Source organism: Triticum aestivum, chromosome 7A, assembly GCF_018294505.1.
Source record: "Triticum aestivum cultivar Chinese Spring chromosome 7A, IWGSC CS RefSeq v2.1, whole genome shotgun sequence".
Lineage (NCBI taxonomy): Eukaryota > Viridiplantae > Streptophyta > Magnoliopsida > Poales > Poaceae > Triticum > Triticum aestivum.
Window position 1 is genome coordinate 51,432,394 of NC_057812.1, and position 72,089 is coordinate 51,504,482.

At 45.0% G+C, this 72,089-nt stretch overlaps 3 protein-coding genes and 1 pseudogene across 3 annotated transcripts in view; 3 read left to right on the forward strand and 1 right to left on the reverse strand.

The window, feature by feature from the left end:
* The window catches only part of LOC123151736 (homeobox-leucine zipper protein HOX2), a 1,621-nt gene extending 729 nt beyond the window's left edge, over window positions 1-892 (forward strand). The window contains exon 2 of the mRNA XM_044571397.1: window positions 1-892. This exon is cut by the window's left edge and continues 50 nt beyond it. Coding sequence (XP_044427332.1) covers window positions 1-436 — 436 coding nt within the window. The 3' untranslated portion in view covers window positions 437-892.
* An 8,720-nt stretch (window positions 893-9,612) lies between these two features.
* LOC123152982 (NDR1/HIN1-like protein 13) lies at window positions 9,613-10,490 on the reverse strand (annotated as a pseudogene).
* An 11,167-nt stretch (window positions 10,491-21,657) lies between these two features.
* On the forward strand, window positions 21,658-23,093 carry LOC123147873 (protein ALP1-like). Its single transcript, XM_044567191.1, has 3 exons — window positions 21,658-22,139; window positions 22,210-22,435; window positions 22,520-23,093. Exons 1-3 carry the CDS (start codon window positions 21,660-21,662, stop codon window positions 22,963-22,965), a joined length of 1,152 nt encoding a protein of 383 aa, XP_044423126.1. The 5' UTR covers window positions 21,658-21,659; the 3' UTR covers window positions 22,966-23,093.
* A 42,362-nt stretch (window positions 23,094-65,455) lies between these two features.
* LOC123152983 (uncharacterized) lies at window positions 65,456-68,299 on the forward strand. The gene is made up of 4 exons (XM_044572323.1): window positions 65,456-65,541; window positions 66,094-66,565; window positions 66,935-67,008; window positions 68,038-68,299. The coding sequence occupies exons 1-4, from the start codon at window positions 65,456-65,458 to the stop codon at window positions 68,105-68,107; spliced, it is 702 nt and encodes a 233-aa protein (XP_044428258.1). The 3' UTR covers window positions 68,108-68,299.
* The last annotated feature ends 3,790 nt before the right edge of the window (window positions 68,300-72,089 follow it).

The window sequence follows — 72,089 nt, forward strand, 5'->3', positions numbered from 1 at the left end:
GGAGGTGTGGTTCCAGAACCGCCGCGCGCGGACCAAGCTGAAGCAGACGGAGGTGGACTGCGAGTACATGAAGCGCTGGTGCGAGCAGCTCGCCGAGCAGAACAAGCGGCTCGAGAAGGAGGTGGCCGAGCTCCGCGCGCTCAAGACCGCGCCCGCCGCGCACGCCCAGCAGGCCGCCACGCTCACCATGTGCCCCTCCTGCCGCCGCGTCGCCGCCACCGCCGCCGGACCGGCCGCCACGCAGCACCAGCACCAGCACCAGCAGCCGCAGCAGTGCAGCCCCAAGCCCAACGCCCACCCCGCCGGCAACGTCCTTCCCAGCCACTGCCAGTTCTTCCCCTCCACCACCACCGCCGCCGCCCCCGACCGATCCGGCAGGCAGCAGGGCGCGTGGAACGGCGCCGCGCAGCCGCTGGTCACCAGAGAGCTCTTCTGAGACGACGAGATCTCGCCGCCGGGGCCCAATCCAGGCGATAAATTAGGAGATTTGGTCAGGCGGCGGCCGATTGGGTCAATCAAATTAATCAATTGGCAAATCAGTCAGTCGATCGCCGGAACAAGATTTGATTTGGTTTGGAATCTGCATAGCAGTAATTAGCCGCGCTAGCGATCGATGGATGGTTTGGTTTCGGTTAGTAGTAATTCGGTTTGGGTTTTCTTTCTTTTTTCTTCTTTGGGATTCGATCGACGAACAAAACAGAAACAGATTAGTAAGAAGAAGGAACAAATGGCTGTCCGCTTTTTCCTGGACGGCGTGTACCCATCCACCAAACCCCTGCCGGTTGTTGGATTAACAGCTTGTTGATTGATTTGTACTACTGCTACCACTACCACTAATTCATGATTGGTTGATGGAGGAAATTATTGAAATCTTCCATTCACATCCTTTTCACATTCTTTACCCTTCTCCAACAAGAGTAGTATTTGGAGCCATGTCCTTCTCTTTTTATTAATATTCTTAGCATTTTTGCGATAAAAAGCATGAATCAAGTTAGCGCGTCGACGAACCCGATCTCCTTTATGTGTATATATCTCATTTGCCGGAGTATAATTCGATGAAAAAAAGTGGCCCGGTTCGAAAAGAATGGTTTTTTTTTCCAAGGTACTAGCCTACTAATCATGATGAATTTGCATCTGAGAGCAGACATCTCAGCAACTTGTTTAAGCGAAAGCAACGCACCCACACCTCATAATCATATACTAAACAGTTTCAGACAGACAACCGTGCGTGTCTACGACGAGCCCTGCCTGCACACATGCGCCTCAGAGAAGCTTTAATCAAAAGGCCAATTAACTAGTCCGCAGACAAAGTGGCGGACTAAAGTCATGGCGAGATCATTAGGAGATCTGATTAGAGTAGACCACCTGCAACTGCAACCCAGCTTGATTAGTGCGCGTTGGACCCCTGGGGCCGGCCCGAGTTGTTTTCGACCGACAGTTGAATCCCTACGCGATCCGCGGCGACCAAAGTTTAATCGGCCGAAGAGGGAAAAGCCTCCCTTTGCTTTTGCTTCCGGCCTTTTCATCACCTGTGCTCCATCGCAAACAAGTCGCAGGTCGCAACAGCTTGTGATGCCGACCGACCAGTGGATGCAAGAGGGAGGGCTGACCTAACTAAGTGACGGCAGGATCAATTCAGATGGCCGCATGGAACGGCCAGCGACTCGCTTGATTCGTTGGCTTCTTGTTAGGCTTATCGGTCACTTTGCACTAGTTGGATGAGGGAACATGCCAATTGGTCCCAGTTGCTAACAGACACGTGTCTCTTACCATCAAAGGACAAAGTGATGTGCGACGATTTATGATTTTGGCTGAAAATGATCCACATCTATTATGAATGTTCTCCAGAAGTACAAATCACCTAACACGTAAAAAAATTGCATCGAGATCCCTCGACGATCGATCGACCACTACCACTGGGAGAACGAGCTGCCGACGCATCCATGTCGCCGCTCCCCCTACCACTTTTACTACCGCTACATAGTAAATAGTTTACACAAAACACCTCGTAAAATCTTGTCCGCCACCTCGGCCCAGTTAGAGCTGTTAGACGGCATATCGCCATGCTTATTCTAAGAAAATGTTGACCATTAACTTGGTCAAAAAATAGTAGGTATGTGTCAGAAAGTATATCATTAGATTCACATTGCCGAAAAGTTTTATTTGGTATGATTTTTATAACTCATATTTTGTTAACCAAAATAATAGCCAATTTTTTTCTTGAAATGGATCCGAGACTTCCAAACCAAGATAGAGAGGTACTTTTTTTGTGGGACGCGTCGATTTGGCTTCCAGGTCCACATGGCCTGTGCATGAACAGTAAAATCGAAAATGTAGCAAAAAATTCTGATTTTTTTTGGCTTGCAAGATGCTCAAATGCGTTATGTCCATGCCAAATTCGGCGGTGTTCGGACATTTCAGTATCTCACAGCAAAAAAAAAAAAAACCGGGCTCGGAGATGAATTACCGTTTTTTGTGCAATTTTATCTTTTTCTTTTCTTTCATGATGTCCCGTGGTTGTGATTTGTTCCTTCACCTTTTTGCGATATTATGGTTGTGCTGGTTCAATATTCATGTGTTCATGTTTCATTTTTAGCAAAACTAGGATTTACAAATGACTTTCTTATTCCGTGGAGATTTTTTTCTTTCAAATAATCAAATTGATCTATTCCACTACAATATTTTGTTTACGCACACTAAATAAAATGTTGGTGCTACGAATTAAATATTTCTCCATAGTATCACAAATTGTTCCGCACCATACATAAAAAGTATCCAAGCATCACAAAATAAAAGCTGTATATGGTCACCTATAATTTCCCGACAATGGCATGTGGCAGAAATCATGCACATGCAACAAACTACTCGTACTCAAGGCAGGCGTGCGCGCGATCATCCATCCATCCATCCGAGATCGATCTGTGTATGTGACCAGCTCAGAATAGGTGGGCATGATGGATGGACCGTGGACGAATCATTGCACGTATATACCCGACCTCACACAGTCACACACCACATGCTGGCCGCTGATGATTTATCAGTGCCGTGCCGTGGCTGCTGCTGGTGATAAAATGATTGTGCTAGCTACTGTAGTTCCATCATTCATTGATTAGTAGCTAACTAGTCGTTGCCGATGTATACTTGGTACGTGCAAGTGATAATATATATAGAGATCTCTAATATATACAATACTGCTAGCACTATGTGTACAGGCATGTGCAACTCATATTGCCAATAATTTAGAGTGTAACGCATTTTCTGGAGGAATCGCGTCCAAATACAAGCTTCATCTAGCAGTAATTCTGTTATCTGAATTTCAGCGGTATCTATCACACAGAACGGTTGGCTGATTTTTATTTCTAGCATACCTATGATCGATCAGAGCTCCGAATCAACGAAACCGGATTACTCCGTAGTTTGCGACGAAAATCCAGTAGCTGCACCCGCGTTTTTACACGCTAACAACACTGTTAGTAATGCGTAGTACTGACCTCACGAACTGAGTTGTGCCTCTGCGTAGGGTACTATAAATAAAGACGCATATAAAGGGCATAAAAAAGGGTTGGACTTGCGGTGAACAGCACTAGTCCAGATCTAGCGGCACCCAACTAACTAATCAGACATATTATCAAAAAAGAAAAACTAAGTAATCAAACTAAGTAATCAAAAAAAAACTGTGAGACCTGGTCTCATATAATTTTTTTCCGTTGAACGTGGCTACCGGGGATTCATGTGAAGAGATTGACAGTGTGTTTCCTGTTTGGGTCTCGTTTTACTTCTCTTTTTTGTAAAAAAAGAAAGCCATTGTTATGTGGTTTTATGATGGAAAAATTAACGTGCATCTCTGCACATTACTAGGGAAAAATCACAGTTATTATTAATCTTTGCTGCCTGTCCAACCGAGTTGTCTCCATCCTGCATCGTCGTAACCACCTCCATACAATGGCCATTGATCATTAAACACTCTAAACTAGTCTACATGTACTAAATACAGAAAAACAGAACGTGCATGATCATTGGAGGTCTGCTGACGGGCCGGGCATGTGAAGAGAAGGAGATACAAATGATCAGTTGATCATGGCCGTGGTGACTCGGACGTAGAGAAGTTAATTGGCCGTTAATCCCATGATGGTATACGGTCTGATTCTCGCGACTGTCCAGTCCAGCTAGCTTAACTAGCTACCCGTTGGCCAGTCAGAGAGCATCTCATAATCTAATCTAATCTGTCCCGAGAGAATATATTTGTGGTCGTTAAACATGCATAACCGAAGAGCCCTCATGATTAACCGTCACAGTAGGCATTATAGTCTCATCAGAATAATTGGAGTGTTATTTATTGCTTAATGAAATAATCTTACATAGCAACAGCCTATGGTGGCTTGGTACTATTAGCCCGACACAAGAGCATGTTATTCGAATCATGCACGGCATACCAGTAATGCAACGGCTGCCTCATTGTAGTACTCCCTCCGTAAATTAATATAAAAGCGTTTAGATTACTACTTTAGTTATCTAAATGTTCTTATATTAGTTTACAGAGGGAGTACTTTGTATAGCTAATGACCCGATCATCGATCATGGATCTATCTGTGGGAGCTACCTGGCGATGGATCTATCTGTGGGAGCTACCTGGCGAACCACTGAATCATTTTGCGACGGCACATGGCGCTTTGGTGGCCCTGATGATTGTGTAGGCAGGATGAAACTCCAAAATAGTGCTCATCATGTACGTGCAAGTTGCAAGAATATGTTATACAGTGCGGCCTCTTCCTACGGCTTTGATTTGACCGCTGATTAGTTAGTTAGTAGTTTGTTGGAAGGAGTTTGCATTGTTGGGGTATCTCAATCCTCTGATGTTGTGTTCTATCATCTATGACACGATTAATCAGGCATGTTGTGGTGTCCGTTTACATGGTTTTTCTGCTACATACTAGGATTCATTTTCTTTCTGGAGATTTAGCGAGTGATGAGTCCGCGGGCAGTGTAAGAGCTTGTGAACAGTGGCCCCGGAGCGACCATGTATGGATTTTTTTTTTTGCAAGGAAACCACGTAAGTTCGTACTGTAATTAACATTTCGGTTCTTATGTTTTTTTTATTTATGTCAAGCATTTCTGAAACCGGCCATAGTACCATACAGGCAAGCTAGTGACCTTTGTATCTTCACATCGCACGTGAGTTTAGCTAGCCAGATCTACGGTTCAGAAAAGCCAGCCAGATCTGGCTTTCGGCCGACAGCCCCAACGTACAGCGACGCGATAAAGATCGGCTGGCCGGAGGGCCGGACAGCCGAGGGGGTGGTTTCTGGTTTGATTCCACGGCGGGGCAATCATTTGCTCAGCGTGGGCCTCCGGTAGTTTAATCCGACGGTGACTGTGCCGCACGTACGCCTCTGGGAGCATGTCATGTGCCTCGGTTGCCGACATGCAAGTGCACACGGTCGGTTTTCTGATTTTTTTTCTTTATCTCTGTTTTTCTATAAACTTTCGATCTATTCGTAATTATGGCAGCACAACAAATACCAAAAAAGATAATAATTTATATTCAGATCCGTAGACCATCTAACGATGACTACAAACACTGAAACGAGTCGAAGGCACGCCGCTGTCATCGCCCCTCTCTCGCTGAAGACGAAAGACTTTGTTGTAGTAGCCAGTCGGGAAGTCGTCGTGCTAAGGCCTTGTAGAACCAATGCATTAGAACAACAACCGTCGCACTGTTGAAAAGTAGCATTGATCGAAAGGATCCAACATGAATACACACGAACGTAGACGAATTATGACCAGATCCAAGCAAATTCAATCAAGGACATATTCGTAGACATACCTCCACACGCCCACCGACGATGCTAGACGCACTGTCGAGACGAGGGCTAGGCAGGAAGGATCTTATTCCATCTTCAGGAAGCCGCCGTTATCTTGTCTTTTTGAGCAGGGCATAAACTTAACGAAACTCGAAGAAACATCTAAAAACGAAGCCTTCCTACTGATAAAGATTGGAATCCACTGCGCTGCCATGCCTCAAAGTCCACCGGAGACGAGGCGGACCGGCGGTTGTGCTGACGGGCGGCCTATAAACCCTAGGCTTTTTTATGGAGGAGGCGGCTGCGTGAGCTTTTTGTGAAACTGCTACAAGTGGATAGGGCCAACTAGAGCTTATCCTGTTGTTTCTTTGCACTGCTGCATTGTTTTTCTATTTTTAGGTTTTTGTTCCAGTTTTTCCTATTGTTTCTTTGCATTGTTGTTGCGGCGTTTTTGTTTTCAGTTTTTCTATTTCCTTATCTTTGCTTTTCTTTTTTTCCTTCCAATTTTATTCTTTGTTTTTGTTCTACATTTTTTAGTACATGGCAAACATTTTAATATGAAGTGAACATTATTTGAATACATGAAAATTAGTTTCCCTATGTGGAGAATATTTTCTAAATACACACTGACCATTTTTCAAGTAGAAGTTAATTTTTGTAAATTTAAATTTTCACGTATTTACAGAAAGCAGACCACAAAAAATTGAAGCAAAACGCTACAAAGTGCTGCATCGCGGGAGCTATATCACTCCTATTGAGAGACTATAGGACGACCAAATTTGTTTGTTCCCAGAAGCAGTTTTAGGAAGCTTCTACGCCTTTTTTTTTCTTCTGCTTTTATATGTTTCTTCACTGGTTTTATTCAGGTTTTTACTTTTTCTTCTTATCTCTAATTTTTCGTTTTCTCGACCCATGTCTGGATTTTCAGTAAACATCATTTATTTGATACACGTTGAACATTGTTTTAATACATGATGTATTTTTTTTCGAAATCTTTGGAACATTTTTAAACACATGTCAAACATTTTTAAAGTACAAACTGAACTTTTTAATGGCACAGATTTTTTAATGTCAAGAACATATTTTAAAACGTGTAAATATTTTTTGAAATATCATGGACATTTTTTAAATGTTGTGAAACATTTTCTTTTAATTGCGCGAGCGTTTTTTCCCACATTGTAGAAACATTTTAAAAACTGCCTCAAACATGTTTTTTGTAACACGTGAACATTTCAAACGCCCCGAACATCTTTTTCAATAGTACATACATTCTCTAAAAGTTGTACTTACATTTAAAAACCGCGTTAATATTTTTGTAATGCGCAATGAACACTTTTTTAAAAAGAAATTAAGTTTAATCGGTGAGGGAAAGGAGGAAAGCTGACGTTGCTTTTGCTTCCGGCCTTTTCACCAGTTCGGCTCGATCGCAACAAGTCACAAGTCACAGCAACTTGTGAAGTCGATGAGTGGATGGAAGAGGGAGGGCTGACCTAACTAAGTGACGGCAAGATCAATTCAGATGGCTGCATGGAACGGCAGCAACTCACTTGATTTGTTGGCTTGTTGATAGGCTTTGGCACTTTTTTGTGCAATTTCATTTGATAGGCTTGGTCAGATGGCTGCAACCAGGAACTAGGACCAATTGGCATGTTCCCTCATCTGACTGGTAAGAAAAAAAATCCATCATTAATTTGGTAAAAAATAGGTATATGGCAGAAAGTATATCATTAGACTTATAAACCAAGATAGAGAAGTACCTTTTTGTGCATTTTCATTTCTTTTTTCTTCCTCTTGCTGCTTTCACTATGTTATGTGGTTGTGCATTTTTCCTTCACTTTTCCCCCCCGGTGTTGATTCAATATTCATGCGTTCACCTTTCATTTTACAAAAAGTAGAAATGTAGTTACAAATCAGTTTCTTATTCAGTGGAAAAATATTTTAATTTTGTGTTGGTAATTTTTTCATACATCGCGCGATCGGGTATACTGTATACAGATGGTTGGATCAGTTGTCCACCGCATGTAATTTCCCGACAATGCCATGTGGCGGAAAATGAAATCATGCATGCATGCGAATGATCATCCATCCATCCGATCGATCCCACATCGATCTGTGTATGTAACTGGCTCAAAATTCGCGGGCAATCTCATTATCATCGACATGATGAGTGGACGACCACATAATAGGACGAACCATCGAATCATTGCCTGCTGCATTGCACAATTCCGACCTCACACAGTCACGCATCACATGGTATATACCTGGGCTGTCAGACTAATATCAAGTGTGCCTAACTAAACGTTGGCCGCTGATGATCAACGCCGTCGCTGCTGGTGATGGAATGATCGATACAGCTGGTTCAATCGTCCGGTAGCTAACTGGTCGTTGCGGATGTACGTACGTGCAGGACTGCTGCTGATAACACATACTGCTAGCATTATGCATGCGTACAGGTATATGTATGTGTAATATACTACTCTCTTCGTCTCAAAATAAATGACTGACTTTATACTAAAGCTAGTACAAAGTCGAGTCACTTATTTTAAGACGGAGGGAGTATATTGCTAACCAATAGTAATAGTATGCATGCGCACATCGCTTATGGTGCAATGAAGTACTATAAAGAATATCGCCCGCAAAACAAATAGTATCAAAATGATTCTCTTCCCACATATTCTGCAGGAATCGCATCCAAATACATGCTTGGTATACCAATAATTTAGCTGTTGAATTTCAGCAGTATCTCCAACACAAAACGGAGACGGCTGGCTCTTACTCTTTTCAGCGTACTGTGATGTGAATATGTGATGCCCAGTTGCCGGAATGAACCAGAGTTTTTAAACAATTATCCAGAGTTTAGATCAGTGAAACAAATTTGCAGGACATCATTCCAGTACAGTACTACTAGAAATAATGGCGAAAGTTTTACCGCTATAAATTAAGTTAAACGCACATACAAATCCTACTTGGGCATCTACGTAGAGTATCTTGAAAGACATATAATAATAAAATGCATAAAAAAGGGTTGGACTTGTGTGAACAGTAGTCTAGATCTAACGCTAGCAGCAACCAACAAACTAATCAAACAGGGATGGAGGAATGTGATGGGAAGCAGGCAGAGGAACGACAGGGAGGGCCGATGGTACAGGAGCTTTTCATCTAGAGGTAATAGCACCCCAGGTACCCTAACTTGCATAAAATGTGATGATTTAGTTCAAAACTTGCAAAACTTCACTTCACCATACCTCAACTTGCACCTCATGTGATGATTTAGTCCCAGACCAATCACAGCTCGACAATTGGCAGCCAGGTGGTCGGACCGGTCAACACACACACTTTTGCAGAAAACCCCCTACCGTTTTCTTTAATCAACCCGCACTCACCTCCCATTGATTGCAAAAGCATAAATAACCTAGTGTAATGGAGTACATCCAAGATTCCAAGTTTGCTTGGAACTACGAATGTTCATGTACTTCATATTCAGAACGACATGTAGTTGCTACTGTTCCAAAATAAAATGTGTAGTTTCTACTGAAAACCACAGGATAAAACTGTTCAGACTGTAACAGAACAGGTATCAGTGCACAACACCATTTTCTTTCAGTCTTTCAGGAGAAGAGAGGTTGCACCTCATGAACATCTTTACTGCAGCACAATTTCGCGGCAGAACATGATTTCAAGTTCTCAACGGAGAAAAGAATTAACATTGCTCGATCAAACCAACATACAAATTAATGAGGAGAAAAAAGAATCACGGAAGCAGCATGAATCCTTGGCCGCTACCTGCAAGAAGTGCTCTCCTAATCAGCCATTAGCCATTTTTTCTTACATCGGCGGCGTCAGTTCCTCCAGAACGGAACAAGAACGGCACATTGACGTCGCACGGCCTGGACACCACCTTGGCGCTGGCGGCGAGCCTGTCCACCGTCATGGCGCACCGAACCGTCACCGGCACGGCCCACGTCCTCACGCCGCCGAGCTGCAGCCGCACGGGCACCGTGATATCCACGTTGAACGGCACCGATCGGAGCCGCTCCGCCGCGGCCATCTGCCCGCGCTCGCGCTCCGAGAACCATATCCCGCTGCCCTTCGCCTTCGCCACGAACACCGTGATGTTGCAGGGCGCCTGGTAGAAGGCCGGCCACGCGCCGTCCGCCAGGCTCACGCCCTCGTACGACACGGCGACGCGGCTCCCGGCGCCGTCGTAGTGCACGCCGACCTTGCCGTTGGCGCTGTTGTCGGCGCGGACGGTCGCGGCGAACCCCGGCGAGAGCGGGCCGGGGGCCGAGGCGTTGCTGACGCCGGCGAGGCCCGACACTGCGAGGGACACAACCGAGTATGCCGGCTGCCTGGGCTTGAAGGCGAGGTAGACGACCCCGACGGCGGCGGCGAGGAGGACGGCGAGGGAGAGGTAGAGGCAGGCGCGGAGGCAGGAGCAGTCGGCGCGGCGGGTGTAGTGCTGGAAGAGGCGCGCGTTCTCCGGCGGCGGCACGCGGAAGACCTAGTCTTTGGGCACCTGCACCACGTACGTGCCGGGCTGCGGCGCCGGCGGCTTCTGCTGGTGTTGGGGCGGCGGCGGGACGGGCTTCTCGAAGTGGACTGCAGAGCGGGCTGGGGGAGGGGTCGGAGGAGGAGTAAGCGTACTCGCCGGAGAAGTTGGAGCTGGTGGACGCGGCCGTCGTTCATCATAGGCCGCTCCTGCTCCTCACGTCGCGGGTGCGAATCAATCTGCGATATCAAAACCGTCTGTGCCAGAATGTTTTGCGTGCATTGGTACTTCCCAGCCGAATAGTACTTCTTTAGCACGGCGTTCAGTGCTAGTATGCTTATCGTGGACGTCCTGTAGCTTTGCAGTCAATAGATGATCTCTTGTTTTTGTACCATGGGACAGCACGCACTACGGCTCCTGTTCACCAGTGCACGTACCCAAACTTGAAGAGAGACCAGCAGCCTCCACACTGGCTGGTTCCAACACATGACACGGTCCTTCTCGTTGAAGCATCGAACGGCGCCTTCCATGCACATGAAGCTGAAGTCAACTGTGTACTCGAACCAAACTCTAAACTGGTGCCCTGTCACCTCCACGAGGAAAGGAATAGTGTGGCGGAACCATTGGCTGAAATAGTCAACAGCAAAGCAAGCAAATCATTAATCATTAAGCAAAGTAAACGAATGTACAAATGTACTATAACGGAGCACGTACCCGACGAGTTACTTCTTGTCTCCGCACTGCTGCACAGCTTCATACTCCCTCCGTTTCTAAATATTTGTCTTTCTAGAGATTTCAAATGGTTACCACATACGGATGTATATAGACATATTTTAGAGTGTAGATTCACTTATTTTGCTCCGAATGTAGTCACTTGTTGAAACCTCTAAAAAGACAAATATTTAGGAACGAAGGGAGTAGAAGACTAATGACAACTCGTTGTCGTTCTCCTCATGTCCCATGCCAACATTGAACGGTGAAGATCCAAACTCAACGACCATCAGCATCTGGTGAAGTGGGTTGGCTGAAATTTTGTTCATTTAAATTGTCGTTAGTTTCCTAACCAAATTACTATTCAAGGATCTGCACATCCCAGTTACAAATTTTTTTCTCTCATAGCCTGATAGACACGCACCCGTGGAGGCATTCAGACAAACATTCTAGACCTTGACAGCCGGTGTCATGCCGAAAGCCACAGGGTTACACCTCCTTATCTTGTTCTGTGTGAACAAACCACCCGGGCCGCTACTATAACGACCGAACATGGGACCGGTTGAGTTGTTTGCTGAGCTCAGATCATGATAGGGAACACCCGGGAACAAAATCATGGGAGATGAGTGCGGATTGATTAAAGAAAACAGTAGGGGAGTTTTGCAAAAGTGTGTGCGTTGACCGGTTCAACCACTGGCTGCCAATTGTCGAGCTATGATTGGCCCGGGACTAAATCATCACATGAGATGCAAGTTGAGGTATGGTGAAGTAAAGTTTTGCGAGTTTGGGACTAAATCATCACATGAGATGCAAGTTGAGGTATGATGAAGTAAAGTTTTGCGAGTTTAAGACTAAATCATCACATTCTGTACAAGTTAGGGGACCTGGGGTGCTATTACCTCTTTCATCTAAGCCAGCCGCCCAATAATCATTGCTGCTCCTGCGCTGCTCTGGCCACTGAATAATTCTCTTCTCAGGAGAGGGGAGGGACGATGAGGCCAACGATGGAGCACGTCGCAGCAGCAGCTCGGTCTGCAGAATGGCACGCGCGCACATGTGCCGGAGCCGGGGACTTCCCGGGGAACGCCAGCACCCAGCGAGGAGGTGCGTACGGCCGCGTCCCACACACGTGCGCCCGTCGGCTCGGTCAGCGGCGGCTTCCGGCACCTCCTGTATAAATAGGTTGCCGTCCTGGCCAGCTCGCCTGCCTGGGCCAGGCAGCAATCTCAGGCCTTTGTTTTAGGAGGCCTGGGTTGGATTTGCCTGACTGGGATTCATGTGGAAATATTGACAGTTTGTTTTATGTTTGGGTCTGATTTCAGTCCTCCTTCTTGTAAGGTACTCCCTCCGTCCGTACATACTTGTCCTGAAAATGGTTGTATGTAGACTTATTTTAGTTATAGATGCATCCATTTTCAACCATTTCTAGAACAAGTATTTTTGGACGGAGGGAGTATGCTCTTTAGAGCAACTTTAGCATAGTACTAGCTATATCCTCCGATTGCCACAATAATTGTCCATATGGCGATTTTGCTCGAAAAGACCGCTCCATCAGCATAGTCAAGTGTCTTCAGATATCCATAATTTATAGAGGGTGCTACATATCAAGCCCGCGAGTCTGAAGGATGTTCCTTTGGAGCACACTCCGTCGCTAAATGCTCGCGTGGAAAGGAAGTTTCACCCTCTTGTCGTCCTCCATGCGCCCCACACTGCCAATGGCGCAGATAGCCAAATGTCCATGGCATCGGGAAGCGGGCCAATTAATGGCGGCCGTCGCGTGCCCAACTCCTCGTGCACCTTCCTTATTTTCTCACCGCATGCACCCTTTTTGCCACGTTTCCTCACCGCCCGCCACTATGAAAATGTTATCCATCTCCACTTCCACCATGATGCACAAAGCTCATCTTTGTCTCTACTTCCCTCCCCACTTTCACCATGCCGATTTCCCTTCGACTGGACTGGGTTCCACCCTCGAAAGAGTAGCAACGGATGCTCGATGAGGAGGAAATGGAGGAGGATGCCGTGGGCATCACCGAGGAGAAGTAGGATCACAGCGGCGCCATGAGGGCCACACCTGTTGAAAATATTTCCTGCCCCTCTCCATTTAGGACTTTTGAAGCAACTGGCTGAAGCATAAAATCAATACCACCCTCCGCAATGAGTGGCCTGATTGGAACCCTAAAACACACGCCATTGTTAGGGATGCTGAGCACGGCTACGTATAGATCCTGTATGGGCAAGAGTGGCCTCGCCCATGGCGCGTCACAACATCGACTCTCGGTCGCCTCACCATTAAGGAGGTATGGGATAAGGTTCCAACAAAGAATTGATTCCTAACTCAAGATGGATACCGTTTCGTTAGGGTTAGGCGACTTTGGGGCGTTCGCCCCCTCGCCGCCGCCATCGCCCGGCCGGCCGGCCGGAAGGCAGGCAGGCACCGTCTCCACATGCAACCCAGGTCTGCATGTTGGACTTGTTGCGGCTCCGTCTGCCCGCAACTCGGAAGAACGTAGAAGCGTGACTCTCGAGCGGTTCCTCGGCAAGGCAAGATTAGTCCAGGTTGGGAAGGTACTAGGCATGGCGCAACTGGAAGCGGGATCTGGAGGTGTTGGCAGTCCCCTGATCCACAAGAGTCTTGGTTCGGGAGCGGAAGAAGAGAAGGATCCTAGGGTTCCTCAACAAGCACAAACCGATCTACACACGAGGGAACCGCCTGATCGAGACTCACTAGGTCTCTCTAGCGGGAATATGCAAACCCGAATGACAACTATGACAGGAATTGCACCCATCGTGGCCTTGCTCCTGACGGCACCGGTGGTGAACTCAACGGCTGGTGGGGGCGATCATGGGACACCCGGCGAGGGAGTTTCCCGCCCGAAGCCAACTGTTGATGAAGGCCCGAGCCCTGCAGATGTAGATCACCAGGCCGGAATTAGGAAGAAGATACATGCAGCTCCAGTGAAGAACGATCTGGCAGAGGTTTCAGCGAAAAAAGAGAAGGAAATAGGGGAAGTGGAGGTGCAGCAGAAATATCTGGACATCCAGCAAACAAATGTAATAGAACTTCCATTGGTGCATGATGTTAGCAACATGGAGCGGGAGGTTGTTGGGTTTCGTAGTAATTTCAAAAAATTTCCTACGCACACGCAAGATCATGTGATGCATAGCAACGAGGGGAAGAGTATTGTCTACGTACCCTACGCAGACCGACTGCGGAAGCGATGACACGACGTAGAGGAAGTAGTCGTACGTCTTCACGATCCAACCGATCAAGCACCGAAACTACGGCACCTCCGAGTTCGAGCACACGTTCAGCTCGATGACGATCCCCGGACTCCGATCCAGCAAAGTGTCGGGGAAGAGTTCCGTCAGCACGACGGCGTGGTGACGATCTTGATGAACTACAGCAGCAGGGCTTCGCCTAAACTCCGCTACAGTATTATCGAGGAATATGGTGGCAGGGGGCACCGCACACGGCTAAGGAATCAATCACGTGGATCAACTTGTGTCAACTTGTGTGTTTAGAGGTGCCCCTGCCTCCGTATATAAAGGAGCCAAGGGGGGAGGGTGCGCCGGCCAAGAGGGAGAGGCGCAGGAGGAGTCCTACTCCTACCGGGAGTAGGACTCCCCCCCCAATCCTATTCCAACTAGGATTCCCAAGGGGGAAAGAGGGAGAGGGGTGGCCGGCCACCTCTCCTAGTCCTAATAGGACTAGGGGAAGGGGGGAGGCGCGCAGCCCCCTTGGGCTGCCCCTTTCTCCTTTCCACTAAGGCCCATGATGGCCCATATGGCTCCCGGGGGGTTCCGGTAACCTCCCGGTAACCCGGTAAAATCCCGATTTCACCCGGAACACTTCCGATGTCCAAACATAGACTTCCAATATATCAATCTTTATGTCTCGACCATTTCGAGACTCCTCGTCATGTCCGTGATCACATCCGGGACTCCGAACAACCTTCGGTACATCAAAATGCATAAACTCATAATATAACTGTCATCGTAACCTTAAGCGTGCGGACCCTACGGGTTCGAGAACAATGTAGACATGACCGAGACACGTCTCTGGTCAATAACCAATAGCGGGACCTGGATGCCCATATTGGCTCCTACATATTCTACGAAGATCTTTATCGGTCAGACCGCATAACAACATACGTTGTTCCCTTTGTCATCGGTATGTTACTTGCCCGAGATTCGATCGTCGGTATCCAATACCTAGTTCAATCTCGTTACCGGCAAGTCTCTTTACTCGTTCCGTAATACATCATCTCACAACTAACATATTAGTTGTAATGCTTGCAAGGCTTTATGTGATGTGTATTACCGAGAGGGCCCAGAGATACCTCTCCAACAATTGGAGTGACAAATCCTAATCTCGAAATACGCCAACCCAACATCGACCATTGGAGACACCTGTAGTACTCCTTTATAATCACCCAGTTACGTTGTGACGTTTGGTAGTACCCAAAGTGTTCCTCCGGTAAACGGGAGTTGCATAATCTCATAGTCATAGGAACATGTATAAGTCATGAAGAAAGCAATAGCAACATACTAAACGATCGGGTGCTAAGCTAATGGAATGGGTCATGTCAATCAGATCATTCTACTAATGATGTGACCTCGTTAATCAAATAACAACTCATTGTTCATGGTTAGGAAACATAACCATCTTTGATTAACGAGCTAGTCAAGTAGAGGCATACTAGTGACACTTTGTTTGTCTATGTATTCACACATGTATTATGTTTCCGGTAAATACAATTCTAGCATGAATAATAAACATTTATCATGATTATAAGGAAATAAATAATAACTTTATTATTGCCTCTAGGGCATATTTCCTTCAGAGGTCTCCCTGGGTAACGTTGTGAACTTTCTGGAGTACAATGTTTTCATCCTTGGCAAACGACAGGTGGCTGGTTTGTTTGGGCATGGAAAGGCTGCTAGTGAAGGCAAAGACCTGGTACCATATGTTGAGGCTCCAGCTGGAGGCATACAGAAGAAGGGAAAGACTAAGGGCCAGCAGAGGGAGGATGGAGCAACCAGCATGGAAGGCGAGGTGGAATTGGAGGCAACTGGCCCAGGGGCTGCTGGTAAACTGATGGGGCCAGATGTGGCGCCCCGTCAGGAGCAATGAATTGCATCGTGTGGAACTGTCGAGGTGCGGGGAATGCTTTGACAATTCGGGATCTCGTGGCTCTCTCTCGAGCCCATTCCCCAAGTATGATATTTTTATGTGAAACTAGACAACAGAAAGATAAGATGTATCGTCTTCGTAATAGACTCGGTCTTCGTGGCTTTGAAGGAATAAGCAGTGAGGGTAATAGCGGTGGTCTAGCCTTATTTTGGGATGAATCTTTGCACGTCGATATTCGTGACTGCAATAAAAGGTGGATTGATGTGAATATTCGGTTGCCCACTGATGATCAAGTTTGGAGAGTCACTTTTGTCTATGGTGAACCGCGAGTGGAAAATAGACACTTAATGTGGGAGGGATTGAAAAGACTAAAAGCCCAGGATGATTTGCCTTGGCTCTTGGCAGCAGATTTTAATGAAGTTATGTGGGACTACGAACATCTGTCAGAGACACCAAGATCGCTTGGACAGATGATTTCTTTTAGGGATGTGCTTGAAGCTTGCAACTTAGCTGATTTGGGGTTCTCTGGCTACCCCTTCACTTATGATAATAAGCGCAGCGGAAGAGCGAATGTACAAGTCAGACTTGATAGAGTGGTTGCGGATAACAGGTGGAGGTACAAGTTCCCCGAGGCATCAGTAAAACACTTGGTGTCTTCCTGTTCGGACCATCTTCCCCTACTGATGCGATGCATCCCTGAGTCCAGAGGTAGGGAGAGATGTGTTCGTCGCTACGAGGTTATGTGGGGAGAGAGGCCGCCCTAGAGGAGGTCGTGGCACAAGCATGGAATGATGGAGGTGCAAAACATGGTCTGCATGACATCAAAGTTTCACTGGACGTTGTAATGGAGAAACTTCATAAGTGGAGCCACAAGAAATTTGGAAACGTGATCAAGGAAATTGAAAAATCTAGATCCCGCCTTGAAGAACTAATGCACATGAATGCAGACCGTAAAGAAATAAGAAGGGAGTCTGATCACTTGGAGGAACTGCTGTACAGGGAAGAGATGTTGTGGCGGCAGCGGTCTCGCATTGACTGGCTCAAGGACGGTGACCATAATACCCAGTTCTTTCACCAGCGGGCTGTATGGAGAGCTAGGAAAAATAGAATTAAAGGCCTTGTTGATAATTCAGGGGTGGTGCACACAGATCAGAGAGCGATGGAAGGTATGGCAATGGACTTTTTTCAAAATCTCTTTACTGCTGACGCCTCCCTGAATGCAGATAATGTGGCGCCGTTGTTCGAGCGGGTAGTTACAGATGATATGAATGATAAGTTGGTTTCGCCTTTCTCTGATAAGGAGATAGCCGATGCGATGTTTCAGATTGGGCCACTAAAGGCGCCAGGGCCGGATGGCTTTCCGGCGAGATTTTTCCAGAAGCATTGGGCCATTATGAAAGATGATATAATTTCAGCAGTGCGACTATTCTTTGAGTCGGGACACATGCCAGAGGGAGTTAATATGACAACTATTGTGCTTATCCCAAAGATCGATGAACCGATCAAGTTGTCTGATTTCCGTCCAATTAGCCTCTGCAACGTGATTTATAAGGTTATTGCCAAATGCCTGGTAAATAGGCTTAGGCCTCTACTAGGTGGAATCATCTCACCGGAACAAAGTGCCTTCGTGCCCGGTAGGCTTATTACAGATAATGCGTTCATGGCATTCGAGTGTACTCACTATATCCGACATGAGAAGAACCCAGATAGAAGTTTTTGTGCGTACAAGCTAGACCTGTCAAAAGCATATGATCGGGTGGATTAGATTTTCCTGGAGCGAGTGATGCAACAGTTGGGCTTTGAGCATCGATGGGTGAGATGGATAATGTCATGTGTCACCTCGGTGCGATACACTATAAAAATCAATGGAGCCCGCTCGGATTCATTTGCACCATCGCGTGGGCTACGGCAGGGAGATCCGCTATCACCATTCTTATTTTTGTTTATGGCGGATGGTCTTGCGGCACTTCTTAACCCATATATCACCACTGAGAGTGTGCCCAAGGGCGCCAGGGATCTCCCATCTCCTATTTGCTGACGACACACTTTTGTTCTTCCGTGCAATAGAAGGAGAGGCAGTACATATTAAAGGTGTCCTGGATGAGTACGCTCGAGCTACAGGGCAACTTATTAACCCCCAGAAATGTTCGATACTGTTTGGTGAAAACTGTAATCAGGGAGACAGAGATGATGTGGTTCGAGTGTTGGGTGTGCACAATGTGAGTTTTGAGGAGAAGTACCTTGGACTCCCAACACCTAATGGCCGCATGTCTAAGGGGAGGTTCAAGAATATCCAGGAAAAGTTTACCAAGCGATTTGTGACATGGTGTGAGTCAATGGCGCAGAGTGGAAAAGAAGTTCTAATTAAATCTATTGCTCAAGCATTGCCAACATACTTGATGAGTGTGTTCAGCTTACCGGTGTCTACATGCGACGACCTCAATCGTATGGTGAGGAATTTTTGGTGGGGAGCTGAGAAGGGCCGGCGGAAAACGCATTGGCGAGCATGGGATAAATTATTGCAGCCCAAATCACATGGTGGTATGGGGTTTCGGGAATTTCGCTTATTCAACCAAGCACTGTTAGCATGACAGGCTTGGCGCATCCTCAACTTCCCGGATAGTTTGTGCGCACAATTGTTAAAAGCTAAGTACTTCCCTACTGGTAATCTGGAGGATACAGTGTTTCCAAATGGAGCGTCACCAACATGGCAAGCTATAGTGCATGGACTTGATCTTCTAAAACGTGGCATAATTTGGAGGGTGGGCAACGGCCGGTCCATTCGCATCTGGAGGGATCGCTTGATACCGCACGGGGGCTCAGGCAAACCTATCACTAGGCAAGGAAGATGCCGGCTGCGGAGAGTTTCTGAACTATTGGATGACCGAGGAGCTTGGCGTGTAGACCTCCTGCGGCAATATTTCTACCCTGTGGACGTGGAACGGATTGTAAAAATTCGCACTTCACCTCGACTAGGAGAGGACGTCCTGGCATGGGAACCGGAGCGCAATGGTGTCTTCTCGGTTCGGAGCGCGTATCGGCTGGCGCTCGGCGATCGTCTTTGTCCATCATCAGTCGCGGCGTGCAGGGCACCGGACGGGTGACGAGCCGTCTGGGCTTTTTTATGGAGGTGCCCTGCTCCTCCTAAGGTGCCTGTGTTCGCATGGTGGGTGGCTATAGACTGCTTACCTACATGGGTTAATAAGCAGCATCGTACACTTGAAGTTTCTAATCTTTGTCATGTGTGTGCCGCCGAACCGGAGGACACATTTCATGCTCTTTGCAGATGCCCTCGAGCAGTCGCGCTGTGGCAGGCAATGGCGCAGCAATGGAGTATTTCGGACGTCTGATGACTGGTGAATACAGGGCCGGAGTGGTTGCTCCAAGTGCTAGCGGAGTTGCCGGAGGAGGAGCGTTTGTACACGCTCATGACGATTTGGCGATGCTGGCACGTGAGAAATGAGATCGTCCATCACAAACGGCCGCCACCAGTGGAGGCATCGGCCCGGTTTCTCTCCAGCTACATATGCTCCTTACTTTCTTTGCAGGCCAATCCCAATGGTGACCATGTTAAAGGCAAGATGGTGACTGTACCTCAGTACGAGAGGCGTGCAGTATCACATGCAGGTGAGGTAGTAAAGAAAAGGCAGGGACGGGACGCGCCGCCGGTGGGCTGGGCGGCGTTAAGTATTGATGGCTCATTTTCAGAGAAAGATGATACAGCAAGGGCTGGGATGGTCCTTCGGGATGATAGGGGAGCGATCATCTACTCGTCTTGCCGCGAACTGAGACGGTGTGCATCTCCATTGGAGTCTGAACTACATGCATGTTGGGAAGGCATTTCCCTTGCCATTCAGTGGTCAGCCCTGCCCATTGTTATTCAAACTGACTGCTCAGAAGTCGTCAAGCTAATCACTGAAACGAGAGAGGATAGATCGGCACACATGATGATGGTGCAAGAAATTAAGCAACTTCTTCAGGAGAATAGGGAATTCTTAGTCAAGCATATTAAGCGAGAGCAAAACATTGTTAGTCATTACCTAGCGAACTATGGTAGAATAAAGAAGCGCACTGCGGTGTGGCTTCGCTCAGGACCTGAGGAGGTACCTGACCTATGTATTGCAGACTTGGCTGCCGCTTGATTAATGAATTCTCATCCCCCTTGCAAAAAAAGGAGGTATGGGATGAGTGATATGCCACCTACGTGTTGCCCATCCACCCCGGCAAAATCTTTGAGCAGAACGCCGATGGGCAGGCACAGCTGTCAAAGAGGAGCGCTGCCGGATGGCTCCCCTACAACAAGGCACAGAAAAATTTCACAGCGGAGCAGTAGTGCGTCACATGGCGCCAATTATATTTGAATATGGTTCGATTCAAGGAAACAAGTCACACCATATTGGGCCTTGCTCCCATTGAGAAAGCCGTCTCTGACCTTGATGACTACACGAGACAGGAATAGGACAAAAACAAAGTCACCGAACCGTCACACCGCCACGCGTAGCGGATTTTCTTTATTAGGGAAACTTTCAAGACATGCTTTATTGGTTGGCAGAAATAGTTACATCGCTGGATAGACTATCGACAGAGAAAAGGAGACATGTAAACTAAACTCCATGGGATCTACCTGCAGTTCCCCCTCAGCGTACAATTAGCTTTCCCTAGGCCTATGTACTCAAAGATAACATGATCAAATCATGAGATAAAAGATGTACATTTTTCATGAATAACTGCCGCCGGTCCAGCTGTGTTCTCATCACTATTAGGAAAAAGGCTATAGATGGAATAGACACTAAGGGTGTGTTCGGTTGCTGTCACCAGATGGAATGGCATGGGTCCGTCCCGTCCCGAGAGCCCATTCTCACGTTCGGTCAGTAGATAGAACCAGAACCCACCAGTCCCACAAAAGGGAATATTCGGTCTATATGCGGAACCGACGCATACCTCCTATTCGAGCGAATGACAAGGAACGCGCCTCATTCCCCTCGCACCCGAGCCCTATCCTCTCCGTCTCTCGTTCCAAGCGCCGCCACCCTCCCGCATCTCTCCCTCCCTCTCGATCTGCCCGCTCCTCTCTCAGCGCCGCCCCTCACGCACCTCTCCGGCGCCGGCTTCCCTCTCCTCCCCGTCATCTCCCCCCTGCGATGGCGTGCATCAAGGGCTTGGCCGCGACCTAGCAGCAGCGGCGACCTAGCAGGCGGCGGCGACGACCTAGCAGGCAGCAGCGACGAACCAGCAGGGCGGCGACCTAGCAGGCTGCACCGACGAACCAGCAGGGCGACGACCTAGCAGGCTACACCGACGAACGAGCAGGGCAGCTAGCAACATAGGCAACGTACAGTTCCATTCCCTTCTCTGTATATACATGCTGATGCTTAGGACAGATTTATGTTTTTGTGTGTGCAATGTTCTTCCCCAATTTCTTCCATATATTGTTGTCAGATCCATGGTTATAAGTAATTGGTAGCCATATTATTGATAGTATGTATCATTGTAGATGGTCAAGATGAGCAAAAGAAAAAGGATGGCTAGGGGAGCAGCTGTTTTTGTTGCATTAGCTGCAATGGCAGTCATTGTTCGGGCTATAATAAGGAAGAGGAGACCACGTATTACCTATGGCCCAATGCATGAAAGAGATCGAATCAGATTTGATTATCTAAACCAAAAAATTTGGCAAAGCGATGTGTTATGCAAAAACATGCTAAGGTTTGAAAGAGCTGCATTCTTTCGTTTGTGTGGTATATTGAGGGATCGCAATTTGCTAGAAGACAGTCCACATCTTAGTGTGGAGCAACAATTGGCAATTTTTTTGCATACAATTGGGCATAACCTTCGGAATAGAGTTGTTTCAGCCAATTTTGGTAGATCATACGACACAACAAGCATCTATTTTAGAAAGGCTCTTCATGCCATAGGCGAGCTTCGTAATGATTATATAAGGCCACCATCATTGGAAACCCCCGCAAAAATTGCAGGAAATCATCGATTTGACCCATATTTTAAGGTAATTTCAGAAACTATTCCTTAGCTATCTAGCCTATATGATATGCCATTTAATACTGGTCACTATATAGGATTGTATTGGAGCTATCGATGGTACACATGTGCGAGCAGGTGTTACCAAAGATGTGGAGCCTTCTTTTCGTGGTAGGAAAGCCTTTACCACTCAAAATGTGATGGCAGCAGTAGATTTTGACCTCCGCTTCACATATGTTTTGGCTGGATGGGAAGGGTCCGCACACGACGCGACCGTCTTAGCTGATGCATTAACTCGTGAGAGAGGCTTACAAGTACCACCTGGTAAGAAGTTGACGTAGATAGAAATTGTCCATATGTTACTGCCTTAAGAAACCATTATAACCAATATTTATTTTCATTTTTTAGGAATGTACTACCTAGTTGATGCCGGTTATGGAGCCAAGCCAGGGTTCTTGCCACCTTTTCGTGGCGTGAGGTACCATTTGAATGAGTGGGGCAATAATCCGGTCCAAAATGATAAGGAGCTATTCAACCTTAGGCACTCATCTCTACGGGTGACGGTAGAGAGGGCTTTTGGATCTCTCAAGAGGCGTTTCAAAATTTTAGATGATGCCAAACTGTTCTTCACTTTCCCGGTCCAAGTTGACATTGTTATAGCTTGCTGTGTTCTTCATAATTATGCACTATCACAAGGGATCGATGAATTCATTATACCGGAAGTGACATGGACCACCCAACCAATTCGAACATCAAGGCAACAATTAAGTGACAATAGGGCCTTGGTAGACCATAGGCTACAAATTGCCACCCAAATGTGGGAAGATAGGCAACTCATGTATGCAAATTTATGAGTGCACCGCACTATGTATTTGTAATGTTTAAGGAACTACCTTTGTATTTATTTGATGGCTGGACAAGTTGTGGTATTTATTATGTCAAACAATATATTTGTGATGATTTCATCCATTTTATTGTAACATTTTGATGGCTGGGCAGATTGTATCTTATATATGTTTAAATCATGTGTTTGTGATGCTTTAATCCATTCTTTTGCAACTTTTTGATGGCTAAACAGAAATGGACAATGTTGAAGTTACCGCTGCAAGTGGGGTCTCTGGGAAAAGTGGGGTCATGGTATGGACCACTTCCATGACCAACACTATGCTAGGTTTTTTGGCTGACCTTGTTGCTAAAGGGAAGAGAACTTCTAGTGGATTCAGGGAGACACATCTCAAACAATGTGCTGCTATTTTTAACGAGCAATTCAAGCTAGCTATCACCTCTGATCAAGTTAGAAACCATCTCAAGAAGTGGAGGAAGATTTGGGTCAGGGTTGTCAATTTGAAGAATTTAAGTGGAGCTCTATGGGATGAAGATACTTGCACAATTAGGCTCAGCGAAGAACACTATGCAGGTCACTGTATGGTAAGCTTCTTGTAATATGAACAATATCATCCCATATTCTGCCTTCATTATGCTAATGACTTGCAAATTTTTTGTAGACCCACAAACCTGATGCTCCCTTCTTGAATAACCCAATTGAACACTATCATGCCATGGCGACCATTTTTGGAACAACCGGGGCTAAGGGGATGAATGCAAGGTCTGGAAATGATTTCCTTTCTATTGACGTTGATGATGAGGAGAATGGTGAGGTGAATGGTGAGATCAACACGTCACCGCAAGTTGGTGAGTTTTCTCACCCCAAAGGACCATCAAAAAAGAAGGCCAAGGTGGTGAGAGTTCTAGAGGATCCACTAGGTGCCATTCTCAAAGATGGTTTTAAACTAGTGGTGAAGCTCTTGTGAAATCTGGTGGAGATGATGATGATATACCCGATGACCTTTGGGATGTAGTCTCTAGTTTGAAAGAATTTGATGAAGAGCACCTTGCCCACTACTATGCTCATCTCGTTGACAAACACAAGACGGCAAGAGCCTTCATGAAGCTTTCCGAAACCAACAAATCTGTTTGGGTGAGTAGGTATGTGAAGAAGAACTTCTAAATTCGATATGGTTGTATGGTTGTCAAGTATGTGAACTTGACTTGTATGGCTGTAGTGCCATTGGATTGCTTTACGATATTTGGAATGTGAACTTGTATGGCTGTATGTGAGAGACATGTATTGGCTGATTGCTTTTGGATGTGCCAAATGAACTTGCTACCTGATTCTACCTTATGATATTATTGGTTGATTGCTTTTGGATGTGCCAAATGAACTTGCTACCTGATTCTACCTTATGATATTATTGCTGATAATTGTGTTCTATGTCAATATATATTATTGTGTTGTTTTTCTTGAAAATACAAATGAAATGCTGCCGAATTTTTGAATTTCTGTTATTCAATTTTTCATTCCATTCTTCCAAACCAAACACTGGAACGGAACCAACCCGTTCTACTTTTTTCCACCTACTAAACACAGGAACGGAACCGACCCATTCTTCTGGAATGGAACCATTCCATTCCGTGACAGTTGGTTCCTCAACCAAACACACCCTAATGGCGCACCAGACATGTGGTGCGCTATTACTATATACTAATGACGCACCATGTGTCGGTGCGCCATTAGTAACAATTTTTTTAATTTTTTTTCAAAACTACTAATAGCGCATCAGGGGATAGTGCGCCATTACTAGTTAAACTAGTAATTGCGCACCACATCCATGGTGCGCCATTAGTAAAAAAAATTCAATTTTTTTTCAAAATTAGTAATGGCGCACCAGGAGATAGTGCGCCATTAGTAATTTTAACTAGTAATGGCGCATCACATCCACGGTGCGCCACTAGTAAAAAAAAATTAATTTTTTTTTCAAAACTAGTAATGGCGCACCGTGGGAGTGGTGCGCCATTACTAATTCAGGCGCACCACTCCGACGGTGCGCCATTACTCCCACGGTGCGCCATTACTAACTTGGCCCAAAAATTCCACCGAATGCACCCCCCCATGAGGACCGCCTTTTCAGTTTTTTAAAAAATAAAAGAAAATGATAAAAATATAAAAAAAAAATAAGTTTCCCATGTGATATGTGGTCTAGTTTTCCAGAGAAGAATATATTTGTGGTCGTTAAACAAGCGTACTAACTGAAAAGCCTTGTACAGTTGCAGGAGCAAACGCCATAACTACAGAATAATTTCAAGCGTTGGTTAACTCGACGTGATCAATAATGCGCAACGAAATCTTACTTAGCCAGCCATGTATGGCTTGGTTGGTAGCAGTATTGTTAGCCCGACAAGGGCATGTTATTCGAATCATACTACTAATGCATTGGTATACCAGCTAATAGTACGTACAGCGGCTGGCTAACTGTACTTGGTAACCAACTCGATTATCACTCGTCAGGGTCTCTCCCATGGATCTATCTGTGCGAGCTTGATTAGTTAGCTAGCGGGCGCATATGGCCATTGGGTGGCGATGATTGTGTACTCAGGAGGAATGAAAATTCCAAAGTAGAACTGCTGATCATGCTCACAACACTGCATGCATTGCTCCGTACGTGCAAGTTGCAAAATATGTTATATTGATGTTAGTTAGCCAGATCCACGGTTGAGAAAAGCTAGCCAGATCTAGCTCCGGCCAGCAGCCCCTACCTACAGCGACGCGATAAATACCGGCTGGCCGGAGGTTGGTTTGATTCCACGGCGGGCGCAGCAATCATTTGGTTGCTCATGTGTATGTGTGGGCGCTTCGGGTAGTTTAATCGGATGGTGACTGTGCCGCACATACGCCTCTGGACTGGGAGCATGTCATGTGCGGCGGCTCGGTCGTCGGCATGCCAGGCGCGCGCGGTCGTTCCACCCCACCCTGCTCCTTCACTCGGCAGTCGCCAAACCATCCTATTTGACGCAGGATGTCAAAATGGATGGATGGATGGGGCGACACCCACGCGGGTCGCCCATTGGGTCGGCCCATCTCAGCGTCTTCTGCTGTTTTTCGTTCGCTAGGCTGCTGAAACGTTTTCTTTTGGTTTATGACTTTATGTTGTCATTCCAGTTGATTTCGGTTTTTCTTTCTGAGGTTTTGTCATTTTTTTTTCTGGTTTTGTTCTGATTCTATTTTGCGGCATACTTCTTCTATTACTCAAATCAAAGGGCACAGTCACGCTTAACAACGTCCAAAACGACATCTGGCCCCGACTCAAGCCATATAACGGTGCGGTTTTTCCTGCTGTTTCCTTACATTGCTTCAGCTTTCTTTCTGCAGTTTTTCTGTTGTGGTTTCCGTTCCGTTTTTGTTTACATCTGGCCCCGACCCAAGCCATATAACAGTTGATAGTGCGCCATTAGACACCCGTCGTTGCCCAGCGGCCCAGTGAGATCGTCGCTCCTATGTGCTTGAACGGCCAAATCTGGCTATTTAAGCGAGACGCCGGTGCCCAACCCTAGCCAGAGCCCAATCCCCCCCCCCCTCCGCACATCCTGTTGGGTAACGTAGTAATTTCAAAATTTTCCTACGCACACGCAAGATCATGGTGATGCATAGCAACGGGAGGGGAGAGTGTTGTCTACGTACTCTCGTAGACCGTTCGCGGAAGCGTTATATCAACGCGGTTGATGTAGTCGTACGTCTTCACGTCCGACCGATCCAAGTACCGAAAGCACGGCACCTCCGAGTTCTGCACACGTTCGGCTCGGTGACGTCCTCGCCTTCTCGATCCAGCAAGAGGGGCGAAGTAGTAGATGAGTTCCGGCAGCTCGACGGCGTGGTGACGGTGTTGGTGAAGAACAATCTCCGCAGGGCTTCGCCTAAGCACTACGAAAACTATGACGGAGGATAAACTAGAGGGGACGGGGTTGCCGGCACACGGCTTGGTGTTTCTTGATGTGTCTTTGGTGCTAGCCCTACTCCTCTATTTATATGTTGAGCCCTCGGGTCGAAACTTGGAGTAAAAGCCTCCTCAAAGTCGGTTTCACCCGAAAGGCAAGAGTCCTTCTCGGACTCCAGGGCTAGACGCCAGGGTTCCCGGCGTCTACCCCCTAGACGCCAGGGTTCCTGGCGTCTAGCCTCTGGTCTCCGCAAAACTTCCTTTTGTACTTTCCAAAAGCCTCGTGGGCTTTCCCCTTTGGCCCAGATAAAGTGTTCTCGTGCCCAAACATTTCGGGAAATATCCGGAACCCCTTCCGGTGAATTCTGGAACCCTTCCGGAGATCAAACACTACTATCCCATATATCAAACTTTATCTTCGGACCATTCCGGAGTTCCTCGTCAAGTCCGTGATCTCATCCCGGACTCCGAACAACATTCGGTCATCAACATACATAACTCATATAGTACTATATCGTCAACGAACGTTAAGCGTGCGGACCCTACGCGTTCGAGAACTATGTAGACATGACCGATCCACCTCTCTGGTCAATAACCAATAGCGGGACCTGGATGCCCATATTGGCTCCTACATATTCTACGAAGATCTTTATCGGTCAGACCGCATAACAACATACGTTGTTCCCTTTGTCATCGGTATGTTACTTGCCCGAGATTCGATCGTCGGTATCTCAATACCTAGTTCAATCTCATTACCGGCAAGTCTCTTTACTCGTTCCGTAATACATCATACCACAACTAACTCATTAGTTGCAATGCTTGCAAGGCTTATAGTGATGTGCATTACCGAGTGGGCCCAGAGATACCTCTCCGACAATCGGAGTGACAAATCCTAATCTCGAAATACGCCAACCCAACAAGTACCTTTGGAGACACTTGTAGAGCACCTTTATAATCACCCAATTACGTTGTGACGTTTGGTGGCACACAAAGTGTTCCTCCGGTAAACGGGAGTTGCATAATCTCATAGTCATAGGAACATGATAAGTCATGAAAAAAGCAATAGCAACAAAATAAACGATCAAGTGCTAAGCTAACGGAATGGGTCAAGTCAATCACATCATTCCCCTAATGATGTGATCCCGTTAATCAAATGACAACTCATGTATATGGTTAGGAAACTTAACCATCTTTGATCAACGAGCTAGTCAAGTAGAGGCATACTAGTGACACTCTGTTTGTCTATGTATTCACACATGTATTATGTTTCCGGTTAATACAATTCTAGCATGAATAATAAACATTTATCATGAAATAAGGAAATAAATAATAACTTTATTATTGCCTCTAGGGCATATTTCCTTCAGTCTCCCACTTGCACTAGAGTCAATAATCTAGATTACACAGTAATGATTCTAACACCCATGGAGCCTTGGTGCTGATCATGTTTTGCTCGTGGAAGAGGTTTAGTCAACGGGTCTGCAACATTCAGATCCATATGTATCTTGCAAATTTCTATGTCTCCCAGCTGGACTAAATCCCGGATGGAATTGAAGCATCTCTTGATGTTCTTGGTTCTCTTGTGAAATCTGGATTCCTTTGCCAAGGCAATTGCATCAGTATTGTCACAAAAGATTTTCATTGGACCCGATGCACTAGGTATGACACCTAGATCGGATATGAACTCCTTCATCCAGACTCCTTCATTTGTTGCTTCCGAAGCAGCTATGTACTCCGCTTCACACGTAGATCCCGCCATGACGCTTTGTTTAGAACTGCACCAACTGACAGCTCCACCATTTAATCTAAACACGTATCCGGTTTGCAATTTAGAATCATCTGGATCAGTGTCAAAGCTTGCGTCAACGTAACCATTTACGATGAGCTCTTTGTCACCTCCATAAACGAGAAACATATCCTTAGTCCTTTTCAGGTATTTCAGGATGTTCTTGACCGTTGTCCAGTGATCCACTCCTGGATTACTTTGGTACCTCCCTGCTAGACTTATAGCAAGGCACACATCAGGTCTGGTACACAGCATTGCATACATGATAGAGCCTATGGCTGAAGCATAGGGAACATCTTTCATCTTCTCTCTATCTTCTGCAGTGGTCGGGCATTGAGTCTTACTCAACTTCACACCTTGTAACACAGGCAAGAATCCTTTCTTTGCTTGATCCATTTTGAACCTTTTCAAAACTTTGTCAAGGTATGTGCTTTGTGAAAGTCCAATTAAGCGTCTTGATCTATCTCTATAGATCTTGATGCCCAATATGTAAGCAGCTTCACCGAGGTCTTTCATAAAAAAACTTTTATTCAAGTATCCCTTTATGCTATCCAGAAATTCTGTATCATTTCCAATTAGTAATATGTCATTCACATATAATATCAGAAATGCTACAGAGCTCCAACTAATTTTCTTGTAAATGCAGGCTTCTCCAAAAGTCTGTACAAAACCAAATGCTTTGATTACACTATCAAAGCGTTTATTCCAACTCCGAGAGGCTTGCACCAGTCCATAAATGGATTGCTGGAGCTTGAACACTTTGTTAGATCCCTTTGGATCGACAAAACCTTTAGGTTGCATCATATATAACTCTTCTTCCAAAAATCCATTCAGGAATGCAGTTTTGACATCCATCTGCCAAATTTCATAATCATGAAATGCGGCAATCGCTAACATGATTCAGACAGACTTAAGCATCGCTACGGGTGAGAAGGTCTCATCGTAGTCAATCCTTTGAACTTGTCGAAAACATTTTGCAACAAGTCGAGCTTTGTACACAGTAACATTACCGTCAACGTCGGTCTTCTTCTTGAAGATCCATTTATTCTCAGTTGCTTGCCGATCAACGGGCAAGTCAACCAAAGTCCACACTTTGTTCTCATACATGGATCACATCTCAGATTTCATGGCTTCTAGCCATTTTGCGGAATCTGGGCTCACCATCGCTTCTTCATAGTTCGTAGGTTCATCATGATCTAGTAGCATGACTTCCAGAACAGGATTACCGTACCACTCTGGTGCGGATCTTACTCTGGTTGATCTATGAGGTTCAGTAATAACTTGATCTGAAGTTCCATGATCATCATCATTAACTTCCTCACTAATTGGTGTAGGTGTCACAGAAACCGGTTTCTGTGATGAACTACTTTCCAATAAGGGAGCAGGTACAGTTACGTCATTAAGTTCTACTTTCCTCCCACTCACTTCTTTCGAGAGAAACTCCTTCTCTAGAAAGGATCCATTCTTGGCAACGAATGTCTTGTCTTCGGATCTGTGATAGAAGGTGTACCCAACAGTCTCCTTTGGGTATCCTATGAAGACACATTTCTCTGATTTGGGTTCGAGCTTATCAGGTTGAAGCTTTTTCACATAAGCATCGCAGCCCCAAACTTTAAGAAACGACAACTTTGGTTTCTTGCCAAACCACAGTTCATAAGGCGTCGTCTCAACGGATTTCGATGGTGCCCTATTTAACGTGAATGCGGCCGTCTCTAAAGCATTACCCCAAATCGATAGCAGTAAATCAGTAAGAGACATCATAGATCGCACCATATCTAGTAAGGTACGATTACGACGTTTGGACACACCATTACGCTGTGGTGTTCCGGGTGGCGTGAGTTGCGAAACTATTCCACTTTGTTTCAAATGTAGACCAAACTCATAACTCAAATATTCTCCTCCACGATCAGATCGTAGAAATTTTATTTTCTTGTTACGATGATTTTCAACTTCACTCTGAAATTCTTTGAACTTTTCAAATGTTTCAGATTTATGTTTCATTAAGTAGATATACCCATATCTGCTTAAATCATCTGTGAAGGTGAGAAAATAACGATATCCGCCACGAGCCTCAACATTCATCGGACCACATACATCTGTATGTATGATTTCCAACAAATCCGTTGCTCTCTCCATAGTACCGGAGAACGGTGTTTTGGTCATCTTGCCCATGAGGCACGGTTCGCAAGTACCAAGTGATTCATAATCAAGTGATTTCAAAAGTCCATCAATATGGAGTTTCTTCATGCGCTTTACACCGATATGACCTAAACGGCAGTGCCACAAATAAGTTGCACTATCATTATCAACTCTGCATCTTTTGGCTTCAACATTATGAATATGTGTATCACTACTATCGAGATTCATCAAAAATAGACCACTCTTCAAGGGTGCATGACCATAAAAGATATTACTCATATAAATAGAACAACCATTATTCTCTGATTTAAATGAATAACCGTCTCGCATCAAACAAGATCTAGATATAATGTTCATGTTCAATGCTGGCACCAAATAACAATTATTTAGGTCTAAAACTAATCCCGAAGGTAGATGTAGAGGTAGCATGCCGACCGCGATCACATCGACTTTGGAACCATTTCCCACGCGCATCGTCACCTCGTCCTTTGCCAGTGTTCGCTTAATCCGTAGTCCCTGTTTCGAGTTGCAAATATTAGCAACAGAACTAGTATCAAATACCCAGGTGCTACTGCGAGCTCTAGTAAGGTACACATCAATAACATGTATATCACATATACCTTTGTTCACCTTGCCATCCTTCTTATCCGCCAAATACTTGGGGCAGTTCCGCTTCCAGTGTCCAGTCTGCTTGCAGTAGAAGCACTCAGTTTCAGGCTTAGGTCCAGATTTGGGTTTCTTCTCCTGAGGAGCAACTTGTTTGTTGTTCTTCTTGAAGTTCCCCTTCTTCTTCCCTTTGCCCTTTTTCTTGAAACTGGCGGTCTTATTGACCATCAACACTTGATGCTCCTTCTTGATTTCTACCTGCGCAGCCTTTAGCATTGCGAAGAGCTCGGGAATCGTCTTATCCATCCCTTGCATGTTATAGTTCATCACGAAGCTCTTGTAGCTTGGTGGCAGTGATTGAAGAACTCTGTCAATGATACTATCAACAGGAAGATTAACTCCCAGTTGAGTCAAGTGATTATGATACCCAGACATTTTGAGTATATGTTCACTGACAGAACTATTCTCCTCCATCTTGCAGCTATAGAACTTATTGGAGACTTCATATCTCTCAATCCGGGCATTTGCTTGAAATATTAACTTCAACTCCTGAAACATCTCATATGCTCCATGACGTTCAGAACATCGTTGAAGACCCGGTTCTAAGCCGTAAAGCATGGCACACTGAACTATCGAGTAGTCATCAGCTTTGCTCTGCCAGACGTTCATAACATCTGGTGTTGCTCCTGCAGCAGGCTTGGCACTTAGCGGTGCTTCCAGGATGTAATTCTTCTGTGCAGCAATGAGGATAATCCTCAAGTTACGGACCCAATCCGTATGATTGCTACCATCATCTTTCAACTTTGCTTTCTCAAGGAATGCATTAAAATTCAACGGAACAACATCACGGGCCATCTATCTACAATCAACATAGACAAGCAAAATACTATCAGGTACTAAGTTCATAATAAATTTAAGTTCAATTAATCATATTGCTTAAGAACTCTCACTTAGAAAGACATCCCTCTAATCTTCTAAGTGATCACGTGATCCATATCAACTAAACCATAACCGATCATCATGTGAAATGGAGTAGCTTTCAATGGTGAACATCAATATGTTGATCATATCTACTATATGATTCACGCTCGACCTTTCGGTCTCAGTGTTCCGAGGCCATGTCTGCATATGCTAGGCTTGTCAAGTTTAACATGAGTATTCTACGTGTGCAAAAACTGGCTTGCACCTGTTGTAGATGGACGTAGAGCTTATCACACCCGATCATCACGTGGTGTCTGGGCATGATGAACTTTGGCAACGGTGCATACTCAGGGAGAACACTTTTATCTTGAAATTTAGTGAGAGATCATCTTATAATGCTACCGTCAATCAAAGCAAGATAAGATGCATAAAAGATAAACATCATATGCAATCAATATAAGTGATATGATATGGCCATCATCATCTTGTGCTTGTGATCTCCATCTCCGAAGCACCGTCATGATCACCATCGTCACCGGCGCGACACATTGATCTCCATCGTAGCATCGTTGTTGTCTCGCCAATCTTATGCTTCCACGACTATCGCTACCACTTAGTGATAAAGTAAAGCATTACAGTGCAATTGCATTGCATACAATAAAGCGACAACCATATGGCTCCTGCCAGTTGCCGATAACTCGGTTACAAAACATGATCATCTCATACAATAAAATTTAGCATCATGTCTTGACCATATCACATCACAACATGCCCTGCAAAAACAAGTTAGACGTACTCTACTTTGTTGTTGCAAGTTTTACGTGGCTGCTACGGGCTTAAGCAAGAACTTTTCTTACCTACCATCGAAACCACAACGATAGTTTGTCAAGTTGATGCTATTTTAACCTTCGCAAGGACCGGGCGTAGCCACACTTGGTTCAACTAAAGTTGGAGAAACTGACACCCGCCAGCCACCTGTGTGCAAAGCACGTCGATAGAACCAGTCTCGCATAAGCGTACGCGTAATATCGGTCCGGGCCGCTTCATCCAACAATACCGCCGAAGCAAAGTATGACATGCTGGTAAGCAGTATGACTTATATCGCCCACAACTCACTTGTGTTCTACTCGTGCACAACATCAACGCATAAAACCTAGGCTCTGATACCACCGTTGGGTAACCTAGTAATTTCAAAATTTTCCTACGCACACGCAAGATCATGGTGATGCATAGCAACGAGAGGGGAGAGTGTTGTCTACGTACCCTCATAGACCGTTTGCGGAAGCGTTATATCAATGCGGTTGATGTAGTCGTACGTCTTCACGTCCGACCGATCCAAGTACCGAAAGCACGACACCTCCGAGTTCTGCACACGTTCGGCTCGATGACGTCCTCGCCTTCTCGATCCAGCAAGAGGGACGAAGTAGTAGATGAGTTCCGGCAGCACGACGGCGTGGTGACGGTGTTGGTGAAGAACAATCTCCACAGTGCTTCGCCTAAGCACTACGAAAACTTTGACGGAGGATAAACTAGAGGGGACGGGGTTGCCGGCACACGGCTTGGTGTTTCTTGATGTGTCTTTGGTGCTAGTGAAGGAAATATGCCCTAGAGGCAATAATAAAGTTATTATTTATTTCCTTATATCATGATAAATGTTTATTATTCATGCTAGAATTGTATTAACCGGAAACATAATACATGTGTGAATACATAGACAAACAGAGTGTCACTAGTATCCTCTACTTGACTAGCTCGTTAATCGAAGATGGTTATGTTTCCTAACCATAAACAAAAAGAGTTGTTATTTGATTAACGGGATCACATCATTAGGAGAATGATGTGATTGACATGACCCATTCCATTAGCTTAGCACCCGATCGTTTAGTATGTTGCTATTGCTTTCTTCATGACTTATACATGTTCCTATGACTATGAGATTATGCAACTCCCGTTTGCCGGAGGAACACTTTGTGTGCTACCAAACGTCACAACGTAACTGGGTGATTATAAAGGAGCTCTACAGGTGTCTCCAAAGGTACATGTTGGGTTGACGTATTTCAAGATTAGGATTTGTCACTCCGATTGTCGGAGAGGTATCTCTGGGCCCTCTCGGTAATGCACATCACATAAGCCTTGCAAGCATTGCAACTAATGAGTTAGTTGTGAGATGATGTATTACAAAACGAGTAAAAAGACTTGCCAGTAATGAGATTGAACTGGGTATTAAGATACCGACGATCGAATCTCGGGCAAGTAACATACCGATGACAAAGGGAACAACATATGTTGTTATGCGGTCTGACCGATAAAGATCTTCGTAGAATATGTAGGAGCCAATATGGGCATCCAGGTCACACTATTGGTTATTGACCGCAGACGTGTCTCGGTCATGTCTACATTGTTCTCGAACCCGTAGGGTCCGCACGCTTAAGGTTTCGATGACAGTTATATTATGAGTTTACGAGTTTTGATGTACCAAAGTTAGTTCGGAGTCCCGGATGTGATCACGGACATGACGAGGAGTCTCAAAATGGTCGAGACATAAAGATTGATATATTGGACGGCTATATTCGGACACCGGAAGTGTTCCGGGTGATTTCAGAAAAACCGGAGAGCCGGAGGGTTACCGACCCCCCCCCCCCGGGAGAAGTAATGGGCCATATGGGCCTTAGTAGAGAGAGAGAGGGGCAGCCAAAGGTGGGCCGCGCGCCTCCTCCCCCCTGGTCCGAATTGGACTAGGAGATGGGGGCGGCTGTTGGGTTTCGTAGTAATTTCAAAATTTTCCTACGCACACGCAAGATCATGGTGATGCATAGCAACGAGAGGGGAGAGTATGATCTACGTACCCTTGTAGATGGACAACGGAAGTGTTTGGTTGATGTAGTCATACGTCTCCACGGCCTGACCGATCAAGCACCGAAACTACGGCACCTCCGAGTTCTAGCACACGTTTAGCTCGATGACGATCCCCGGACTCCGATCCAGCAAAGTGTCGGGGAAGAGTTCCATCAGCACGACGGCGTGGTGACGATCTTGATGTACTACCGTCGCAGGGCTTCGCCTAAGCACCGCTACAATATTATCGAGGACTATGATGGAAGGGGGCACCGCAAACGGCTAAGAATATGATCACGTGGATCAACTTGTGTCTCTAGGGGGTGCCCCTGCCTCCGTATATAAAGGTTCAAGGGAGGGGGGCCGGCCGGCCAGGAGAGGCACGCCAGGAGGAGTCCTACTCCCTCTGGGAGTGGGACTCCCCCCCTTTCCTAGTTGGAATACGATTCGTGGAGGGGGGGGGGGAGAGGAGAGAGAGGAGGAAGGGGGGCCGGCCCCCTCTCCTTGTCCAATTCGGACCAAGGGGGGAGGGGCGCGCGGCACATCCCTGGCCACCTCTCCTCTCTTCCACTAAGGCCCACTAAGGCCCATATACCTCCCGGGGGGTTCCGGTAACCTCCTGGTACTCCGGTAAAATCCCGATTTCACCCGGAACACTTCTGATATCCAAACATAGGCTTCCAATATATCAATCTTTATGTCTCGACCATTTCGAGACTCCTCGTCATGTCCGTGATCACATCCTGGACTCCGAACAACCTTCGGTACATCAAAATGCATAAACTCATAATATAACTGTCATCGTAACCTTAAGCGTGCGGACCCTACGGGTTCGAGAACAATGTAGACATGACCGAGACACGTCTCCGGTCAATAACCAATAGCGGAACCTGGATGCTCATATTGGCTCCTACATATTCTACGAAGATCTTTTATCGATCAGACCGCATAACAACATACGTTGTTCCCTTTGTCATCGGTATGTTACTTGCCCGAGATTCGATCGTCGGTATCTCAATACCTAGTTCAATCTCGTTACCGGCAAGTCTCTTTACTCGTTCCGTAATACATCATCCCGCAACTAACTCATTAGTTGCAATGCTTGCAAGGCTTCAGTGATGTGCATTACCGAGAGGGCCCAGAGATACCTCTCCGACAATCTGAGTGACAAATCCTAATCTTGAAATATGCCAATCCAACATGTACCTTTGGAGACACCTGTAGAGCACCTTTTATAATCACCCAGTTACTTGTGACATTTGGTAGCACACAAAGTGTTCCTCCGACAAACGGGAGTTGCATAATCTCATAGTCATAGGAACATGTATAAGTCATGAAGAAAGCAATAGCAACATACTAAACGATCGGGTGCTAAGCTAATGGAATGGGTCATGTCAATCAGATCATTCAACTAATGATGTGATCCCGTTAATCAAATAACAACTCTTTGTCCATGGTTAGGAAACATAACCATCTTTGATAAACGAGCTAGTCAAGTAGAGGCATACTAGTGACACTCTGTTTGTTTATGTATTCACACATGTATTATGTTTCCGGTTAATACAATTCTAGCATAAATAATAAACATTTATCATGATATAAGGAAATAAATAATAACTTTATTATTGCCTCTAGGGCATATTTCCTTCAGTCTCCCACTTGCACTAGAGTCAATAATCTAGTTCACATCGCCATGTGATTTAATAGCAATAGTTCTCATCACCATGTGATTAACACCCATAGTCCACATCGATATGTGAGCAACACCCAAAGGGTTTACTAGAGTCAGTAATCTAGTTCACATCGCTGTGTGATTAACACCCAAAGAGTACTAAGGTGTGATCATGTTTTGCTTGTGAGATAATTTTAGTCACCGGGTCTGTTATATTCAGATCCGTAAGTATTTTGCAAATATTTATGTCAACAATGCTCTGCACGGAGCTACTCTAGCTAATTGCTCCCACTTTCAATATGTATCTAGATTGAGATTTAGATTCATCTAGATTAGTGTCAAAACTTGCATCGGCGTAACCCTTTACGACGAACCTTTTTTCACTTCCATAATCGAGAAACATATCCTTATTCCACTAAGGATAATTTTGACCGCTGTCCAGTGATCTACTCCTAGATCATATTGAACTCCCTTGCCAAACTCAGTGGTAGGGTATACAATAGATCTGGTACACAGCATGGCATACTTTATAGAACCTATGACCAAGGCATAGGGAATGACATTCATTCTCTTTCTATTTTCTGCCGTGGTCGGGCTTTGAGTCTTACTCAATTTCACACCTTGTAACATAGGCAAGAAACTCTTTCTTTGTCTGTTCCATTTTGAACTACTTCAAAATCTTGTCAAGGTATGTATTTATTGAAAAACCTTATCAAGCGTCTTGATCTATCTCTATAGATCTTGATGCTCAATATGTAAGCAACTTCACCGAGGTCTTTCTTTGAAAAACTCCTTTCAAACACTCCTTTATGATTTGCAGAATAATTCTACATTATTTCCAATCAACAATATGTCATTCATATATACTTATCAGAAATGTTGTAGTGCTCCCACTCACTTTCTTGTAAATACAGGCTTCATCGCAAGTCTGTATAAAACTATATGCTTTGATCAACTTATCAAAGCGTATATTCCAACTCCGAGATGCTTACACCAGTCCATAGATGGATCGCTGGAGTTTGCATATTTTGTTAACACCTTTAGGATTGACAAAAATTTCTGGTTGCATCATATACAACTCTTCTTTAAGAAATCCATTAAGGATTGCAGTTTTGTTATCCATTTGCCAGATTTCATAAAATGCGGCAATTGCTAACATGATTCGGACAGATTTAAGCATAGATACGAGTGAGAAACTCTCATCGTAGTCAACACCTTGAACTTTGTTGAAAACCTTTTGCGAAAATTCTAGCTTTGTAGATAGTAACACTACTATCAGCGTCCTTCTTCCTCTTGAAGATCCATTTATTTTCTATGGCTTGCTGATCATCGGGCAAGTCAACCAAAGTCCATACTTTATGCTCATACATGGATCCCATCTCAGATTTCATGGCCTCAAGCCATTTTGCAGAAACTGGGCTCACCGTCGTTTCTTCATAGTTCGCAAGTTCATCATGGTCTAGTAACATGACTTCCAGAACAGGATTACCGTACCACTCTGGTGCGGATCTCACTCTGGTTTACCTACGAGATTCAGTAGTAACTTGATCTGAAGTTACATGATCATCATCATTAGCTTCCTCACTAATTTGTGCAAGAGTCACAGGAACAGATTTCTGTGATGAACTACTTTCCAATTATGGAGCAGGTACAGTTACCTCATCAAGTTCTACTTTCCTCCCACTCACTTCTTTCGAGAGAAACTCCTTCTCTAGAAAGGATCCATTCTTAGCAACGAATGTCTTGCCTTCGGATCTGTGATAGAAGGTGTACCCAACTGTCTCCTTTGGGTATCCTATGAAGACATATTTCTTCGATTTGGGTTTGAGCTTATCAGGATGAAACTCTTTCATATAAGCATCGCAACCCCAACCTTTAAGAAACGACAACTTTGGTTTCTTGCCAAACCATAGTTCATACGGTGCCGTCTCAACGGATTTAGATGGTGCCCTTTTTAACGTGAATGCAGCTGTCTCTAATGCATAACCCCAAAACTATAGTGGTAAATCGGTAAGAAACATCATAGTTTGCACTATATCCAATAAAGTACGGTTATGACGTTCGGACACACCATTATGCTGTGGTGTTCCATGTGGCATGAGTTTGTGAAACTATTCCACATTGTTTTAATTGAAGACCAAACTCGTAACTCAAATATTTGTCTCCGCGATCAGATCGTAGAAACTTTATTTTCTTATCACGATGATTTTCCACTTCACTCTGAAATTCTTTGAACTTTTCAAATGTTTCAGACTTATGTTTCATCAAGTAGATATACCCATATCTGCTCAAATCATCTGTGAAGTTCAGAAAATGACGATACTTGCCATGAGCCTTAACACTCATCGGACCGCATACATCAGTATGCATTATTTCCAATAAGTCAGTTGCTCGCTCCGGAGAACGGAGTTTTAGTCATCTTGCCCATGAGGCATGGTTCGCAAGCATCAAGTGATTCATAATCAAGTGATTCCAAAATCCCATCAGCATGGAGTTTCTTCATGCGCTTTACACCAATATGACCTAAACGGCAGTGCTACAAATAAGTTGCACTATCATTATTAACTTTGCATCTTTTGGTTTCAGTATTATGATTATGTGTATCACTACGATCGAGATCCAACAAACTATTTTCATTGGGTGTGTAACCATATAAGGTTTTATTCATATAAACAGAACAACAATTTATTCTCTTACTTAAATGAATAACCGTATTACAATAAACATGATCAAATCATACTCATGCTTAACGCAAACACCAAATAACACTTATTTAGGTTCAACACTAATCCTGAAAGTATAGGGAGTGTGCGATGATGATCATATCAATCTTGGAACCACTTCCAACACACATCGTCACTTCACCCTTAACTAGTCTCTGTTTATTCTGCAACTCCCGTTTCGAGTTACTAATCTTAGCAACTGAACTAGTATCAAATAGTGAGGGGTTGCTATAAACACTAGTAAAGTACACATCAATAACATGTATATCAAATATACTTATGTTCACTTTGCCATCCTTCTTATCTGCCAATCACTTGGGGTAGTTCCGCTTCCAGTGACCAGTCCCTTTGCAGTAGAAACACTTAGTCTCAGGCTTAGGACCAGACTTGGGCTTCTTCACTTGAGCAGCAACTTGCTTGCTGTTCTTCTTGAATTTCCCCTTCTTCCCTCTGCCCTTTTCTTGAAACTAGTGGTCTTGTCTACCATCAACACTTGATGTTTTTCTCGATTTCTACCTTCGTCAATTTCTGCATTACGAAGAGCTTGGGAATCGTTTCCGTTATCCCTTGCATATCATAGTTCATCACGAAGTTCTACTAACTTGGTGATGGTGACTAGAGAATTCTGTCAATCACTATCTTATCTGGAAGATTAACTCCCACTTGATTCAAGCGATTGTAGTACTCAGACAATCTAGGAACATGCTCACTAGTTGAGCGATTCTCCTCCATCTTTTAGCTATAGAACTTGTTGGAGACTTCATATCTCTCAACTCGGGTATTTGCTTGAAATATTAACTTCAACTCCTGGAACATCTCATATGCTCCATGACGTTCAAAATGTCTTTGAAGTCCCGATTCTAGGCCATTAAGCATGGTGCACTAAACTATCAAGTAGTCATCATATTGAGCTAGCCAAACGTTCATAACGTCTGCATCTGCTCCTGCAATAGGTCCGTCACCTAGCGGTGCATCAAGGACATAATTCTTCTGTGCAGCAATGAGGATAAACCTCAGATCACGGATCCAATCAGCATCATTGCTACTAAAATCTTTCAACATAATTTTCTCTAGGAACATATCAAAATAAACACAGGGAAGCAACAACGCGAGCTATTGATCTACAACATAATTTGCAAAATACTACCAGGACTAAGTTCACGATAAATTTAAGTTCAATTAATCATATTACTTAAGAGCTCCCACTTAGATAGACATCCCTCTAATCCTCTAAGTGATTACGTGATCCAAATCAACTAAACCATGTCCTATCATCACGTGAAATGGAGTAGTTTTCAATGGTGAACATCGCTATGTTGATCATATCTACTATATGATTCACGCTCGATCTTTCGATCTCAGTGTTCCGAGGCCATATCTGCATATGCTAGGCTCGTCAAGTTTAACCTGAGTATTCTGCGTGTGCAAAACTGGCTTGCACCCGTTGTAGATGGACGTAGAGCATATCACACCCGATCATCACGTGGTGTCTGGGCACGACAAACTTTGGGAACGGTGCATACTCAGGGAGAACACTTTTATCTTGAAATTTAGTGAGAGATCATCTTATAATGCTACCGTCAATCAAAGCAAGATAAGATGCATAAAAGATAAACATCACATGCAATCAATATAAGTGATATGATACGACCATCATCATCTTGTGCTTGTGATCTCCATCCTCGAAGCACCGTCGTGATCACCATTGTCACCGGCGCGACACCTTGATCTCCATCGTAGCATCGTTGTCGTCTCCCCAATCTTATGCTTCTACGACTATCGCTACCGCTTAGTGATAAAGTAAAGCATTACAGGGCGATTGCATTGCATACAATAAAGCGACAACCATATGGCTCCTACCAGTTGCCGATAACTCGGTTACAAAACATGATCATCTCATACAATAAAATTTAGCATCATGTCTTGACCATATCACATCACAACATGCCCTGCAAAAATAAGTTAGACGTCATCTACTTTGTTGTTGCATGTTTTACGTGGCTGCTACGGGCTTAAGCAAGAACCAATGTTACCTACGCATCAAAACCACAACGATAGTTTGTCAAGTTGGTGCTGTTTTAACCTTCACAAGGACCGGGCGTAGCCACACTTGGTTCAACTAAAGTTGGAGAAACTGTCACCCGCAAGCCACCTATGTGCAAAGCACGTCAGGAGAACCGGTCTCACGTAAGCGTACGCGTAATGTTGGTCCGGACCGCTTCGTCCAACAATACCGCCAAACCAAAGTATGACATGCTGGTAAGCAGTATGACTTATATCGCCCACAACTCACTTGTGTTCTACTCATGCATATAACATCAACATATATAACCTAGGCTCGGATGCCACTGTTGGGTTTCGTAGTAATTTCAAAATTTTCCTACGCACACGCAAGATCATGGTGATGCATAGCAACGAGAGGGGAGAGTATGATCTACGTACCCTTGTAGATCGACAACGGAAGCGTTTGGTTGATGTAGTCGTACGTCTCCACGGCCCGACCGATCAAGCACCGAAACTACGGCACCTCTGAGTTCTAGCACACGTTCAGCTCGATGACGATCCCCGGACTCCGATCCAGCAAAGTGTCGGGGAAGAGTTCCGTCAGCACGACGGCGTGGTGACGATCTTGATGTACTACCGTCGCAGGGCTTCGCCTAAGCACCGCTACAATATTATCGAGGACTATGGTGGAAGGGGGCACCGCACACGGCTAAGAATATGATCACATGGATCAACTTGTGTCTCTAGGGGGTGCCCCTGCCTCCGTATATAAAGGTTCAAGGGAGGGGGGCCGGCCGACCAGGAGAGGCGCGCCAGGAGGAGTCCTACTCCCTCTGGGAGTGGGACTCCCCCCCTTTCCTAGTTGGAATGGGATTCGTGGAGGGGGGGGGAGGGGGGAAGAGGAGAGAGAGGAGGAAGGGGGGCCGGCCCCCTCTCCTTGTCCAATTCGGACCAAGGGGGGAGGGGCGCGCGGCCCATCTCTGGCCACCTCTCCTCTCTTCCACTAAGGCCCACTAAGGCCCATATACCTCCCGGGGGGTTCCGGTAACCTCCCGGTACTCCGGTAAAATCCCGATTTCACCCGGAACACTTCCGATATCCAAACATAGGCTTCTAATATATCAATCTTTATGTCTCGACCATTTCGAGACTCCTCGTCATGTCCGTGATCACATCCTGGACTCCGAACAACCTTCGGTACATCAAAATGCATAAACTCATAATATAACTGTCATCGTAACCTTAAGCGTGCGGACCCTACGGGTTCGAGAACAATGTATACATGACCGAGACATGTCTCCGGTCAATAACCAATAGCGGAACCTGGATGCTCATATTGGCTCCTACATATTCTACGAAGATCTTTTATCGGTCAGACCGCATAACAACATACGTTGTTCCCTTTGTCATCGGTATGTTACTTGCCCGAGATTCGATCGTCGGTATCTCAATACCTAGTTCAATCTCGTTACCGGCAAGTCTATTTACTCGTTCCGTAATACATCATCCTGCAACTAACTCATTAATTGCAATGCTTGCAAGGCTTCAGTGATGTGCATTACCGAGAGGGCCCAGAGATACCTCTCCGACAATCGGAGTGACAAATCCTAATCTCGAAATACGCCAATCCAACATGTACCTTTGGAGACACCTGTAGAGCACCTTTTATAATCACCAAGTTACTTGTGACGTTTGGTAGCACACAAAGTGTTCCTCCGGCAAACGGGAGTTGCATAATCTCATAGTCATAGGAACATGTATAACTCATGAAGAAAGCAATAGCAACATACTAAACGATCGGGTGCTAAGCTAATGGAATGGGTCATGTCAATCAGATCATTCAACTAATGATGTGATCCCGTTAATCAAATAACAACTCTTTGTCCATGGTTAGGAAACATAACCATCTTTGATTAACGAGCTAGTCAAGTAGAGGCATACTAGTGACACTCTGTTTGTCTATGTATTCACACATGTATTATGTTTCCGGTTAATACAATTCTAGCATAAATAATAAACATTTATCATGATATAAGGAAATAAATAATAACTTTATTATTGCCTCTAGGGCATATTTCCTTCAGTGGCACCCCCCTTTCCCTCTCCCTCCCCACTTCTTTCCCCCTCCTAGTAGGAGTCCTACTCCTACTAGGAGGAGGACTCCTCCTTGGCGCGCCATAGAGGGCCGGCCGGCCTCCTCCCCTTGATCCTTTATATACGGGGGCAGGGGGCACCCCTTGACACACAAGTTGATCCACGTGATCATATTCTTAGCCGTGTGCGGTGCCCCTTCCACCATAGTCCTCGATAATATTGTAGCAGTGCTTAGGCGAAGCCCTGCGACGGTAGTACATCAAGATCGTCACCACGCCGTCATGCTAACAGAACTCTTCCCTGACACTTTGCTGGATCGGAGTCCGGGGATCGTCATCGAGCTGAACGTGTGCTAGAACTCGGAGGTGCCGTAGTTTCGGTGCTTGATCGGTCGGGCCGTGGAGACGTACGACTACATCAACCAAGTTAACGCTTCCGCTGTCGATCTACAAGGGTACGTAGATCACACTCTCCCCCTCTCGTTGCTATGCATCACCATGATCTTGCGTGTGCGTAGGAATTTTTTTGAAATTACTATGTTACCCAACAGTGGCATCCGAGCCTAGGTTTTATATGTTGATGTTATTTGCACGAGTAGAACACAAGTGAGTTGTGGGCGATATAAGTCATACTGCTTACCAGCATGTCATACTTTGGTTCGGCGGTATTGTTGGACGAAGCGGCCCGGACCGACATTACGCATACGCTTACGCGAGACCGGTTCTCCCGACGTGCTTTGCACATAGGTGGCTTGCGGGTGACAGTTTCTCCAACTTTAGTTGAACCGAGTGTGGCTACGCCCGGTCCTTGCGAAGGTTAAAACAGCACCAACTTGACAAACTATCGTTGTGGTTTTGATGCGTAGGTAACATTGGTTCTTTCTTAAGCCCGTAGCAACCACGTAAAACTTGCAACAACAAAGTAGAGGACGTCTAACTTGTTTTTGCAGGGCATGTTGTGATGTGATATGGTCAAGACATGATGCTAAATTTTATTGTATGAGATGATCATGTTTTGTAACCAAGTTATCGGCAACTGGCAGGAGCCATATGGTTGCCGCTTTATTGTATGCAATGCAATCGCGCTGTAATGCTTTACTTTATCACTAAGCGGTAGCGATAGTCGTGGAAGCATAAGATTGGCGAGACGACAACGATGCTACGATGGAGATCAAGGTGTCGCGCCGGTGACGATGGTGATCACGACGGTGCTTCGAGGATGGAGATCACAAGCACAAGATGATGATGGCCATATCATATCACTTATATTGATTGCATGTGATGTTTATCTTTTATGCATCTTATCTTGCTTAGATTGACGGTAGCATTATAAGATGATCTCTCACTAATTATCAAGAAGTGTTCTCCCTGAGTATGCACCGTTGCGAAAGTTCTTCGTGCTGAGACACCACGTGATGATCGGGTGTGATAGGCTCTACGTTCAAATACAACGGGTGCAAAACTGTTGCACACGCGGAATACTCAGGTTATACTTGACGAGCCAAGCAAATACAGATATGGCCTCGGAACACGGGGACCGAAAGGTCGAGCGTGAATCATATAGTAGATATGATCAACATAGTGATGTTCACCAATGAAACTACTCCATCTCACGTGATGATCGGACATGGTTTAGTTGATTTGGATCATGTAATCACTTAGAGGATTAGAGGGATGTCTATCTAAGTGGGAGTTCTTAAGTAATATGATTAACTGAACTTAAATTTATCATGAACTTAGTCCTGGTAGTATTTTGCAAATTATGTTGTAGATCAATAGCTCGCGTTGTTGCTTCCCTGTGTTTATTTTGATATGTTCCTAGAGAAAATTGTGTTGAAAGATGTTAGTAGCAATGATGCGGATTGGATCCGTGATCTGAGGTTTATCCTCATTGCTGCACAGAAGAATTATGTCCTTGATGCACCGCTAGGTGACGGACCTATTGCAGGAGCAGATGCAGACGTTATGAACGTTTGGCTAGCTCAATATGATGACTACTTGATAGTTTAGTGCACCATGCTTAATGGCTTAGAATCGGGACTTCAAAGACGTTTTGAACGTCATGGAGCATATGAGATGTTCCAGGAGTTGAAGTTAATATTTCAAGCAAATACACGAGTTGAGAGATATGAAGTCTCCAACAAGTTCTATAGCTAAAAGATGGAGGAGAATCGCTCAACTAGTGAGCATGTGCCCAGATTGTCTGAGTACTACAATCGCTTGAATCAAGTGGGAGTTAATCTTCCAGATAAGATAGTGATTGACAGAATTCTCTAGTCACCATCACCAAGTTAGTAGAACTTCGTGATGAACTATGATATGCAAGGGATAACGGAAACGATTCCCAAGCTCTTCGTAATGCGGAAATTGACGAAGGTAGAAATCAAGAAAAACATCAAGTGTTGATGGTAGACAAGACCACTAGTTTCAAGAAAAAGGCAGAGGGAAGAAGGGGAACTTCAAGAAGAATAGCAAGTAAGTTGCTGCTCAAGTGAAGAAGCCCAAGTCTGATCCTAAGCCTGAGACTAAGTGTTTCTACTACAAAGGGACTGGTCACTGGAAGCGGTACTACCCCAAGTGATTGGCAGATAAGAAGGATGGCAAAGTGAACATAAGTATATTTGATATACATGTTATTGATGTGTACTTTACTAGTGTTTATAGCAACCCCTCAGTATTTGATACTAGTTCAGTTGCTAAGATTAGTAACACAAAACGGGAGTTGCAGAATAAACAGAGACTAGTTAAGGGTGAAGTGATGATGTGTGTTGGAAGTGGTTCCAAGATTGATATGATCATCATCACACACTCCCTATACTTTTGGGATTAGTGTTGAACCTAAATAAGTGTTATTTGGTATTTGCGTTGAGCATGAATATGATTTGATCATGTTTATTGTAATACGGTTATTCATTTAAGTAAGAGAATAAATTGTTGTTCTGTTTACATGAATAAAACCTTATATGGTTACACACCCAATGAAAATAGCTCGTTGGATCTCGATCGTAGTAATACACATAATCATAATATTGAAACCAAAAGATGCAAAGTTAATAATGATAGTGCAACTTATTTGTGGCACTGCTGTTTAGGTCATATTGGTGTAAAGCGCATGAAGAAACTCCATGCTGATGGGCTTTTGGAATCACTTAATTATGAATCAGTTGATGCTTGCGAACCATGCCTCATGGGCAAGATGACTAAGACTCTGTTCTTCGGAACAATGGAGCGAGCAACAAATTTGTTGGAAATCATACATACTGATGTATGTGGTCCGATGAATATTGAGACTCGCGACAGGTATCATTATTTTCTGATCTTCACAGATGATTTGAGCAGATATGAGTATATCTACTTGATGAAACATAAGTCTGAAGCATTTGAGAAGTTCAAAGAATTTCAGAGTGAAGTGAAAATCATCTAGCAAGAAAATAAAGTTTCTACGATCTGATCATGGAGAAGAGTATTTGAGTTATGAGTTTGGTCTTCAGTTAAAACAATGTGAAATAGTTCCACTACTCACGCCACCTGGAACACCACAGCATAATGGTGTGTCCGAACGTCATAACCATACTTTATTAGATATGGTGCGACCTATGATGTCTCTTACCGATCTACCACTATTATTTTGGGGTTATGCATTAAAGACAGCTGCATTCACGTTTAAAAGGGCACCATCTAAGTCCGTTGAGACGACACAATCTGAACTGTGGTTTGGCAAGAAACCAAAGTTGTCGTTTCTTAAAGTTTGGGATTGTGATGCTTATATGAAAAAGTTTCATCCTGATAAGCTCAAACCCAAATCGAAGAAATATGTATTCATAGGATACCCAAAGGAGACTATTGGGTACACCTTCTATCACAGATCCGAAGGCAAGACATTCGTTGCTAAGAATGGATCCTTTCCAGAGAAGGAGTTTCTCTCGAAAGAAGTGAGTGGGAGGAAAGTAGAAAACTTGATAAGGTAATTGTACCATCTCCCTTATTGGAAAGTAGTTCATCACATAAATCTGTTCTTGTGACTACTACACCAATTAGTGAGGAAGCTAACGATGATGATCATGTAACTTCAGATCAAGTTACTACCGAATCTCGTAGGTAAACCAGAGTGAGATCCGCACCAGAGTGGTACGGTAATCCTGTTCTGGAAGTCATGTTACTAGACCATGACGAACTTACGAACTATGAAGAAGCGATGGTGAGCCCAGATTCCGCAAAATGGCTTGAGGCCATGAAATCTGAGATGGGATCCATGTATGAGCACAAAGTATGGACTTTGGTTGACTTGCCCGATGATCGGCAAGCCATAGAAAATAAATGGATCTTCAAGAGGAAGACGGACGCTCATAGTAGTATTACTATCTACAAAGCTAGAATTGTCGCAAAAGGTTTTCGACAAAGTTTAAGGTGTTGACTACGATGAGATTTTCTCACTCGTATCGATGCTTAAAAGTCTGTCCAAATCATGTTAGCAATTGGCGCATTTTATGAAATCTGGCAAATGGATAACAAAACTGCAATCCTTAATGGATTTCTTAAAGAAAGAGTTATATATGATGCAACCAGAAGGTTTTTTCAATCCTAAAGGTGCTAAAAATATAAGCAAGCTCCAGCGATCCATCTATGGACTGGTGCAAGCATCTCGGAGTTGGAATAAACGCTTTGATAGTATGATCAAAGCATATAGATTTATACAGACTTGCGGTGAAGCCTGTATTTACAAGAAAGTGAGTGGGAGCACTACAACATTTCTGATAAGTATATGTGAACGACATATTGTTGATCGGAAATAATGTAGAATTATTCTACAAAGCATAAAGGAGTGTTTGAAAGGAGTTTTTAAAAGAAAGACCTCAGTGAAGCTGCTTACATATTGAGCATCAAGATCTATAGAGATAGATCAAGACGCTTGATAAGCTTTTTTCAATAAGTACAAACCTTGACAAGATTTTGAAGTAGTTCAAAATGGAACAGTCAAAGAAAGAGTTCTTGCCTGTGTTACAAGGTGTGAAATTGAGTAAGACTCAAAGCCCGACCATGGCAGAAGATAGAAATAAAATGAAAGTCATTCCCTATGCCTCAGCCATAGGTTCTATAAAGTATGTCATGCTATGTACCAGATCTATTGTATACCCTACACTGTGTTAAGCAAGGGAGTACGATAGTGATCTAAGAGTAGATCACTGGACAGCGGTCAAAATTATCCTTAGTGGAATAAGGATATGTTTCTCGATTATGGAGGTGACAAAAGGTTCGTCGTAAAGAGTTACATCGATGCAAGTTTTGACACTGATCTAGATAACTTTAAGTCTCAATCTGGATATATATTGAAAGTGGGAGCAATTAGATAGAGTAGCTCCGTGCAGAGCATTGTTGACATAGATATTTGCAAAATACATACGGATCTGAATATGGCAGACCCGTTGACTAAAATTCTCTCACAAGCAAAACATGATCACACCTTAGTACACTTTGGGTGTTAATCACATGGCGATGTGAACTAGATTACTGAATCTAGTAAACCCTTTGGGTGTTGGTCACATGGCGATGTGAACTATGGGTGTTAATCACATGATGATGTGAACTATCGATGTTAATCACATGGTGATGTGATCTAGATTATTGACTCTAGTGCAAGTGGGAGACTGAAGGAAATATGCCCTAGAGGCAATAATAAAGTTATTATTTATTTCCTTATATCATGATAAATGTTTATTATTCATGCTAGAATTGTATTAACCGGAAACATAATACATGTGTGAATACATAGACAAACAGAGTGTCACTAGTATGCCTCTACTTGACTAGCTCGTTAATCGAAGATGGTTATGTTTCCTAACCATAGACAAAAGAGTTGTTATTTGATTAACGGGATCACATCATTAGGAGAATGATGTGATTGACATGACCCATTCCATTAGCTTAGCACCCGATCGTTTAGTATGTTGCTATTGCTTTCTTCATGACTTATACATGTTCCTATGACTATGAGATTATGCAACTCCCGTTTGCCGGAGGAACACTTTGTGTGCTACCAAACGTCACAACATAACTGGGTGATTATAAAGGAGCTCTACAGGTGTCTCCAAAGGTACATGTTGGGTTGGCGTATTTCAAGATTAGGATTTGTCACTCCAATTGTCGGAGAGGTATCTCTGGGCCCTCTCGGTAATGCACATCACATAAGCCTTGCAAGCATTGCAACTAATGAGTTAGTTGTGAGATGATGTATTACGGAATGAGTAAAGAGACTTGCCGGTAACGAGATTGAACTAGGTATTAAGATACCGACGATCGAATCTCGGGCAAGTAACATACCGATGACAAAGGGAACAACGTATGTTGTTATGCGGTCTGACCGATAAAGATCTTCGTAGAATATGTAGGAGCCAATATGGGCATCCAGGTCCTGCTATTGGTTATTGACCGGAGACGTGTCTCGGTCATGTCTACATTGTTCTCGAACACGTAGGGTCCGCACGCTTAAGGTTTCGATGACAGTTATACTATGAGTTTATGAGTTTTGATGTACCAAAGTTAGTTCGGAGTCCCGGATGTGATCACGGACATGACGAGGAGTCTCGAAATGGTCGAGACATAAAGATTGATATATTGGACAGCTATATTCGGACACCGGAAATGTTCCGGGTGATTTTGGAGAAAACTGGAGAGCCCGGAGGGTTACGGAACCCCCCCCCCCCCGGGAGAAGTAATGGGCCATATGGGCCTTAGTGGAGAGAGAGAGGGGCAGCCAAAGGTGGGCCGCGCGCCTCCTCCCCCTGGTCTGAATTGGACTAGGAGAGGGGGGGGGGGCGGCGCCCCCCTTTCCCTCTCCCTCCCCACTTCTTTCCCCCTCCTAGTAGGAGTCCTACTCCTACTAGGAGGAGGACTCCTCCTTGGCGCGCCATAGAGGGCCGGCCGGCCTCCTCCCCTTGATCCTTTATATACGGGGGCAGGGGGCACCCCTTGACACACAAGTTGATCCACGTGATCATATTCTTAGCCGTGTGCGGTGCCCCCTTCCACCATAGTCCTCGATAATATTGTAGCAGTGCTTAGGCGGAGCCCTGCGACGGTAGTACATCAAGATCGTCACCACGCCGCGTGCTAACGGAACTCTTCCCCGACACTTTGCTGGATCGGAGTCCGGGGATCGTCATTGAGCTGAACGTGTGCTAGAACTCGGAGGTGTCGTAGTTTTAGTGCTTGATCGGTCGGGCTGTGGAGACGTACGACTACATCAACCAAGTTAACGCTTCCGTTGTCGATCTACAAGGGTACGTAGATCACACTCTCCCCCTCTCGTTGCTATGCATCACCATGATCTTGCGTGTGCGTAGGATTTTTTTTGAAATTACTACGTTACCCAACAGCTAGCCCTACCCCTCTATTTATATGTTGAGCCCTGGGGTCGAAACTTGGAGTAAAAACCTCCTCAAAGTCGGTTTCACCCAAAAGGCAAGAGTCCTTCTCGGACTCGAGGGCTAGACGCCAGGGTTCTCGGCGTCTACCCCTAGACGCCAGGGTTCCTGGCGTCTAGCCTCTGGTCTCCGCAAAACTTCCTTTTGTACTTTCCAAAAGCCTCGTGGGCTTTCCCCTTTGGCCTAGATAAAGTGTTCTCGTGCCCAAACAATTCGGGAAACATCCGGAACCCCTTCCGGTGAATTCCGGAACCCTTCCGGAGATCAAACACTACTATCCCATATATCAAACTTTATCTCCGGACCATTTCGGAGTTGCTCGTCATGTCCGTGATCTCATCCCGGACTCCGAACAACATTTGGTCATCAACATACATAACTCATATAGTACTATATCGTCAACGAACGTTAAGCGTGCGGACCCTACGGGTTCGAGAACTATGTAGACATGACCGAGACACCTCTCTGGTCAATAACCAATAGCAGGACCTGGATGCCCATATTGGCTCCTACATATTCTACGAAGATCTTTATCGGCCAGACCGCATAACAACATACGTTGTTCCCTTTGTCATCGGTATGTTACTTGCCCGAGATTCGATCGTCGGTATCTCAATACCTAGTTCAATCTCGTTACCGGCAAGTCTCTTTACTCGTTCCGTAATACATCATACCGCAACTAACTCATTAGTTGCAATGCTTGCAAGGCTTATAGTGATGTGCATTAGCGAGTGGGCCCAGAGATACCTCTCCGACAATCGGAGTGACAAATCCTAATCTCGAAATACGCCAACCCAACAAGTACCTTTGGAGACACCTGTAGAGCACCTTTATAATCACCCAATTACGTTGTGACATTTGGTGGCACACAAAGTGTTCCTCCGGTAAACGGGAGTCTCATAATCTCATAGTCATAGAAACATGTATAAGTCATGAAAAAAGCAATAGCAACAAACTAAACGATCAAGTGCTAAGCTAACGGAATGGGTCAAGTCAATCACATCATTCCCCTAATGATGTGATCCCGTTAATCAAATGACAACTCATGTATATGGTTAGGAAACTTAACCATGTTTGATTAACGAGCTAATCAAGTAGAGACATACTAGTGACACCCTGTTTGTCTATGTATTCACACATGTATTATGTTTCCGGTTAATACAATTCTAGTATGAATAATAAACATTTATTATAAAATAAGGAAATAAATAATAACTTTATTATTGCCTCTAGGGCATATTTCCTTCACATCCACCTCCCATTCGCTCACAGCTCGGACCTCCGGTAGCCATGGCCCGACAATCACCACCTATGCCATGCTCACTCTAGAGCACCGGTGGTAGCTTCTAGAGGAGATTTAGGCCCGGTGCGCCACTCGGATTGCAGCCAGCCTACCTCCGGACTCTCCGGAGCATGATGATGAGGAGGAGAAGGCGCCAGACGCAGACATGAAGGAGGAGGAAGAGGAGGAAGGCGAGGCGGATCCGGCCCCTCCGAGTGCCAAATTTAGCATGGGCAACGCGCAAGTGGAGGCAATGGCCGAGTAGCAGAGTAGCAGGCCATCCTCGACTCCAATCAATAGGAGGTGAAAGTGGAGGCGAACCGCCGCTTCCTCTCCGAGGCGGCAACAGAGTGCGTTGAACTCTTCGCGGACATGGAGTCCGAGCTGCAGGTGAAATCCAACAACCGGGAAGCCGGTCCATACGGCACTGCCGGCACAGAGACCATTTACATCTTCGACGATGAGTAGTAGTAGGCTAGTTTTTAGCTAGTAGTACGTAACTTTCAGTGTTGCATGATATTGTACGGATTTAGAGTGTTAAATTTGACGTATATTTTTTTTTGAGGAAAGTAAATTTGACGTATATGATTGTAGTGGACGGAAAATGAGGGGTGAGCAGGCCCTGTCCGCGTGCACATTTGGACGTGTTCGCGGCCATTAGAAAGGTCAATTATGTGATATGCGACTGGCTGGCAAAATCAGCCACAGGCCGTAGATACAACCACAGTATCGATTGAGTGTACAGATGGTTGGACCAGTAGTCCACAACTCCACATGTAATTTCCCGACAGTGGCATGTGGCAGAAATCATGCATGCCGCAACGAACGACTGAAGGCAGGCGTGCGGGTGATCATCCGTCCATCCGATGGATCCGAGATCTGTGTATGTAACCAGCTCAGAACTACTGGCGAGCGATCTCATCATCGTGGATATGATGAGTGGGCGACCACAGATTGCTTCCCGCACCTCACACAGTCACACATCTCGACCACATGGTTCCTGGGCTGTCAGACCGTCAAGTGTCCCTTAGCTAGCCGCTGATGATCAATGCCGCCGTTCGCGGCTGTCGACTAAATGATTCTGCCACCCAGCTCGATCGTTAGTACTAGTAGCTAGCTAACTAGTCGTTGCGGATGTGCGTACGTGCAAGTGATAATATGCTACTAGATGCTACCATTATGTCTACAGATGTGTGCAATATATATTGCTAGCAATGGCATGCGCACATAATGCGATGAAGTATCAAATGATTCTCTCCCTCGCTTTTTTCTGCAGGAACCGCATCCAAATACATGCTTCATCTGTCAATAATTCTGTTTCTGAGAAAAATAATACTAGTAGCTAACACACAACGGTTGGCCGTTGTTCTTTTCGGCAGCATACTATCTCTACTTCTAACTAGTAGAATGCTTGCCACGGGCTTTTGAAATATTTTGGGAAAGTTATATATAAATATAATGTATGCTAAATTTCACAGGTAGAGACAATATAACACGATCACAATTGTATAAAAATTGAAGTCCACTACAAATGGCAAATTGACAATATATACATATAAAGTGACCGATTCAACTAAAAACCATGTCTGGCAAGCTATCTAAAAAAAGGCATCGAGCGCTCCAGAATTTTCCTCGAGAAGCTGTTGGCAGGTGGCGACGGAGTTAAGGATTATCCCTCCACACAGTGGCGTAGCTAGGATTTTAGGTCAGGGTGGTCCAGTGGACATCATTTTTTTGTACCACGAATGCAAAATATCCACATACCGGTATATGATTTGCCAAAAGCATATATTAATAGGGTCTTGCAAAGCACACGAAAAATCATGGTTTGGGTCCTAAATTTGCCCAAAAGAAAATAACACACCTTATTTGTCGGAATAACACACCTTATTTGTCGGGAAAGTCTTGATTATAACATTCTCATTTACTCTGAAGAAAGCATATCACTTAATGTATGTGATGCAATGTCTTCGGTTCTCTTCATTTTGCAACAATTATACAATAAAAGGAATTTCAGTTTACCAATTATCAGTTCAAATGAACTCATGTAATCATTGAGCTCAACTTGTCAATTCCAAGTTGCGAAAAACTTTAAAGTTTGCACTCACGGCTAAACTTGTTCAAACTATAAAGGTGAAATTATATTTTACCTAAGGGATTTGGAAATCATACTTCGAATTAGAAGAGATGTGAAGTCCGTGGAGAAGTGGAGCTCCTTCCTTAACCGATGCGGCGCTGTGCGCGGCCTCCGGGCTCTGGTGCATAGTCTACCTCCGCCCTGCGTCTTGCTAGTGCCGCCGGCCGGCTGGTCGCGGGTCGCCGGCTCACTGGTCGGCGATCACCGCCTTGCTAGACGCTAGGGCTTCTGTATTTTTGAGATTGGCCAATCTTGTGTCGCCCTGCGTCGGTTTGAGTCTTCCAGCGGTTCAGTGTGCGACGAGAAAAAAATTCAGAGGATTGTACGAGCTAAAAAGGAGAGGAAACGAACGATCTGATCGTGCAGACGTGGTCCTGTTCGTGACTTGTTGGACTTGGGCCTTGACCCAACTCTTTTTTCACATATTGTAGCAAGGTAATGGGCCGCATCCTAGGGTGGTCCATGGACCACCCTGGCCACCCCCTGTGGCTACGCCACTAACTCCACAGCCACTCCACTCTCTGAACGTCATCCACTCCCCTGCCCGTGTCGCCCTCCTCTTCCCCGCATCGCCGCCGGCCGCCGGCCTCCACCCTCACCCTTGCTGGTCGCCGGCCTCCGCCCTCACCCCCACAGCTGCCGGCCTCCACCCTCACCTCCCACTGCTGCGCCCTCTCATCCCCTCCGCTGTTCTCATCAGAAAAGAGAAGTGGCAGATCGAGAGATCAGGCAGCGGCCAGTCCACTCCTCTCCCTCGGCCGCGGAGTTTCTCCCGACGGGCCACCCGGACCCGTCCGTCCTCGAGCGTCTCCTCCGCCTGCTCGCCTCCCGCGGCTTCTTCTCCGAGCACACAGCCGACGGCAATCGGAGGCGGTACACGCTGACCGCCCTGAGCACTTCGTGCGCGCCCACGCCGGCGTCCCCGCCCACACCTACTACGGCCAGTCCACGCCGACGGCGATCAGATGCAAGCACAACCGGCTCCCTCTCTCCCACCGCCGCCCCCTCCCATCCCCTTCCTCCACTCATCCGACGACGTGGACTGGGATTACAGGTTCACTGGCATTTGCAGTGTATTGACATTTTCATTGTGGTTTCAGTAGAAATGACCTTCTTCCTAATTAGTAACAGAGATCAAAGTTAATATATTTGTGATATTTTCGTGTAATATTATTGTTCGCAATGAGACTACTCGGGAATACAGAGTACTGTGTTTTTTTATAACTGAAGAGGGAGTATAAATCGTCCAGTGAGTACAGTATAGATTGAGTATAAACATGATAACCTACTGTGATATTTTAGCAGGCATCATATTCGTGATGGTCTGCAAGCTATCATTATTGTCATATGTGATATTTGATTTTAGTAGTGCCATTTTTGTTCCCCTTATAAAAGCTGTGATGTGCCGATTGACAGTTTAATAGTTGTTTCACTTGGCAGGCCAGAAGGTGGTTTACAATATTTTTGTTATATTCTAGTAATAAAGAAAAATGCCCACAACACAGCTTATGCAGAGAGCAAGTGATCATTGTTCTTTCTCCCGTCTGTCCTAATCGCTAATTCACTGGAATCTTAATGTGCAGACTGACACAGAAGCAAAGTGTTTCAAGGCACATAAATCCAATGATGAGAGTGGTAGTTTCAGAAAAGATGATGAAGCTGATTCAAGAAATACTACTAAGGCTGTTGATCAAAATCCTCCACCACCAAAGCAAGGTTTCATCCATGTGAGGGCAAGAAGGGGTCAAGCAACTGACAGCCATAGCCTTGCAGAAAGGGTCAGTTCAATGCACAATTTCCAGTTTTGACTATTCTAAATGTATTCTTTTTGAATTTGCGTATTCTTATACACCCCATGGACACACATTCACACTCCCCATTACAGAAGCTACAAATCTGGTCGCTGAAAGTCTACTTTTTTTGATGGGCACGGCGTGAGAAAATAACCAAGCGGATGAAAATTCTCCAAGACCCTGTCCCTGGATGTAATAAAGGTGCATATTAATCTCAACAAGAATTCTATATTTTTTATGTTTACATTCTGTCACACCAATGTCCAAATATGTATTGAAAAGTAAGGATTATAAAATTCAATTAAGGGGGAAATAAGAGACTATACAGAGACCTCCACATATGATAAATAATATAAAGATGTAGTTTCGATATTGTGTGGTGGTCCAGTATCGCACCCTTTGAAAAAAAATTCAGGGAGGTATTTGGGTCCAATCTGTAACATCAATCCAGTGTGGTATATCATTGCTGCTTTCACCATTTGTACCATTAATCCAGTGTGGTATATAATTGCTGCTTTGCCCATCTGTACCATCAATTATTGAAGAACCAACTGCCACATTTCATTGTTGATTAACAGTGACTAATTTATCTTGAGATGCAAATAACCCATTGGTGTAACTGTAGTTCTAATACCAAAGATAGCCTCCGGTCATGATCAAGCAACCAGAGTTATTCTGCTTAAGGGAAATAAATAACATAGTAAAAATAAATAAATAACAATGCCTGTGCCTGCTTTGGGGCCGCATCATAAATATTTTTCTCATGTAGAACACTACAGTGGGGAGGGCAGGCCTGGCGCAGTGGTGAAGTCCTCCCCACTTGTGCCAAGAGGTCCTGGGTTCGAACCAGCCTCTCTGCATTGCACTTTGCAGGGGTAAGACTAGGTTCCTATAATCCCTCCCCAGACCCCACCTTGTGTGGGAGCTTCTATGCACTGGGTCTGTCCTTTAGAACACTACAGTGGAGTCTAGTTTTACAACAACAGAGTGACCCAGGCAGTGTGCAATATTTGTGTAGGAAAACAAAGCCGAGTTTAGATGTAGTAGATGATTGATTACAAAACAACAAAAGAATAATATACATAAGCAAACCAGCAAAACGAAAAATAATGTCACATACAGCAAAATTTGGCAACTTGCAAAGTCTCAAATTCGAGGCAATATTATTATTACTTGACTTGTAGTATAAACATAATAAAGTTCAATTGGTAACATCGAAAGATAGAGATCTGTACAAGAACACCGAAGAGCACCAAATTATATGTAGCATAAGAGTAAATCCCTGTCATATCTAAGAGCGGACTTCAGCCTGTAAGGACTTCCTTATAGACGATGTTCTTCATTGAGGTCTGTAAGGACAAGGCAGGTCTTTTTCACTTCTTTGATTTACTGCTTTGCTTCTTGCCATTCTCCTTCTCCTTCTCCTTCTCAATGAGGATCTTTATGTTTCTCTTCGCGGTGGCTCGAGACAATGCGACATAGAGTTGACCATGAGAGAACATCGGATTAGGTAGGTACACGCCAACGATCGGAATCGTCTGTCCTTGAGCCTTGTTAATCGTCATAGCAAAGCTAAGCCTTACAGGAAATTGCTTCCTCTTGAACTTGAATGGAAACATGTCGTTGTCAGACGGGCATAGGGGTATTCGAGGAAGGAAAACCCTCCTACCCGCGTGTTGTCCAATCACGATTTCTACGTCGATGGCGTTCCTCTGGAAACCTCGCACCACAAGCCTCGTCCCGTTACACAAACCATTAGCCGGATCATTGTTCCTCAGAAGTATGATAGGACAGTTGAGCTTCAGTTTGAGTGCATGCGGAGGCAGACCGTTGGGAGTCAATCCATTAAGGAACTCGGGAGCGTAGTAGCCATATGGGTCGTCCTTTGCACTGTCAAAGCTATGGTAGATTACTTCTTCTCCCCGAAAACGTTCTACCATGCGTATGTTTATCTTGTTGACGTTGTCGTTCGTGGTGGAGAGGATTGCGCGAGAAGTCATGTAATTCGGATCAGACATGTTGTCATGTAGTCTCGGAAACACATGGTCAATCAGCTTCTCCAGGTCGTCACCCTCGCCTGTAGACGACACACAAATATCTTCAGGGAGTCATATGTTTCCTTGATCGTCAACTTCCTCGATGCCATTGCCTACCCTTAGCAAGTAATCCGCAAACCAGGTGTCATTATGAGCCCTCATGTTGGTGACGAGCCTTAGCTGGCGCATACCCTTCCAGAGATGTGAACTTCGGAGGGTTGCATCGATTATCTGACCCCGGGATCCCCTCCTGACGACCGGAAGAACCTGCCTGAAATCCCCGCCAAACACAACAGTTTTACCTCCAAAGGGTCGGTCTCGTCTTCCCATGATGTCGCGCATGCTGTTGTCCAGTGCCTCGACCGCCTGTCGCTTAGTCATGGTGGCCTCGTCCCATAGTATCAATGAGGCCATCCTCAGTAGCTTGGCGGTACAACTCTGCTTCGTGAAGGTGCATGAGGCGCCGTCGTCGCAGCTCAATGGGATCTTGAACCTCGAGTGGGCAGTCCTACCTCCAGGCACGATAGAAGCGACGACGCCTGACGTCACGGTAGCGATAGCGATGTTTCCCTCGCTTTGAACCTTGGCGAGTAGCGCCTTGTACAGGAAGGTCTTCCCTGTACCTCCCGGGCCATCAACAAAGAACACCCCCCCATCACCACGTTCAACTGCAGCTAGTATCTCATCGTATGCAGCCCTCTGCTCCAAGTTTAGCGATGATGCCAATTTAGCGTCGTTGGTGTCAAAATCGACGGTGGATTCCTCGATACCTCTCTGGCCTCGCCCTCGGTTGGGTCGAACGCATCATCAATGCTTGGAAGAGCGAAATCAGCTATGTCTTTGCCCATGGACTGCAACATACCCCTAATGTCAAGCAACACCATCTGCTCCACCTCAACCGAGCACGTGTGTGATCGGCGATAGTCATCAGACATAGGCTCGAAGTGCCTATCCCATAACTACGCACGTCGCCCGGCTCACAATGCACCAAAATTGTTGCAAACAGCCTCCTGAGCGAACATGGCATTGCCCACTGCTCTGCCTCGGTAAGACAGTCATCGAGTGTGTTATCTGCCTCGATGAGTCCCAACCTTTCGGCAGCCTCTCTAAAGCTCCCGCATAGCCTACCGTCCACGGTGAGCAGGTCCTCATAGGATGTCTTGCCAGCAACATGGTTTAGCAGCACACGTAGATAGTATCGCTCCCCCTCGGCAGGATTGGCAGACACAATTCGACCTATCTGATAACGCTCCACCCGCTCTTTCCAATACTTCTTACCCTTCTGCCATGTGAACCTTCCAGGAAAATCCTTGTACAATATATTCCTAGCCCACAGGTGGTTTTGGTTAGCTTTGAAATACTCTGTCAACATGGATTTGGAAGCATTGTCAGAGGCGACTACGTCGGTCAAGTGAGCTTGCTCATTGAATGCCACCCTGTGCATATTCGGGAGATGAAGAGGCAACTATAGGAAGGTGGGTCATTGGCACACAAGGGGAAGCCAAATATTCTCCACATCACCTCTGGAGGAGTAACCCACCTCGCGTCTACGTATCTTTTGATCTCATCAATGTTACCATCGGCATCGGGCTGGTCGATGCTGAAAGAAGCCCTATCATGGCCCTTGTATATGTACTTGTAAAGGTATTTGACGGCCTTTATGCTGGAGCAAACCTCAACGTTGATGTGGCAATTGAACATCCGCAGAAGGTAAGGGTTATACGGCACAACCCATCTGTTGTCCAACATTTTACCCTAGACCTTAGCCTGCTGACCATCATCTCGACGATGATAAACTGGGTATGAGTCCTTGCCCTGTGCCGTGTTGTCATTGAATGGTCGCGGGTATCTGCACTTGCACTCGTTCTGTTGCATGCACACATTTTTGGGGTTGAGAGCACCGCATGGTCCGTGCATCATATGTTTCAGTACTAAGGCATGGAGTTCAGGATACCTCTGCTTGTCTGGGAGCTCGGCAGAAATGAGTTGGTCGTACTGCTCCGGAACGACAAGCTTATAGGCAGAATCCATGATCAACAAAAAGTGTGCGTGGGGGAGGCCCCTCTTCTGGAACTCGTGGTCGCCACCTGGGTAATTGCCATGGCATCCATATGTCTCCGTTTCATGTCGTGGTCGCCACCTGGGTACGTTCTAGGGAGCACAATCCTTACTCCAACAGCGCTTGCTCGGGTCTCCCCGGATGTAATTGCATCAACAACTCCCTTATATAGGTCGGCACGGATCTTTGTCTGGTTCTTCCTGTACCATTTCAACCTACAACTCTCAATCTTGATGTACATGTCCACCCCCCATTGCTGGAGCAATCGTGCTCCACAGAGTATGGGATTGAATATACCAGGTCGTGTCTGCAGCATGTAATAGTAGTAGTCTCTCACGGAGACGCATAACCTGCTATTCCCCTCTGCATATGGATGAGTAATGCGGACATTAGGATTCATACGAGAACTATACAATTCATCTAAACGACAGAATACGCATAAGGCTTACCTGCATCCTGATCATCATCATCATCCCGTCTACCTCTTGATTGTTGCACAACCGGCCAAGGGACATCACGTTTAGGTAGTTTCAGATGCCAACCAAGCTCACCCCTTGGGTAGAATAATGGGTAAGAGAGCGGGTCATACGAGCCAGATGTCACATGTATACTATGCCTCGGTTGTCGTTCCCGCAAAGTGTAATCCTCCTATCAAACCTCTTCGCTAGGTCCGTGCCCTCCACCCAAATTGCAGCTACCTCCGATGATAGAGGTCTATTATACTTCCGTTGATCTAGTCTCTGGTCTGTGTTGAGGTCTATCCTGTAATCGTCGAGGTTGTCCCTGTGGGCACCCAAACTCCTAAATTGCTGGGAGTACGAGTTTTCCTTGAGTATGTCCACTAACTTTCTGACGACATTCTGATCTAATTGCTTGGTGGCAGGCTGGCGATGGGTTAGGCCTGGGTCGTCATCGTAGAAGTACAACTGTAGATGCTCTGGACGGGATGTTGTCCCGAAGGAATGAACATTGTGGTAGATGGTGCCGTGCGCCCGGAAGGTGTACACCCCAGACTTCATGTTTGTGTAGCTTTCATCCAGGCTGACGCCGAGAGTTGTTAAGGAGAAGTGGCCGTTGAAGAACCGTATGTTCTCCCGAAAATGCCTAGAGTCCGCATCCGTGCTAGACCAAAGCCTCATTAGCTCCGGGATGGGCTCCGGTTGCTTCAGCTCGATTTGCCCATTGCGACAGCAGAATCCTGGGGCTCGGACACAAACTTCTTGGCCTTGCAATGGTCGCAGTTCGCGGGGTGCTTGAGGATGTGTGTACTGTCGGGGAGGTTTGAGTACACATAGTCCAATGGATCATGGTCGACATAGGTATTGTGACTTGAGTCTTCCAATTCGTCGTGCTCCATGTCATCAACAACCGAGCTTGCAAACAATGTTTCTAATTAATGCGATACTCCCAACGTGTGGATCTTGCTCAAGCTGGTGTACATACCTTCACCAGCAAACATGTACTACTCATCATCGAAGAGGTTGTCAGGGTTGGGATTATCATTCATGAGACCACTAAGGCAAGCGTCCATGTCGTCTGCGCAGGTGCCGAATCAATAAATGAGGGTTCAGTGTCAAGGGATGCAAGGAGAGTAAGGATGGGAGTGTTACCTTCACTCCTGATCGTGTACTATGGCGTGCTAGATGAGGTTGAGGCACCGTGTGCTTCAAGTACGGTTGGTTGTCCCGTTGAGCTCATTTTCGGTATGGAGATGGTCCTGGCGGTTGGGGTCTTCACCCTACTTGCAAAGCTTTCATTACGACGATCTAGCAGAGCCTTCCTCTCACCATGTGGAACCTTTGGTGATTTTCGCTTGACAATTTTCTCCTGACGCTTCTTCGCTGCCATACCTCCCTTGCAAGCTCGCTTTCTCGTCCTAAGCTGAGCTCTGGACTCATGCCTCTGCTCGTCAGCTGCACTATCCGCTATTGTTAGCAGATCACTGGTTTGCTGGTCGACACTTTTTAGGTGATCATCGTTTTCGATGAGGTCGCCATCTACAGCACCGTCACCAAAGGTTCTACTTAGGTATGCACCTGCAACATTTATGAATTATCATAAATAACTGTTGAATGATTAAAAAATGAAAGCTGATTACTGATGGGATAACTACCATCAGTTTCGGTGTTGCGAATGTATGTGGGGGACGACGTGACGGTAGGAGCATAATCTATTTGTTCACCATGGGATTGTTGCGCAGGATCCAACATGACGATATTATCGTCCACCGTACTGCAACTGTAGGCGGCTACACCGATACGAAGCAAGTAAATATTTGTTTAATGCATACGAACAAAAGATGTGGAGTACACATGCGAGAAATACCATAAGTTTTGAAGGTGTGAACGCATGTGCTTGCCGCAGCTGAGGTTGCTAAATCAGGACGAGGCATCACAATGGATTCAGCACATGGGGTGTTCCGCATAGCTTTCTCCCGTTGTCGGCGCTGAGCACTCATCTCCCCTTTCTGCACTGGTGCCAAGCTATCTCGATGTTTCTGATCTGTCTCACGTCTTTGCGTGTTTATTTGTTCCTTCTTCTCCTTGTAAGTGGCTCGCCTCTTTGCATTTATAATATCTCTTTGCTGTTGTGATAAGACATGACCAGTGTTTGCGTCGTCTTGCGTCTTCTTCTGATAAGCTGCTCGCCTCTGTGCATTTATATTTTCTCTTTGTTCTCTTGAGTCATGTTGTTTCTTCTTCTGGTACGATTCTCGTCTGCGTGTGTTCAACTTATCGATCTGTTCTTGATACCCTTGGTCTTCTTTTTTCTTTTTATAAGCTGCTCTTCTCCGTGCGTTCTTGGCATCCCGGGCCCTTGTAGCTGGATCTGTTATTGTACACATGTATATACACATTAGCATCTGAACCAGAACATTCAAGATAAATGATCTCACGGTTGACTGGAGCTACAGGTTAATCGTATTTACCGCTACAATCATGCACCATGAGGGCTACAATATATCAATGATAAAACAAACCAGATTACGAGCAAGTGGACCGCGAGATATACCTGGACTCCCTTTGGGGAGTTCTATGGTTTCAGCAGAGGGGATTGTAGCTTCATGTATAACCAGGCCGCTCGACGGTTGTGGGTCAGATGCAATGGCATCTGAAATATTATTCAAATTAGTAAAAACCAATATCAGAGGCATTTAAACCTTGCTGATGAGTTATACCTGGACTCCCTTTGGGGAGTTCAATGGTTGAGGGAGATGGTATTATTGCTTCACGAATAAACAAGCCGCTCGATGGTTGTGGGGCACATCCCATGGCTTGCAAAAAGGGATTTTTCAAATTAGTAGAAACCAATCTTGAAATCAAATTAGTAAAAACCAATATTGTTCAAATTCCATATACCTGGACCCTCGCTCGGGAGTATATCAACATTGGTGATATCACCAAGAGGGCGTCGGAGGTTATTTGTTGCCTCCATTTGTCGCTGTCGGTGTTGCTTATAAAGATTCACCCTTTCCCACCGAGAACCAAACGGGGTCAAGTCATTTGAGGACATCACTGTCACAGACAACTATCATTGGAAAAACAGATCAACAAGTACCGTCTACTATATTTAACATACTTTAACCTACAATATCTCAGACCCATTAACATCAACTACTTGGAAAGCCCATGACTCAACACTAAGGAAGCGCCAGAGATTAAACCCTCAATATTTGTGATAACTAAACATATATATGCAACAAATGTTGGATTTATTCCTTCCTGCTTTTAAATAGTTTTTAATTTTGCTGATTTTCCTTTGGTACTGAAGTGATTTATGTTGTTGAATGCACTCATCAGGTTACAAAACGTGCAGAAAACCGATCACATGCTCACCAATACTCCAACGAGGCATCACTACCTGGGTTCCTAGTTCATTCAAGAGACAAACATCAAAGTCTGGAAGATATTTTAGAAATGATGAAGTCGACGTCCATCAAGAAGCTCAAGGAGTTTTAATGGGCCACATTAAAATCTGTGAGCTCACCGGAACAGGGCAGTAACCTTTTCATCCCCTTGCATACTATTTGAGGGAAGAGTTCTTAGAAAACAGTTGAGAACTACCGTATATCTCCATATGGCATTGTCGAACTAAAAAGGTTATTTACTAAAAAGTGATTTACATAATTTGAGAACCACTGTAACTAAAAAGTGATTTACGCCCTCTCTCTACCATCTATAAAAACGGTGACAATGGAAGCTTGCATTGGATTTATTCCTTCCTGCTTTTAAATAGTTTTTAGTTTTGCTGATTTTCCCCTAGTACTGAAGTGATTTATGTTGTTGAATGCACTCATCAGGTTATAAAACGTGCCGAAAACTCATCACATGCTCACCAATACCCCAGCGAGGCATCACTACCTGGGTTCCTAGTTCATTGAAGAGACAAACATAAAAGTCTGGAAGATATTTTAGAAATGATGAAGTCGACGTCCAGCAAGAAGCTCAAGGAGTTTTAATGGGCCACATTAAAATTTGTGAGCTCATCGGAATAGGGCAATAACCTTTTCATCCCCTTGCATACTATTTGAGGAAAGAGTTATTAGAAAACAGTTGAGAACTACTGTATATCTCCATATGGCATTGTAGAACAAAACTGGTGATTTACTAAAAAGTGATTTACACACTCTGCCATCTATAAAAATTGTGACAATCGAAGCTTTGCATTTGTCCATATCAAGAACAGGAGTATAGATTCTAATCGCAGAGATTTACCTCTTTTACAGGGATTCTAATACCATTTTTTTCCTTAAATCTAACAGCTCGATGCCTCGCTCGTACATAAGAAGGCCATGTGTGCATCGCTGGAGCTATAATGAACAGTTGGGGCTACTACATAAGAACAGTTGCGGCACTCACCAACAAAGGTAAAGTTGGAAATTGTGAAGCGTGCACAACTTACTGCCCTATGGTTTAAACTTGGTCGAACAACAGTAGGTGCTAACCTGTTACTCGCAGCCGCGGTGGCACAGGTGCCTCCTGCTCTGATGGCAAACTTTGAAAGAAACAGGCCTCGCCCACCCGCTCCAATGGCAAACTGGTAGGATCCCAAACCGAGACCTGGAAGCATGGAGAAACAGGCCTCGCCCGTCCCGCTCAGAAACGTTTTGAAAATTGGTTTGTTGTTGTATATGGAAGGCGTGAGATGGACAGAGTATGATTGGTCGCTTTATTTTTGGGCATTGGAGGTGTAAGATGGAAAGAACGAAAAGATTGATTGGCGTTGTATATCTGTTTGCGATTGCGATGCGATTTGATTCCTGTTGTGAATGGAAAGTATTATTCGAAAAGGATAATATTGTTTGGAAAGGATGCCATCGGTTAATATTTGATTCCTGTTGTGTATGGAAAGTATTTTTTGGAAAGGTTATTATTGTTTGGAAAGGATGTCATCGGTTAATATTTGATTCCTGTTGTGTATGGAAAGTATTATTTGGAAAGGTTATTATTGTTTGAAAGGGATGTCATCGGTTAATATTGTTTGGCCTTTGTGGGGTTTATTTGGGATTGTCTCGATTAATAAAAAAAATAAAAAAAATCGGTGAAAGTGGGATGGGATCGAGGGGTGGCCTATCGTTCGATGGGATGGGAAGGATACGAGCGAACGAAATCACGTACGGACTGAGACATTAGGAATAGAGATGTCTCAATTGATAGTTTCCGTCGGTTATTTTTCGTCCCATCATTTTCGTCCTTTTTTTCGTAGGTATTTTTTCGTCCCACCCCCCTCCCCAGCCCACGCACAGAGTAAAAATAAAAACACCCCGCAAAAAAAAAAGTCTTATCGATCCTCTCGAGGAGACCGCGCCGCCGTCTTGCGATCTCGAGAAGACACTGCCGGATCTCGTGCGATCTCGCTGGCGCAGACGTACGGCATCGCCGCCGCGGACGTAAGGGTCACGTCATATCTCGTCGCCGACGAGGTACGGGATCGCCGCCGCGGACCTTCCTCAATCTTTTGTCTAGGGTTCCCCGCCTCCGCCGCCGCCTCCGACGGCGCCATCACGGAACCTCAGGGCAGGTCAGGTCTCCAAGCAGCTTGTGCTTGTGTGGAGTCGCCGCACTCCGCACACCGCTGCCGTGGCGGATCCCCGGGGCCGCCGCTGCCACTGAACCCCATGGACGAAGCCGTCCCACGAACGGCCGATGCAGGCACCACAACAGCAGCTCGTTACCGAGTAAGTTCCCGGTACCCAGCATGCACGCTGGCAGATTTTCGGTTTGAGCTTTTTTTCGCCCTGGGCCGAGATGGCCGAATTTCGGCCATTTTCGAAAATTTCGGCTGAAATTTGACCAAAATTTGACTGCAATTTGACTTAAATTTGACCAAAATTTACCAAATTTGAGCAATTTCGGCCTAAATATACTTTTCGCCCCAGGCCGAGATGGCTGAAATTCGGCCGAAATCCACTTTTTTCAGCCGAAAATCAAAACACAGGCTGGCACCATGCTCTTGGTCAGCGGCTGCATGCTCCTCGGTTTCCCTTGCAAGATGAACACCATGCGCTGCACCGGGTCACCCTCTTGATCACTTTCTAATGCTGCAGAATATCAGGGTGTGCAGGATCATCTCGTCCATGCCATGGAACAAAGCCACCTGCTTGACGAGCTCCAAACAGAGGTAAGGCTTGATGCCCCGCTGGATCAACTATTTTTACAATATTGTTGTGACTTTCTAATGACTGTAGCCCATTTTTTCTTCATTGTTCTTTGGTCTTTTTTGGGAGATTTAACAAGTTTCTTTCAAATTATCACAAATGGAGATGCTTTTCTGAACCATTATGTAAAAGAATTGGAATCACTGACATATTAAATTCAGCCACAATTGCATGAATGAGTGAGTGCTGAGTAGCCAAGCCAATTTTTGCCATTTCAGATATCTAGCAACATAATAATAAGACCACTAAAACTAATAATGGTACTGTCTCGCACAAATTAATTTACCCTTACAACGGACTGAGGCAGTAGATTACTGAACCTGCATCATGATGGCCCTTCTTTATGTCAGTTGTCTTGGACCAGTTAAAGGTAACCGCATCTTTCTTACAATTTTTTTGGACTATTAATATTTTCCCTGTCTGAGCCAACCAAAAGATACTTTCATGCAGTTGTTTTTAATTTAATTTAAACCAAGATGACTATCACCAGTCCCTTTTTAAGTTTTCATGCATTTATCAAGGAAGCTACTTTGTTACTTGGAATGATTAAATAGCTACAATGTAGATATGCTGATTTTGTGTTTGAATCAGTCCGTTCTGATGAATGCCTCTTTTATTTGCCAAGCTCCAATGGCTTACCAAGATGTGGCTTTTTTCGTGGACCAAGTAATTAAATTAAGAATTTGAAAAAAGTGATGGTGAGGTAGAGAATATTGTTCCTGTCAAGAAATAATGGTTGTGTTGTTTTATTCCAGTCAATGTATTGTTTCTCTGTCTCGTGAACTGAGAGGTCCTTCGTTCAGGTATTATGGAAGCTCAACCAGGTGCTTTCGGAGTCGACTGATTAAAAACTAGACACTGATTCTTTTTTTATTTCGTAATTTAATTTGTTGTGATCCCAACAATTTGCTTTTCCTAGATTTTTGTAGTTTTTTTGTTTGGCTTATTTCATGTAACATGGGATTTCTTGTAATTTTGTTTTGTTCATGAAGATGCAGAATCAAGAGGAGACCTAAACAAGCTTCTTCTCAGTTCAGAAAAAAAAACTCATTTCTGGCATAACTCGGCAATCCCACTCAAAAGGAGGAGCAGTATCACTTAACCTGTTCATATTACCCACAATATGAATTATCATCCTCGATGGCCACTCCAGGGAAGGATTCTGATCAAGAATCACTGTTGCTGGAGCTTTCTCGCAATGCACAGCACCGATAGGCAAAACTTCTTTATGTCAATACATGATGACCTGTTTTAATATACCGTGACCATTATCTAAATACACGAGGAGCATTTTTCATATATGGAGAAAAAATTTAAATACATGTTACACATTTTCTAAATACACATGAAACATTTTCCGAGTGTTTACAGAAAGCAGATCAAAAAAATATAGAAGCAAAACAAATAAACTGAAGAAAACACGTTACCGAGTGTTGCGTCATCATGTCAAATGTGTCGACATATTTTGACTATTTCATGCTATGTTTACATCAGTTTGGCATTATTTTATTGATATCATGTACTAATTAACTCCAAACTAAAATAATTCCTATGTATAAATGTCATATATTTCGGAATGGAGGTAGTAACTACCAAACAATGTTCCCCATTTTAAAAATTATTTTATGACTGCAGAAATATCGATGGGCACCAACAAAATTCAACCTCAAACTTGAATAGTTTGAACTAAATTAATTTTTTATTTGATTGATATTCAGTGAACTTTGATCAAAATCGTTATAGTTGTTTCTTCAAACTTTATGAATTAGTTGGTGGGCACAGAAATATGCCATACATGGAAATTCCCGGTTAGATTCAAACTAAATAAAAATATGTTTGGTCAAAATTTAATAAGTTTATACTCCGTATATTTTGGTCCTGTTTAGTCGAATTTGTTTAGGAGGGGTTTGCTTTGCCCCTCCCCTACACCACCAACCCCCCCCCCCCCCCCCCCCCCACAAAAAAAGAAATTGCCTACATGTGTCACATTTTATCGGATCATGTATTTTGGCCCGAAATCTACCTATTTTGTTTGGACCGGCACAACTACTGTTAATCTTTAGACTTTTTCAAAAGACCCATATTTTCAAAAATTTCTCAAATATAATCTTTTTGCAGTTCCTATTTTCATCACATTTTATTTTTTTAATAGTTCATTGAAAAATTGTGTAATTTCTCTAAAATCTCTTAATTTTTCCTAAATTTATATTTTGATTACTTGACTAAAAAGAAAAACCCGTATATCATGTATTTCATTCCCTAATTTCTTATAGTTTTTTCTAAGTGGACCCGCGCATGTTATAGACGACTCACATGTTGGGTGACCATGCATGCTGAGAGCATCTACAACCTGGCTCTTCAAACGCCCACATATGTCCGGGCGGACAGCCCAATAGATGACCGTTCACAAAATCGTGACCCAGTCGGCCTCCCCAAACCGGCTTTATGCATTTGAACTGACCGGCACCCCCCATATCGAGCCATATTAGGGGTGGATATGAGGAGGCTTGGACGCGCCTCGGCACTTCAGTCACGTCAGATTGACATGCGGGATCCACATAGACACTCGTGTTGCCAAGCGGTCCGGTGAGGCCGTCGCTCCTACATGCTTGAACGGCCAAATCTGACTATTTAAGCGAGACGCCGACGCCCAACCCTAGCCAGAGTCCAATTCACCCCCCCCCCCCCCCCCCCCCCCCCCCCGCACAACCACCTCCCATTCGTTCACAGCTCGGACCTCCGGTAGCCATGGCTCGACAATCACCACCTATGCCATGCTCACTCTAAAGCACCGGTGGTAGCTTCTAGAGGAGATTCAGGCTCGGTGCGCCACTCGGATTTCACCCGGCCTACCTCCGGACTCTCCGGAGCATGAGGAGGAGGAGGAGCAGGTGACATGGAGGAGGAGGAAGGCGAGGCGGATCCGGCCCCTCCAAGTGCCGGATTTAGCATGGGCAACGCACAAGTGGAGGCGGCGGCGGAGCAGCAGACCATCCTCGACTCCAACCAGTAGGAGGTGAAAGTGGAGGCGAACCGCTGCTTCCTCTCCGAGGCGCCAATGGAGTGTGTTGAACTCTTCACGGACATGGAGTCCGAGCTGTGGGTGGAATCCAACGACCGGGAAGCCGGTCCGTACGGCACTGCCGGCACAGAGATCGTTTACATCTTCGACGATGAGTAGTAGTAGGCTAGTTTCTAGCTACTAGTACGTAGCTTTTAGTGTTGCATGATGTTGTATGGATTTAGAGTGTTAAATTTGACGTATATGGTTGTAGCGGACGAAAAATGAGGATTGAGCAGGCCCTGTCCGTGTGCACATTTGTACGTGTCCGCCGCCATTAGAGAGGTCAATTCCGTGATATGCGACTGGCTGGCAAAATCAGCCATAGGCCGTAGATACAACCACAGTATCGATCGAGTGTACAGATGGTTGGATCAGTAGTCCACCACATGTAATTTCCCGACAGTGGCATGTGGCGGAAATCATGCATGCATGCCTCAACAAACGACTGAAGGCAGGCGTGCGGGTGATCATCCGTCCATCGGACGGATCCGAGATCTGTGTATGTAAGCAGCTCAGAACTACTGGCGAGCGGTCTCATCATGGTGGATATGATGAGTGGGCAGCCACACAAGACTAACCGTCGAATCATTGCTTCCGCACCTCACACAGTCACCCATCGATCACATGGTTCTTGGTCTGTCAGACCGTCAAGTGTCCCTAGCCCTAGCCGCTGATGATCGATGCCGTCGTTCGCGGCTGTCGACTAATAAATGATTCTGCCACCAAGCTCGGTCGTTAGTATTAGTAGTGGCTAGCTAACTAGTCGTTGCGGATGTGCGTACGTGCAAGTGACAATATTATACTCCCTCTGTTCGAGAATATTTGTCATCAAAATGGGCAAAAGTGGGTGTATCTAGAACCAAAATGCGTCTAAATATTTTTTTTTATTCATTTTGATAACTAGAAGCTAGCATTATGCCTGCAGATACATGCAACATACAGTATATTGCTAACAATGCATGGCGTGCGCACATAGTGTGATGAAGTATCAAATATATGCTTCATCTGTCAATAATTCTGTTTCTGAAAGAAGAAGAAGAAGAAGAAGAAGAAGAAGAAAATAGCAGTATCTAACACACACCGGTTGGCCGTTGTTCTTTTCAGCATACTATGATGCCTAGTTGCCGAATGGAACAACCGTGCATCGAAAACAAATCCACTATACAAATGGAACAGGCCCACTATCATTTAACGGCGCACACCGGTCCTACTGGGCCTCTGCATAGAGTGCTTTGAAGACTTGTGTAATGAGCATAAAAAAGGGTTGGAGTTGCTATGAAGAATAGTCAAGATCTAGCAGCAACTAACAAAGTAATCAATCAAACATGGAGGGAGGGGGGCAGGGACATGATAGAGGGAAGGGAAGCAGAGGTAGAGGGACGACATGAAGGGGCCAGTGGTACAGGAGTTTTTATTCAAGCCAGCGGAGGAGATACCATTTCCCATTAATCATAGCTGCTCCTGCAGTGCTCTTGCCCCTGAATAATTCTCTTCTCTGGGAGGGACGAAGAGCCGAACGACGGAGCACGTAGCCGTATCCGTATGCAGCAGGATGAATGGCGCGGGCGGATGTGGCAGAGCCGGAGAATCCCGAGGCGCGCCAGCGCGGACGTCGGCCGGCGCATTGCCAGTGGCTTCCGCGATCAGCACACAGCGAGATGCAAGCATCTCGACGCCCTAAATGGGCCACCCATAATTACGCAGGTGCATGTATATCTGTTTTTCTTTTTGGTATACATCTTGGAAAATAATATCAGTACATATGTTCTAAAATACTTAATATACTTCAAATTTTCAGAAATAATAAAGCAGTGTAACATTTATTTTAGTGATATTTAATTAAAGTGTTGAGAGCACAAACGAAATGACCATGACACTGAAAATATGTTCGCGAACTTAAAAAAAATGCACGTGATGTATTTGAAAAATGATATCCAATGCAAATAATTTTGCGTGTAATTCAGAAAAACTGTTTTATAG

Excerpts from the sequence above, each read along its gene's own strand:
- LOC123147873 (XM_044567191.1), top strand. The coding sequence starts at position 21,660 with ATGGCTAGGGGAGCAGCTGTTTTTGTTGCATTAGCTGCAATGGCAGTC. Across the intron at positions 22,140-22,209 it reads GATTTGACCCATATTTTAAG|GATTGTATTGGAGCTATCGA; the intron begins GTAATTTCAGAA and ends GTCACTATATAG. Across the intron at positions 22,436-22,519 it reads AGGCTTACAAGTACCACCTG|GAATGTACTACCTAGTTGAT; the intron begins GTAAGAAGTTGA and ends TTCATTTTTTAG.
- LOC123152983 (XM_044572323.1), top strand. The coding sequence starts at position 65,456 with ATGGAGAAACAGGCCTCGCCCGTCCCGCTCAGAAACGTTTTGAAAATT. Across the intron at positions 65,542-66,093 it reads GAAGGCGTGAGATGGACAGA|GTATTTTTTCGTCCCACCCC; the intron begins GTATGATTGGTC and ends TTTTTTTCGTAG. Across the intron at positions 67,009-68,037 it reads TTGACGAGCTCCAAACAGAG|ATGCAGAATCAAGAGGAGAC; the intron begins GTAAGGCTTGAT and ends TTGTTCATGAAG.